We start from the raw sequence: 60948 nt of genomic DNA on the forward strand, positions 1-60948 counted from the left end.
AAACATGACCCCTATGGCTTGTTATTCTTCAAACCTTTGAAATTAAAAGTTTTTATCTTTTCATATTCCAAGTATTCCTCATAAAACATGCTTGTGACATGATGCAATTTTCATTTTTAAACAAAATTTTACTGATTTTAAGAAATTGCAGTTTTTGGATTACTACCACAAACTTCCATAAGCGGGGTCAAAAATGACTCCGTGCATTTCCTATGGAACTTTCTTCCTTTGATTCTCATCAACTATATTAGTCCTTACCCACAATTAAGTGCACCCTCTGAGGCAAGTTATTGGCATTGACACGCCTCCCCTGGTCAGTTAATGTAAAAAAGGACAGACAAAACGCTAGATTCAGGTGTAAAACAATCCTAGGTGGTTAGAAGGTGGGACTGCAGGTCTGAATGTCAGCAGATATCCAACAGACATCTATACAGACAGGTGAAAGCAAGCACTGGGATGGTCAGAGGGTGGGACTGCAGGACAGCATGCAGCTCTTCAGGCTTTGGCCTGCAAACATGTACAGAAGAGAAAAAGAGGGGGCAGACCAGCACAACAAACTACAAGAACAATGGAGAACAATGGTGGTTATGAGATACCTTTAATTAATAACTGAGGTTTGATCTGAAGAAAGGAAAGAGAAGAGAGAAAAGTGAGGGGCACCACTCAGTGGATCGTGTTGGTGTCCCCCTGCAGCCTAGGCCTATAACATCCTATCTACAACAAAGCTATGTTTAAGACGAGCTGCTTTAGTCTTGTCCTCTAGCTGCTGCTATGACTACTGGCCCAAACACTAAAACGCAGCTGATTAATGTTTTGCAAATAGAAATAGGCCACCCAGGTAACGTTGTTGATGACAGCATGAAATACCGTGCTGACAGACTCTTAATCAGAGGGGAGGGGAGAATGTACGAGCCATCAATGTTGATGGGATTAGGTTGGAATAGATAGAGGTTGTGCTGACGACTAGAATTTCAGCTTCCTCACTCAAGTTTGAGGAAATTAGAGGTGAACCAAGCGTTGATTTCTTGAAGGGAGTCAGAAAGGGTGGTACTGTAGTAATGATGAGTTGGGTTTGAAGGAGATGTAGAGCTGTATTCTATCTTATGTCAACTAAGATTAATAGCATTGACTAGACATGTGAAAAGAGACACCATAAGTACTGTTGATAGCTGGCATTTTAATAAAGCTGAAGCAAATAATAAAAAAAAAGAAAAATGACAAAAAAAAAATTGTGAACAGCTGAGCATATTTTGTTAATTGAAAAGAAAATAAAGCTGGTAAAAAATTCTGGGCATAGTAACTTGATATATAACCACAACAAAACTTCAACACATGTTTGAATACCTCACCTCTTCAGGTACACTTTGCAATAAACACTTCCTTCAACAACTCCTGCATCTTTAGTACACACTTCCAACTGATGTTACAAAAAATATTTCTATATGCCAAAATATATCTGTACAGTGTCAACACAGACTAGAGGAATGCATGATAAAGAAGAAACAGTAAGTAAAGTTAAAAGGAGAAAAGTCCTGATGACGAAACATCTTTGATCAGGCTTGACAACAGTGGAAAGCTATCATAGATGAGTTTGTCTATTTATTTACAGCTGTGATGGTAAACTGGACCTAATAGTTAACACGGTATCCACATGAAAGTGGCATTTTGACTATTTGTTGTATCGGCAAAGGGTTCAATGGTGATCACTTAATTGACTCTTAAACTGCACGAACTAATTACACTGTGTTGGATTTCCATTTAATCTACAACATATGAAAATCTTATCGCTGATACTGCTGAGTGATCACACTTTTTGCATCTGTGGCACAATAAAAGGCTCCAAACAGCAACACACTGGTACACATACATGATAAATTATAAAAGCTACTTAAACGCTACGCCAAGCAGACTTTTTCAGTTTGAATGGAAATGACATTATATACAAACTAATTTAACTTACATTTGTGTAGTGTATTACAGTTCTCAGGATGTGTGACAAATTTTTAAAATATCTTCAAAGCATTATAAAAATGAAATAAATTAAGAGTCTATTGCAGGTCTTCTCCAGAATCATCTAATGGTGCTCCATATGCTTGATTACCTCATGATGACACACTTTTGGAAAGTAATTGCAGCCACCAGCTGAAGTATGCTCCATACTCTGCTTGGCACTTCGCTACACACACACACCCACACACACACACACACACACACACGCACACAAAAATTTGACCTGCTTAGACGGTTGTCAGTCTTGTGTATAAAAGCAAAAATACATGCCTGTATAGCAGCTAAACTTGCATCAAAAATGCCGTCTGATGACCGTGGACAGGCTGTAATCTGACGCCAGTCACGTTTGGGTGTATATACACTCAACATAGAGACTTTTTCAACAGGCGCAGACAAAGTGACACTAACACTTCATGGCACATCCATATGACACAAAACAAGCATAAGGCCACACATGATCAACTTAAAGAAACCAAATTGCCTCCGAGAGGCGTGACATTCAGTGCTTCAGTGGTTCAACTAGGTAAGGCATTGGCTCGCCTGTGGTTATCTTTTTTTTCTTTTCTTTTTGGCACATGAAAACATTGATACACATGCTGACAAGTACACACTTGTGCCTCATCGTAGTGTTACGGTCAGCTCTGTATTTGTAATATCTGCAACATCGTGTTCCACATTGGAGGTCGTAAGTATTATCCGCAATTTTTCCTGTTTGGTCCAAAAGGGGGAATGTGCGCGTGTTGCCCGATCATCCGGCACTACTTTGGATGTTTTTTGGGTGTCCCCTGCTTCTTGGTCTGCCACAGATGGCTGGCGATGGTGATGGCGTCCACGCTAGCCGACATGGTTTTGGCTGGGATCTGGCTGAACTGCTTCTTGTCCGAGTTGTACTTGTACAGGCCCTCGATCATCTTAGTTGTGATGCTTTTGGGGCCGATGCCGGCCAGCTTGGTGATCTCCTCCGTCTCAGGGCAGTAGGCGTAAACGGACCTGAACTGGCATCCAGAATCCCGGAACAACACCAAGAAGTTATTGGCTTCAGATTTCTCCATTTCCTGGAGGAAATCAGACAAAAAAAAGAACAAATAAAATCAATTAGTGCAGTGCAGTGTTTAAGGTATCAGATTACAGTAAACTGTGATTCACAGGAGGCAAGAGTACATACATCAAGTATCTTATTTTTCTGTCCTTCGTTGACTTTACCAGCCAGGCAGCAGTGAGCCAGGGCATTCTGAATGATGTGCTTGTTGGACTTGGCACTGGGCTCTTTATATAGCTTGGGTCCTGAGGGAAGAAAGAATAAGATTGCAAAAATGAAAAACTAATTTATGCAAACTGGAGTGTGAACAGAACATCTTTCACTAAACCCACCTGTGTACTCGTTGTTGGAGGGAGTGGAGGAGGTCGTTGAATCATTTTCCCAATCCTTCTCCCCATTCCGACTACCAGTCGAAGGACAAGAAGAGAAACCCTCTGCAGAATCTGGCCTGAACACAAACCAAATGCAATCCAACAATGGCACAGACAGACGACGACCACAGTCCAGAAGACACACACAAGCACGTTGAGGACACACAGTGCACACAGAGACATGCAAACACAGAGAGATGAGAAAAAAGGTCAGACACTGTGACACAATTCTCCAAACCCTGCCTGTTGTCTTGCATCACATCATACTGCTAATACTCGGATGAAGCAGAGCAGTGAGGGGTCAGAAAACGGCGCGTTCGGCCAAGCAAAGCAAAGTTTAACCGGTTTCTTTATGGGCACTGCAAGAGATGAGCTCAATGAGTTTTGAAGGAAACAGCAAACAACATAAGTGAGGCATGGAGAAGAGAGCAGACAACAGCCTGAAAGCCACTGCAACTGTAAAAGACAGGAGGAAGAGGTGGTAAAAGCTCTGAAGCAGAGGTCTAATGAACGTTAAAGCAGAAGCAAAAACTGCAGTAATGTATTTACTATACCGCCGTCTATTCACCACTGTGATTGCTTGTGTTTGTCAAAGCTCAAAGAATTTCTAATGGAATGAAGGCTAAAACAAAATGACACCAAGCTCCAGCAAATCTACACAGCACAACATCTGCAGTAAGCTTTATGCATTGAATCTATTGAAATACTTCTCCCCGCAGCCTTACTAACCTTCCCTTTCTCTCTTTGGGGGAGGTTAAAAAAAAGGGAACATGAGCAGAAGCTAGTTTGTTGCCTCTGAAGGATGCATGCGCAGTAGAGGAAGAGAGGGAAAAACACAAGTTGTTGACTGCAGACCTCACAGGAATACAAATTAATCACAGGGCATAAAAAACCCTCAACACTCAAGTTAAGTCAAAACCACAGCTATGTTTATGACAGGCTAGCTGTGCATTTTCATGAAGTATATACTGGGGGTGCACAAGAGTGACTAAACTAAAATGTACTTTTTACCTTTATCATTATAACAGGGGAAAAATAAAATAAAAGGTTAAAATTAGGCAACAGAACATGTGTTTCACCTGCTGTTTTTCCTGTTATTGGACTGGTCTCTGTCGTTGTCACCCAGATTGAGGGACGCCAAAGAGACACTAGACACGGAGAAGCCTCGAGGTCGCACCCCTGCACCACATCACACAGCATCAGCACGGATCAGTGTGTGTCACATGGATGACGTGTGTTGTGATTTTGTCCTGTGTGAAGCTCACCTGTGACCCTCACAGGAGGGGTGGAAGACTCCATGACGTCCCGGTGAATGGACTTCGGCCGCGGCTTTTTCTTGAGGCTTCCGGATCGAGGCTTTATGACTTCGTCCATGTCCTGCATCAATTTGAGCTGCTTTCTCCTCAAATATTCGTTCTTGATGTAGTCCCTCCTTGCCTTCTCGTCGTCTTTCTTCTGCTGCTCCTCTTCTGCTTTCAGGCTGGAGGAAGTCAAGAAGAGCTTAACTGTACGACTGAACGCCACAATTTCAAGACACCGTACGAGTTACTGCAGATTCTGGGAGCTATGGGAATGCAAGCGAGACGCACCGAGCAGCTTCCTTCTTCTGCTCCTGGTCCAGCTCCTGCTGCTGCTTCCTCTCCTGAGTCTCCTTCTCCCTCCGCATCCTCTTCTCCAGCAGCGCTGCTTTCTTTGCTGCCATGTCCTCTTCACCTTTCATATCATCCTGGTATTGGATGAGAACACACATTCACATAAACTCTGATTTGCACAGGTTGTTTTCCTACTTTTTCCTTCCCACATCTTTAAGATGAAATGGAAAATGGAAAATTGACCCTGGCTTTTTAAACTTAAATAGTGGTTCATGCCTGTCATTTCCCGAACTGTTGTAGCAAAATGTTTAATCATACTTCTTGTAGGTTTCTTGTTTCACTGTGACTAATGGTAATAATGGACATGACCACTGCTGTCCATATGCTGGATCTCAAAGACTCGCATTACAGTATCTGCAGTGAAAAGAAAGGGAGTATCTTATTTGCTTCAGTTCACGCTCCTTTGGCAGTTTCTCTTCTGTCTCTCTGTTTCTGAGGGTAAATTAGAAGTCGTGCTACAATAATCATCTCTCTGAATACATGCGAGTATCAAAACATACTTAAAGGGATGACAACTGAAGAAGTGAAATGTCAACAAGGAGGTTTACCTCCGCATGCAGCCTTTAAATGATGTTGCAAGACATTTATTTACTGGTTGTGTTTGTCGTCTGCATTAAACTGCAGCTTCTACCACAAACAGTTTCCTGATCAATATTGGTTGATGTGCTGTATTTTTATGCCCATGTAATTAAACCATTGTACAAGAGAAAGTACGGCTAGGGCCGAAAAGGTCCTGAAATTAAGTACTTAACAAGCTCTGATGATGCTCTGCAACCAAGTAAGCTGGACTACCGTTACTTTACGGACTCGTTTTCTTTTAAATTTCAGCCCAAATTCATTCAAAATCCATCAGATTGTGGCTAAATCCATACAAAACTGCACAGTCTGTTCCAGACTCTCGTAGTATGAGATCCTTTCTGCTAAAGAGTCCTACACTTGAACATAAGGATGTACAGTCTGGGCTACTAATAAGAGGTGGATAGATGCTGTATCAGTATTGATTACAGTTACATGGCATTAAATCTGAATTTGGGAGAGAGACAAGCAAAAACGTGGGGTGAAGTCACATAGCACCTTTTCACAACAAACATTTTAACCTTTCAAACAACAACGTAACTAATAACCTTATTATCTTTAGTCTCGTATCATAATAATAATAATAATAATCTAAAGACATCAAACACTAAAAAAACTAAGACACACAGAAATAACTTATGTTAAAAAAAAGTACCTGGAAATGTTTGCCATGTTCCTTAAAAGTGACTCGAACCATTTTTTTATCTGGTCTTGCTGCTCATTCAATCTTTATTTCCACTTCAACAGAAGTTGTCTAGTTAGTACAGCAACCGTCTAGTTTGTTCATCCAGCTTTAGTACAGAACTAAGATCATGCTAGAGATAATCTTTATTCAGGTTCTGTAGCTTCAACTCACCTTAAAGAAGAATCCACAGCACATCTTTTGGTCGTCTCCTCCCGTTTCTCTTTCGGCATCTGAAGGCTTCAGCTCGGAGAGAGGCACCTCCACGAGGTCTTTCCTCTCCTGGGATTCTTCCTGAACCCGGCTGCCTTCACCCCCTGTGATCTCAGACACCGGCTGGCTCAAAACCTCTGATGTCCTCGACTGTTTCACTTCTCCCCTCAGCTCTTTTCTCTCCTTCCGCTTCTCATCTTCCGTCTCTTTGGCCGCTTCTCCTTCACTGTTTTTGGTCTTCTCTTTGTTCTTAGAGTTATCTTTATTGTCCTCAGTGTCTTGGTTTTTTCTATCCCCAGGCCCCTCGTCATGACCCAGGTAGGCGAAAGAGCTGATCTGGGTTTGGCTGGGGGTGAAGCGCCTCAGTCTGGGCAGGCTGTCCACCGAGGTGGGGGTGTTGAGCATCCGGCTGAACTGGCTGACCTTCTGGTCATTCGGACGTGGAGTCCGAGGTGTTCTGGCATGAAAAGAGGCTGGGCGTCGCTTGATCCCGGTAGAGGAGCGGTTGGGGACGCGGGGGGAACCAGAAGAAGACAGGATTGGTGATAAAGACCCCACCGAGCCACGGCCCGACCCCCGGCCCGATACGCTGCTGCTGCGCAGCTCCCGCAGCTGCCTGTGTGCAGAAATACAAAAGAAGGCATATTTATACAAGGTGATGGCAGAAATATTATGTAAATCACCTGTCTGGAGTAAATGCAATGAAGGGACACCTGTGTGGAGATGGAGCAGGAGGTGATATGACCCAGGTTTGCTGCTGCTGCTGCTCTCTCATGGCCATGATCTTCTCCTGCTGCTGGGACAAACGCTGCATCTCCGTCTGCAGGAAACCCAGGGACGTGTTCAGCCTCTCGATGGAGCGTGTGTATTCTGCCAGGTCGCCTTCTGGAGTCAGACCTGATCACCGACAACAAAAGCAGACTGCTTATTCAGATACTGTGGTTGAACTTAGGGCTGGGCGATATGGACCAAAAGTCATATCTCGATATTTTCTAGCTGAATGGCGATACTCGATATATATCGATATTTTTTCTGTGCCATAATTGGGGTTTCCCCCAAAGCATTATAGCATAGCATCTCTGTTAGCTTCATTTTTTCTGAGGCAAACCCTTAAAAAAACAGTCAGTTTTAATACAAAGCCTCGTGCCAAATGTCACACAGGTACCTTTGTTAACAGAGGTCTGCACAATATCAAAATGTATAAAACAAATGAAATAAAAATAAACTGCCTGCATATATAGAATAAAAATGCTTCTTGAATAAAATAAAACAAATATCCCTTAATATCCCTTTCCTGCATAACAATTCAATTAAAATACACTGTGCAATTAATACAATGTAGACAGTAACAGGCAGACTTTTCCACTGAGGTTGACAGTTGTGCAAATAACATTTGTGCAAATCTCAAATAAAACATTCAAGTCAATTTGTCACAAAATAAGCTATATCAAAATCATATTATTATTTTTTAAATCGATATAAACAATATTGTCTCGTACCATATCGCGTTTGAAAATATATCGATATATATTTAAATCTCGATATATCGCCCAGCCCTAGTTGAACTCATTCACAAAGACCAATGAGAAAATACATGAGGTCATTGACCTTTGACATAATTCTCTGTTGTAAAGCTAATCAGTAATTTAATACGAGGATCCTAAGGGATACATGGGCACATTAAAGCACTTTCCAACCAGCCAATTGGAAGTTAAACAATTTAGTAATATGGCAATTTTTGCATAAACATTTGTAAAATTAATTAAAAGCACAAAGTTGAAGGTGTAACCCACCGCCACCATCTTCACAGGGTGATTTGGGAGCGGCGCCGTCTGGCTTGCACCGCTCCGTCTGTTCCATGTTGTCCTGGCTACTCTCCTTTGATGAAGACTGCGGCTCTGTTGAGGATTTTTCTTCTCCTCTTGAGTTGGGGCTGAGGGGAGCCGTCACACCTTTTCTTTTAACTATATTCAAAAAGGCCGTCCTGCCCATTTTCTGGCGATGCCGAGTGAAAGCTGCTTCCACCTGGCAACGGTGAAGGAGGGAAGCATAATGTTCGGACCGATGTTTGAATCTGTACTGCTGAATATCTCTTTTTCTGTAAGTCTTTTTACCTTCTTCTTTTGGGCTTCAATGGCTCTGCGCTTCTCCTCGAGCTTCATCCTCAGCTGGATCATCTCTGAAGCTATGATGTGGGAAGGATCTCTGGGTGTAGGAGTTACCGGAGCGGGGGAGGTGATTGGCAGAGGGGGTGTGGAGAGCTAGAAAAACAATGTGATGAAGCATTTATTCAAAACCACTGTCACACCCAGATGTATGTCACAAATATTATCCACAGAAATGAGCCACAAACCTGAGATGACATGCTTTTTGTTGGCTGTGCGTACGGTACATTGAGATCAGAACTGTCTGGTGTGGTGCCTCCACTGCTCCTCCCCTCTAACTTCCTGAATTTCTGCTCTGCGAAGCTCGTCATTCGCACCAGGCCTCCTCCAGACCCCCCCGACAAAGAGCTGGGACTGACTGTGTGCGATCTGGGGAGCGCGGGAGCCGAAACGGGAGAGGGGCTGCTTCTGCCACCACCATCTTCCTTCTCACCCTCTGGATTAGCTTCACCCACCCCTTGGCATCCTCCCTCCCGACCCCTGTCCCCCTCCGGCCTGCCGGGCAGCGGACACGACCGGGTCACGGCCTCACAGTCGGGGTCTATATCTGAGTAGTCTCTCAGTGATGACGAGTCCTCATCCAAGCTATGGATGTCTTCGGTCCGGACGTGGATGCCCGTGTCCACTTCATCAGTGGATGTGGAGTTGGGGTCGCGGTCATTCAGGCGGGCCTTAGCTGAACCGGGGTCGTCACCCGGAGCCTGGGCCCCTGACGGCTCTGACGGCTCTGACGGCTCCGCGCCGTGGAGGAAGAAGCTGTTTTCTCCATCACCAACGCCCAGGCTGGCGTGAGGCTTTTCTGTGTCATGGATAATCTTGAGGGCTTCCTCAATGCTCGGAGGAGTTGTTGGGCTCACATGGCCGGTATGGTTGCCATGGTGTTGACTGGGGCTGTTGTTGTCTGATAAGACTCCATTGGAATATCTAGGAAAAACACCCGAGTAAAAAAGAAAAGTTCATGATATTGGCCCGGTTTCCCAGATCAGTTAAGTAGTTCTTAACAGCAAAAGACTTCTTTCAAACCATCTTAAGGAGCCTGTGAAAGAAGTATTTCGCTGTTAAGAACTACTTAACTGATCTGGGAAACCGGGCCATTAACAGTTCAACTTGAACTTATGATTTATGTCACCTTCTCATCATATTGTCATTCATAACAAAACTGTGAAGTCATTGGGCATCATCAGCAAACTGCGAAATCTTGTTAATATTTCTTGCTTATAACTCTATATTATTCTATGATTTATCCTTATTTGATTTATGGTAATGTTGTTTGGGCAAATACATACCCTTCCAGTCTTCATCAACTTTATTTAATGCAAAAACGATTTGTAAGACTGGCAACTTTTTCTAACTCTACGGAACCCTCTACTCCTCTGTTCAGAAAACTCAAAATTCTTTCAGTATATGACATAAATATTCATCAGATATGTCTGTTTTTATACAAATACATATTTTTGCCTTTTTCTTTACCACTATCGTTTAGTAATCTTTTTACATATAATTCTCAAATACATTCATATAATACTAGACAGGTTAATCATCTTCATCTTCCTTTTTATAAAACTAAACACGGTCAGTTTTCCCTCAGATATCGCGGTGTACAGATATGGAACTCCAAATCTCACATTATCGAAAGCTCTGCTTCTCTAGAGATTTTTAAAAGAAATGTATCATCTCATTTAATTCACGTTTAAAAAATGTCATAAGTTTTCTTTGTTGATTTTTTTTTTTTTTTTTTGTTTGTTTTTGTTTATTTTTTGTGTGTTGATGATCTGTAATTATGTAGTCTAACCTTCTTTGTTTTTTGTTTATAGTCTTCATCTTGTTGTGTTTTTGTTTTAGATTTTTTGTAATTACTGTTTTACTTCCTAAATTGAGGTTTGGCTTTTTGACCTCTCCTGTCACATTTGTTTTACTATTTTGATTGCAAGTGTTACTTTTTATTGTGTGCAAACTAATAAAATAAAAAAATAAAATAAAAAAAGACCTTCTGGATTAGTTCCCATACGGTATCAAAAGTTTGGACATACCTTATTTAAAACCTAGACTAATAAACTGGCATGTGTTATTTGTAAATAAAAACGCCCCCCTCATCTGTACCTGCTTTGGCTCCTGACAGAGAACGTGTTGCTCCGCCCCAAGGACTTGTGGGAAGAGAAATCCTCGGCCTCCTCTGGTATGTGTCTGTTCTGGCCGTTCACATTGACGGGCGCGAGGGAGAGGTTGCGTTTCGCGCCTCCTCGCGATGCATAGTGAACTTTGAAACCCAGGCCATCACTGCTGGCCGAGCGGGTCATACCACGGAGGGAAGGAGCCTCGCAGGGCGGCAGCGTCGGGTCCCCGTCCAAGGGAATCTCAAAGGAGATTCCCCGAGAGGAAGAGCTGGAGGAAGGAGAGGGCAGTGAGTGCGTGGGGATTAAAAGACAGTGAAGGCTCAGTTCAGGCGGGGTGATGGGTTTCCTGTACTTACCCCTTTTCTTTGGGCCAGGTTCCAACACAGCCCTCGACGTAGGACAAGGAGGTAGATCTCTTCATCACACCTGGTAGAGACACAGAGAAGTAAAAAATATGACTCTATGGATGGATAAACTGCTTAATTTTCCTGGTGTGGCGGTGGGTTGTGGTTCAGCTCAGCTGCAGAGGAGAGGTGAGTCAGTGAGGGACAAAGGAGCACACCTGGGCTGCATTAACAATCACTCTCCCTGTATTTAGTGGCAGCACAGGTGCAGAGGGGAGAGGATCCAGAGGAGCAGGCTTTCAATGCTGATGCTGTGCTAGCGCTGCAACGTGCTACCCAATAAAAATCCTGATATCATTTCTGCACGGTGCCTGAATCTGTCACAACTGGTTACTATTAAAAAGGCCTATCTTCTGTATTTAAGGGAGAAAAAAGAGGTATTTGCTGTGCACAAGTACACTTGACTTGGACTGTCTTGTATGTTTGTTCCATGTTATGGACATTTAGAGGGTTGTTCCAGAGGTGTTTTGTGAGTGAATTCAACTTTTCACTGGAATATTACCCACCAAATATTCAAATACAGAGCTTCACAATCACAGATAATTCAAGAGCCTATTTGGGGGCACAATGCGTCCACTAGGGGGCGTCTGGATTCTGAACAAAAAGTCATACAACTCTATTTATCGGTTTAAGCAATTAATATTTTATTTTTAAATCCAAATGAATGGTGACAGTGGGCAAGGTCAACAAAGCAGAATTATCTGTTTTATTTTTGTTTAAGTTATGCTTCACTTTACTGTGTTGTTCACAAAACCAAAAATATTTTTAGACCTCTCACTATATGATTAGTTTTATTGTTGGCTCCTGTTCAGGGTTAATCATTTGTTTCCATCTCTCCTGTCCTCCTCATCTTCCTCCATCTCACCTACCACCTGCATTTTGTCTCTCGCTACATACAAGGTTTATTTGTCTTCCAGTGTCAGCTCCACATTCAGCAACCATTTGTCAGTACACACAGATTCTCCTCAAAGCACATGTCCAAACTGACTATCACTGTTTCTACTTGGTCCTAATCAACTAATTTATGATTCTGTCCATTATACTAATTTTCAACAGAGACGTTTGTATCTTTGAAGCATCATCCTACCTTAACTCAAAAATAACTTTCAAGGTTTTTAATTCAAAGGGTTCCCGTCGAGGTGTGGAAGTTAAGTGACTTTTAAGACCCTACCTAAGAATTACCTGCGTTTGGTCTCTTGCTTTGTCTATTAGTTGCTGAAACTACTCAAACAATGATTCAAATAAAACTGAATCTTTTATACATGTACATTTTTAACATGAAAACTACTCCTTTGTGCTCCTTTAACTTGGCTGTCTTTAGCTCCCGTGTCTCAAACTCATGTCATTGCTGGAAGTCTTCCTCTTTGCTGTTGCTGGTACGTGTGTGTCTGGTATCACACCTGGCACTCCTGTCACCCGGCATTTATGTTCTCACTCACTTTTCTACAACAATAGCTGTCACATTAATGTGTCATTTAGCATTTAAAGCCTGCCGTTCATAAAGAAGCGTAATATGTTTGGTCTCTGCATGTATAATCTTATGAACTACTTGTAAATAGTCAATCGTAGGAAACTGAAATGGCACACACATGGTACATAACATTTGACAGTACCTTCAGTGGGGATGTTTTCCTGGCTGAAAGCTCTGTCTGCACCGCTCTGTTTAACAGGACTGGACACAGGAGCCATGTCTTTGCAGGTTGATGTGGACTCACAGACTGCTGGGAAAAAGTAGGAAAAATCATAGAAGTCAGCAATCATTGAATTGTAAAAAAAATAAATAAATAAAACATCATAGGAAGGTCATCATCTTCACGATTGCCAAGCGCATACTGTACCGTTTGGATCGAAGACTCGGGGCTGTACAAATGAAGGTTTGACCACTTCAAACCACCAGAACAACTCTGCCATAAACACCAGGTAGTTGCTCTGCAAGAAGCACAGAGACGTTTATCTTGCAGTTTTCGCTTTGCAGCTCCTTCTCCCCACTTTCCTCTGGTGTGAGATGAGCCGCAGTCGCAGTACCATCTAGCATTTTGACAGATCAACGAGGTCACAGCCAACTGTTGCTAAGTAACTGGCTCAGATGGGTGTGCTTTGTGCGCTTGAAAATCTGCACGTGTTTCACCTCCTAACTATATTCCGACATTTCATGGAAACTGCCAAAACACCATCTGGACTTTAGCTAAATATGCATGCGAGTGGGTAACCGGCATCGGTGATGAACTATTCATGTAATTAACAGCGAAGGCTCGAGGAAGGTCTGAGCAAAAGAATTCATGTCTAGGAAACCATCAAGTTATTTTAATTGTGTTTTTTTTCTCCCCTAAACAACTTTGCCCCCCAGCAGAGTGAACTGCTGCACAACGTGTCCTTTAATGTGATCTATCAAACAAGTAGACCCAGACATGAACACTGGTTAAGATTCTGTGGATAGTGAGTCTGTGACGTTCAGGCAGCGTGCCAGAGTCTTTAAATGCTCTTCATGAGCCTCTACCCCTATAGTATTATTTATTCAAGTCACAGACAATATATACAAAGCAATGAATAAAAAACGAAGACATGAAGAGAAGTACAGAGCAATGGGTGTGCAGTTCTGGAAACTGTCTGCATGCTTGTGCTGAAGAAAGTCCCCGTCAGCTTGGCCCGTGACTTGAATCTGAATGTTCCTGCCCACGCTCTGCATATTATATTCCCACACTGACTTAGCTGCATCCAGAGTTTGGATGTGGTGGAGATGCTCTTGAAGTATAAATGTTTGTGACAGAGGGAGATGTCCGTGTGGGAAATAAAATCTGCTAAATCAAAACATCAGGAAGGACACGGAGGGAAAAGAACAAGAGAGGCAGGCAGAGACGGGTCAGGACTGTGAATGTGCTCGGAGCTGAATCCGTCCTCTGTCTAAACCCGGACTGGGCCGGGCCGCCTTCACTACTTAAGCGTCTCGACATTCAAAACATCACTAGACAGAGTTCAAAAACAAACATGTATAACCGGGCAGAAAAGCAAGACTCAGTGCAGTAAAAGAGTATATCCCTAATACACACACACACATGCACACATGAACTTTATAAAAGCCAACCCACTCAGAATAATTATTACATTTTTCCTTGGGTGACTCACTTTTGCCTCAGTGTAATTTTCTATCCTCGCTCTGCTCTTACTCCCAAAAAAGCCATTTCTTTTCACCGCTTTTCTACATCTGAATCTACTTCCTAATAGCAGAGTTTTCCACATCTTTCACACGCACTTATTTGAAAAAAATATGAATAAAACAGGTCTGTACCTTTACTGACGCGTGTGCATAGAGCATGTCCTCTAGGCTGAAGTGGCAGCAGTGGTTGAGGTTGTTCCTGCAAAACTCCTGCACCAGCTGGAGGTTGTACAGACTGTCAGCCAGAGACATGGTCTCCTTCAGGCAGATGTCTGCTCAGCCAGGGGAGGGGTGAAACAAACACACGCACACACACACGCACACACACACACAGGCACGCACAAGAGAGGTAATGGGAAAGGCCAGACAGGAAGACGGGGAAAGATAACACATAGTTTCTGTTTAAAAATAGAGTGGATGCGAAGAAAATAACATTTGAACCGCTAACAATTCTTAAAACAAGTCATGACACCAGTTTTCAAACCATTTTCAACTCCGCTCCAGATGAATCATCAGGATTTTTCCCGCCTGACGTTTCCGAAACTAAAAGGGCGGCCCAGGAATGTGTAGGATTTTTGACGGGAGGGAACAGAGCCGTTACGGCCACAGACTTCCCTGCAGTGACATCATCCTGCAGTTTACCGTACTACCCCTTACTTATTTTCAGAGTAAATCAAGCTGGAGGACGTAAACAAAGCACAGCTTGCTTTCACATCTGGCTCGTATGTGCGAGCTCTCTGTGACTTTAATTCAATCCCAATAGTTTCTGAGAATCGACAAGAGTTGTTTATCGTTGAAACTGTGGCAGCTGACTCCTCTAACGGTTCTCTGTCACATACAACTCGTGACCAATCATATCGGAGCCAGAGGCATCTTCAGAATGCTGGCAAGCTGCGAGGAAACTCCTCTTTTGTTTTTCTGTTCAAGTGTCCATGCGTATCCCGAGTCCTGTTTGCATTCTAGTGGTATCTTTTCTCCATCCTGAGCATTATTCTTTATTAATAGCATTAAAGATGAGTTTAGATTGACAGCATGGCATTGTTCTTTACACATGCGGTAGTTCTCTTCTCTTAATCTCTTAAAAACAGAAGACACTTCTCCACACGCATAATGCTTACCAACTGGATTATTTTGCAAGACTGAAAACCTCAGAAGATAAGAATTAACGAATGATGCATAATGATACAGTGATACAATGCCCTTTTTGTTTCCAGCAGCCTATACAGATGCTTCGTGGTAGTTACTGTGGGAGTGAGAGCAGAAGACAGTGCCCTTTATGCTTTCCAGATGAAACAAAAAAATCCCCTGTAGTCATTACAGCCTTCGATAAATGCGTTACAGACCTGATGTCTGCTCCGCTTACTCTATAGGACGAAACAGTAACATAAAGAGCAAATGCAGATAAATGATCTGTGTGGTTAGAGCTCGACCCCACCTTCCAGCCTGACGGCCTGTGGACAGTAGAAGTGCAGCAGAGCAGTGAGGGCGCAGCCGTCGGTGTTATCCTTCAGCAGGTTCTCCACCAGGGGGAGTGACGGGGCGCTCCTCTGGGCATGCTCCCTCCGGTACCGAGCCTGAAACCACGGCAGCGGCAATAAGACATCGCCTTTATGCGGTTATGTACAGTTCTCTTTGATCATTTGTATAAACACACCGACATCAGCAGAATCCCTCTCATCTGCATGCACCAATTAATCACACACACATTTCAACACAAGGGCAAGTGTTAATCTGAGGAATTTCAAGCATAGGTTTGCAATAATGCTGATTATATAGTTCATGCAAATAACCAGCCAACAGCACACACCCACAGGCAATTTAACTGCCTTTAGAAATATCAACTTTCAAGTCATCATAAAGGGAACATGGTTAGCTCTCGTTGAGGACATGAATGAACTACTTAGTAAAAAATAAATGGTTTAACATTTATCAACTTCTGAGACATCACCGGTCTTAAAGCAGCCATAACCTTCACTGTGGCTCTGTAGCAAGAGATTCCTGTTATTTAGGATAATAATAATCTTTGTAACTGCATCGGTCCTGTCTTATAATAATATATCTGCTTATAAACAGAAGTTTTATTATGCCTGCACTTTGCAACAGGTACAGTACTGCTGGAAGCTTCAGTCTCAGCAGAGATCGCTGTCTGACACAGTTGGCTCAACCCGCGGATCAAGATGCGAGGGGAAACATCTCGTCACTTCCATTTGTATAATATATCACTTATCACAGTTTATCCTTTTGACAGCAGGTCAATGTCAAATATATTCACCGTAAAACATCAGCAGCAAAACACCTAATAAAACCACAAAATCTCATATTCATCATACTGCGGTCGGATACTAATGATGGGCGAGGGACAGGTTGGAAGGGTGGGAGACATCTGGCCAAAAACTGACGAGGCTCAGGGTCACATGCAGTCATGAACAAGGCATCTGGGGAGAGGGATGTAGGGAGGGATGAGGGGAGAGGGGGCGTGTTGGTGGGGATGTGGAAGAGGTGTTCCTCAAAATGGATGGACTTACAGGTACCAATCTCCAGTACCATTTGCTAGGAGACTTGATGGTGGATTGTGGTTGGACAAGAAGAAAGAGTTTGATATGGATTAGGCAGTCAGCAAGGGAAAAAAGTGCTATCACTGCAATGACAGGGTGACAGCTGTTGCACCTCTGCAAACATTTAATAATCCTTAAAAGGTGTTATTTGCATATAAATACGTAGCGTGAGACAAAACTGGATTGCATATCAGGGTGGTTGTTGAGCTGTTGTTGCACAGAAAGCAAAGACCATGTTCAGGACAGAAAGAAAAACAGCATTACTCCTGTAGATGTTTTCTCATAACAAGTTCCTTAAATGAATAACTTCTGACACATAATATTATATTAAAAAAATTTACCTGCATTTTCTGTCTAGCACAATTAATAAAATAAATCATATATAGAAATAGGGCAATTTAATTGAAATTAATACCATCGAAGTATCAATTATCAAGAGATTTTCTGTCTTACCTCAACAGCAAACATTACAAACACTGTGATAATTATTTACAGGTTCAAATATATAATTCATTTTAATTCTGTAAATTGGTGCGGCATCTTTTGTTGCTTTTATTCTGAAACCCTGTTGAAGCTCTTTTCTTTTTTAAGCGACACTGACTGTCACCCTGTGACTGTAACCGTGGTTTTCTCTAGAGGTGCACAACCCTCTAACTTCCACTGTGTGGCATCTCTTAACAAAATGAGTCCACAATATGCAACATCAGTAACTGTGAGCATATGCCGCCACGGCTCGGTCAGAGGCATGCAGAACTGGCTTTAGGAAAATGTTTTACACGGTGAAGTTGTAAAAAACAACAGAAGAAAAGCCTGAACTACAAATGAGCCATCCCAGACTTCACAGGAGCGGTGTTTTCTTTGGGAGGGAAGCTCTGCCTGTGGTAAGGACTTTGGGCTTTGAAACGCGGCAGATCTTTTGCATGTAAAAAAAAGAATACATAATACACCGACTAAAAGGCCAGAGCCCCAAAACATAATATGCAGTCTTTAAACAAACAGTAATTCCTATCCATCACGGTTTTTTACAACCAAATGGCAGCTGCCCTTTATATAGAGTCTCCAAACAAAATTCAGATCTTTGGCTACTTTCTTTACATGTGGTCCAACACACGAGATACTTTATGAGGAAAAACAGTTTGTTCCCAAGAGCCATAACTACTGTGTAATGTATTTTGCAGGCAAAGTAAAAGAGTTTACAACCATGCCTGTGCCTTGGCGAGTAGTAGTATCAGTAGTTCTAGTATTGTAGTATTGCTAACAAACTGTCAGGGGTAGTTAATCTAATTTGGCATGATAACATTTGCTGATGAGCTCTAAATACAATGTCTAGAGGCAGACAGGAAACCTAGGTTTGGCAGTTAAAGCCGCTGGGAAAGATAGATCTGATGACTGTGCAAAATTGTGGCATAATTAAAGTGAGAGCATTTTCTTCCTCCAGAGGCCATAAATACACAAAATCACATCTAGGCTCACTGAATCATCTGAAGAGCCATGCCACCATTATCAAAAAACGAACATGTGACTCAAAGGACAGGTTTCATCTTGCTAATTCAGGCAAATCCACTGAAAAAGACACAATTTTAGTGGAAGAACTCAGATCTGTACCAGAAACGAATCGTTCATTTCTTCCCATAAACCCGAACAAATTTGATTGAAATCCTGTGAGATGTGTTAAAAACTACTCAAACACTCAAACTTGAAATCTTTGACTGAACCTCAAATATTAAGTGGATTTTCTAGCTTTCCACTAAGTCACAGAGCAGCGTTTGCTCCTGCAGTAGGTTGAGCACAAACATTCTCAGTATCCACACACAAAAGTGAGTTAGTGCTGAGTCATATGACCACAGTAAAACGCTTTTCACACTGTCCCAGAATAGACGAGACTCCACTGAGAAGTGCCTTGTGCTCATGCAATGGAGTGTGTGTGCTGCAGAGGAAAATCCGTGTATTTGTGAAGTGATCTCCTCTCGCTCTGGTCAGGCTGCCACTGCAGAGAAGGGGCAGCGTGATGGAGCATGGTTCATGAAAGCAGCTGACTGATGTCGAGCTTTGGCAAAGCGCACAACTACAGCAGACGTCACATGCACATAAGTTATCAAATCAATAGTGATCTTTATTGGCATCTTAACGTAACAACAGACAGTGAACACATGGAGCTCTCCTCAGCTTCCCATGACAATCCGCTGCTTATTCACTTCACCTCTGCAGGAGGAGCCGCAGACACAGGATTCCCTGGATGAAACATGAAATCTGCATTTTTCATCCATAACCTCAAATTAGTTATTTGTAACTGACCTTTCTTTTAAATACGTCACTGGAAATGTTGGAAAATTCTTGTCAAACAGGACATTTGATATGAATCTGACATTATGTCCTGACTACATGGCGAATGAGAACCAATCTACCCTCCGTTCCCCCTGCGTTAAAACTCCTGACTTTCCATGAATGAAAACTACACAGATTCCTAAAATTATCTGATTTAAAAAAAGAAAAACATGTGCATAAAGAACCTTCATACTACTAGTTAATCCAACTTTGTTTTTACATTTGCTTTTTGCTCAGTGACTGAGTTTCTGACTGAACGCTTTAATACGGATTCCTTCCTGTTCTTCAGCGGTTCTCCAGAGCCCAACAGAGCTGCCAGCAGGGCAGTCAGCTGACGCTGCCTTACAAACTGTGCAAAGTCTCTTCATTGACATGGAAACAGAACATGCAGTGGTAGATTAATCAGTTGGCAGATTTATCGATGACTGATTATTTGCAATTTTTCCAAAATTTTCCAAAATTTTTCCATTATGGGCTTTTCTTTTTCAAAGAAAAGCCCATAATGGTGGATTTAGTTTGACCTGCCATAGAAACCACCAGCTTTAACTCCTTTCTATGGAGACTCTCCCCTGCAAATGTTTGTAATGATATCAAGGAGGATCCCATTTAGGTTTATGAAACCCACATTCCCGTTTGCAACTTCAAGAGAAAATAAATATGGATGTTGTTCAAACTTTGTGGAAGACTTTAGCACAGTACTGTGCATCTTAATACACTTATGCCACAACTGAATCTCATTTCATCCCCTGTGTACACACTTGCAGAGGAATCAGTTGCTGTTTTTTTCCAGCTTCTCTTTTCACTTCCAGGCCTGACAGAGCACTGGGCTGCTGCTTTATAGTTACATGAGTAGAAGAGGATGGTAGCTGACTCCGGGGGTATTTGTGCCAGTAGACTGACTAGCTGTGTCACAGGGATGTTACATAACAACAAGGCCCGCAGGATGCATGTCTGTCAATGACTCTTTTTTTTTTTCTACAACTGCCAAAGATCCAGAGTGCCTCTCTCCATGCCCCCCATAGCGTAGCCATTTCTCCGGTCTCTAATAATGTCTTCTCTTCACCGTCTCTGTCCTCCTCTGCTCTGCACGTTGCTTTGTCTCATCCAGCTGCAGCGTGGCAACTCTTGCCAAAAGTCTTTTCTGCAGCTGGTCTGAGACTGAGCTCATCTGTTCCTCTGATTTACAGAACTCTGCGTACTATGCAGTATGTGTGTCTGTGAGTGTCTCATGTGGAAACAGGAATGCTTTTGATAAAATTAAAATCCCATTAATATCAACTCTTATGAAGTAAAATGAGCCGTCCCTTAAAATACTAAACTGCTGCCTCAAACACCATTTGTGTGATTGATGGCTGAGTTTTCGCCGGAGGTCGGTACGCTGTGTTCTTACTTTATGCGACGATGCGTTTGACTCATGGAGGGAAGCCTCTCTTAGCTTCTGCTCTTCCACAAGGATGTCTCTTAGGTGCTCATTCACCTTGATGGAAAGAAGCAAACAGAGAAGAAGACAGGGACACACAGAAAAAAAGATAGCGGGGGGTCAGATTTCAAGCATGTGGCACGAACTGTGGCTGAACAGTGAGTCTGAGATGAGCAGGAGAGACTTCAACCTCAGAGGAAATCCTTTCACATCTACATCTACTAATAAACTCTCAAAACACTTGAAATACTGTGTAAAATATAAATAAAAATATAACGCAATCTCAGAAACCCAGAATGTGTCCAGTATCAAATGTTTACACACATGAAGTCTGGTAAAATATGGGTTTTTTACCTAAAAATCATTATTCTGTTTTTATTTACATTTCAAACAGAAACCTAATGTATTAATCTACAACTCTGTAACACAAGAAACCCACAAACTAACAGCTTGATTTGTGTCTATTAATTGATAGTGTGTGCAGTCCTGATCTGCTAGTGGTTCTCTGGAACACAAAAAGAAAACTATTCCCAATATTTTTATATCTTTATTGCATCTGTGAATGAATTCTGCCTTTTGTCTGAAAAACAGTGTTTAAAACACACAAGATCCTTGCCATTTTAATTCCCGCCTACCTCAGACTTATTGCATAATTTCAAACAAACTTAGAACTGTCTTTTAAATGGTGTTTTAATACATCAAAGTTCAAATTTGTATGTTTCTTAAAACATCTCCTGACGGGCAGAAAAAGCAACTTTAAGTAACTAAATAATCCGTCTGAGATTTGACTAAATAATCTGTTAGAGATTAATTAATGTCCCTTTAGAGATTAAAGCTCGCTCCTGCTCCATCTTTGCTTTCCCAATCCAGCTCTAACAGATCAGAGGAGTTCGAGTTGAGTCTGTTACCGCTCGATAATCTCTATGACATGATTACATGTGATTGGTGCCAGTTTTTGTCTACTCCTGCAAACATGCAGGGAAGATCCCTCTGACAAATGCATGCTCTGCTTGTAAAGGGCTCAAGGATGTGTCCCGTTTCGGACAGCTCAAATCCACCTGGCTCTTACGAGGCCATGAACGTACCTTGTTGATCCAGGTGGTGATTGCGTCCTCTGTGTCGTACGGCAGCTCTTGGAAAAGTTCCTCGCTGTGTAAAGGTTCAGCAGACGAGTATCTGTTGATGCAGGACATCACCCTCTCCACACTCACCATCTCCACCGTGTACGCCATCATCAGGGTATCGATGAGAGCCAGATGGGAATTCTGTACGGACAGACAGGATCAACAAGTTAGAACCATAAATCCCATCGTAGATGTAAAGTTTTCTTTTCATTTTCCGCTCTGTCTCCCTACGGAAGAGTATTAGGGCCAGGCAGGAGAAAAATAAAAATAATATTTCAGAGGAGGAAGATTTTTCTTTTCATTATGCACTTCGAGAAAAAAGTCGAAATGTCGAGAAAAAAGTTGAAATGTCGAGATAAATGTTGAAGTACAATTTCGAGAAAAAAGTTGAAATGTCAAGAATAATGGTGAAGTGCTATTTCGACTTTATTCACAAAATTTCGACTTTATTCTCGAAATTTCGACTTTATTCACAAAATTTCGACTTTATTCTTGAAATTGTATTTCAATATTAATCTCGAAATTTCGACTTTATTCATGAAATTTCGACTTTATTCTCAAAATTTCAACTTTATTCTTGAAATTGTATTCCAACATTAATCTCAAAATTTCGACTTTATTCATGAAATTTCGACTTTTTTCTCGACATTTCGACTTTTTCCTCGAAATTGTACTTCAACATTATTCTCGACATATCGACTTTCTTCTCAACATTTTGACTTTTTTACGAAATTGTACTTCAACATTAATTTCGACATTTCGACTTTTTTCTCGAAGTGCATAATGAAAAAAAATCTTCCCCCTTTAAGATATTATTTTTATTTTTCTCCTGCCTGGCCCTAATACTCTTCCGTAGTCTCCCAAAGAAACATTAAGTCAAATATTAAATCCACAACTTTACATTTGTTTGCTTGTGCTTCTGAACTTCACTGTCAGTAGAAATTCCTGAAGTGCAAACTTGCTAAAAACTGATTTATTCAGCAATGCCACTGGAATAATTGTGAGTTTTTAGAGACACATCTTTAATTGAACGTTACACCTTGTGGGTATTTTCAACTACAGTATATGCTCCTCATTTTAATCTGCTGTGACAACCTTGACCTGTTTCTGCTTCTTTCTCTTCACCATTCCTCCACTCTTGCCTTATAGTATCCAAGATGGATGTAATAGGCCACCCTTCTGCATGTTTACCTTAATATAGCATACTTTACCCGATGAGTAACTCTTCTGACAGAACAGATTTACGAGATATCAGCACTCACACAAAGCTTGACATTCTCCTGGCCTTTGAATCCCATTCCAGGCCGGTCAGAACAACAGACCTCCCCTTCCCTTTCCTGCCATACTACAAGTTTACTCAAAAACACTTTCTCTCCACTCCCGTCTGAATGTGCATTAATGTACTTGTTGCTTACCCGAGCATCTCTCTGAGTGGCCTAAGTAACTGCACTGACGTCTGAAGTGCGGTGCTTTATTATCCCAGTGAGTCATACTGGTACAGACTGTGCCACGGCGCAAGAACAGACCCCTGTTCATAACGAGCCTCGTCAACACCAAGTGTGACCAAGTCTTTTCCGGGGAATCAGACTTGTCCAGTGGTCTGCCAGTCTAAACAGACAGAGTGTGCAGACGTAAGACGTCTGCTGGAAGCGAAGTCAACATGGAAATGAGTCCTAAAAGGCTTTAATGAACCCAAGGCAATCACCTGATGTCAGAACCTGCAGCAGTATGATTAAACTGACCAAATAAAACGCAAAAATAGAAATAAACAATGATGAAGAGAAGCTAGAGCAAGAATATTTGAAACACCTTCACAGACAGGTAATGGAGGTCACCGAGCTGCTAACAGCCACAGTGTTGTTTATAATATAAGCACAGGGAAGGTGAATTAGCAGAAAAATATGGTGTGATTTCTTTGTCTTTTCCTTTATTGCTTTCATCTGCACCTTGTGTTGTGGATCCCGGGGACAGTGCTCTGACATGGAGAGAAGGGACACAACTGAATGTTGTGTCTACGTGGAAGATTTGGGCTTTTTTATAATTGTACAACTGAGAAAATGTGAGAATACACTGTTCAAAATTAAGCATACGTAATGACAAGGCACATGTGTGGCCCAGAGAGCACCGGACCAGCCCAACCCCTGGTTATACTCACTGCCACAACATATTGGACTATGATTTGATACATGAGCCCAATATTGAATTGTTTATTAAACAGCTTGTGTGCGTGTTTTTTCATTTTCAGCTGACTTCAGGATATTGCCAGATATTTCACATTATATGCATTCTCCCCCAGAGGTGCCGCAGGACATCTGTCTGACACCTGACTGTCTGACAGAGAGACAGACTGACGGAGAGGAAGGGAGACAGGGCAAGCAGCTTAAGCTGAAGCTGGAGATTCAGAAAACGTGATTTTCATGAAACTTGCTGAGCTTTTCCTTTGATCTTCTGCACTCGCATTAAACTCTTAAATCTTTGATGCTGTTAAGGAGCTTGTGTAGGCGTGTGCATGCACTAGAACTTAAATGTGTGTCTGTTCAGATCCATGACATTTTAAATGGTAGGGTCAAATCACTGAAGTTGAATCCTGCTTCTTTGGGATTCTTGTAATTTAAAATATTTTGGTTAAAGTACACACACAAATACGCACGCACGCATGCACGCCCGCACGCCCGCACGCACGCACGCACGCCTGCACGCACGCCCGCACGCACGCCCGCACGCACGCACGCCCGCACGCACGCACGCACGCCCGCACGCACGCACGCCCGCACGCACGCCCGCACGCCCGCACGCACACAATGTAAGACATATAAAACTTGCTTCAGAGGTCTTGCGAGGCACCAGATGCCGAGCTGGACCATCCTGCATTTTCTGCTTGTGCACACCTGTCCGTGCACTCATATAACACACATAGTACAAGCAGAAATCCAAAGGGCTGAAAAATGAGCCTAATGTAAGCACAAAGTAAGTGACCTATCAGTAAGCCCTGGCCCTCAAGCGCAGATGAGTCAATTGTTGTTGAGTATCAGTTGAACGGGGACTGGAGCTTGCACATCTGTACATTTCAGCTCCATAGAAAAACATTAGAAGATCCTGAAATCTAATCTGTTTTCTGGAGTTTATGCCAACGATCTGTCTGGGGTACTTGCAATAGCAATTCAAGCTATTCTGAGAGGATAGGAAAAGGAGATCATTTTCCACTCCATTACCAAAACCCAAACACAACAGAGCTAAATGTCCAGAAGATCAACGATTATGTCTGTATATTTTTAGATATAAGGTAAATCAAAGTGATAATGCTTTTAACTCCGCAAATGTTACCTTAAGTTATTTAATTATCGTCCTTAGCAACACAACCTTTGTCTCGTTAGATGAGGTTTCTCTACTTGAACTGTAATCTGTTAACTCCCGCCTCGCCTCACCACCAACCATAACTATTTTTAGATCTTGTACAGATCCCTCCACGGCACTGTTAAGTCCAGTTTGAATGCTCCTCGGTGAAAGGTGGTCCTTTCGTGTCCAAACTTTATCGAAAACATCTTGTGATGAGGTTTTCATGCAACTGTAAAATTGTAAACAATGCTGACATATTGTCCAAGTTAGTAACAAGGTTGCCAGACCACACGAGAACAATCAGCAACCAGAGCTCTGAAAAGAAGCCCAAAAACCATCAACATGAAACCAAAAAAGAAAGAAAATGTATTTAATTGTGCAATCGCCTGATTTATTTATTGCAACTGATAATGAACAACAATGGCAAGTACCATAAAGGCCTGTGACCTACTTATAATTTCAAATATTTCACTCACTCTTTGTATTAAATTATGGGCAAGGCCACATAATAAGACACCCAGGATGATCTTTTAATGTATTTTGCGTCACAGACACTATTTGTAACACGAAACTGAATTCAACTCATCGGCCATTAGAATTATTGAATTCATTAATCAAATTGAACGATGAAAGTCCCTTTCATTGACCTATTTTGAAGGGTTTAAAAGCAGTAAATATCACATAGAGGAAGCCGATATACGCCCAAAACCAAAAGAAGCCACAGTTCTGTAAAAACAAGTACAACATCTGCAACCCGCAACTTCTGACATTTTAAAATTACTTCATAAAAAAACAAGTCCAAAGTCGCTTATAATACGTGGAACTGGCAACCGCAGTAAGCAAAAGTAACTAATGGGGGGACTTTACAATCTGTCAATTAGCTGTAGTTAAGTCATAAATAATTTGCCTCTTTGTGACAAATGTAAGAGTAATGGATATGCATAAATTCATAATCAGCATGGATTACTTTTAACTAAAGCTAAGGTGAAGTATTGTCATGGGCAGGGACACATCATAAGACACCCAGGACAATGTTTTAATGTCTCTTGTGTCACAGAAACAAGTCCATGTTTAGGTTTAGATGTTAGATATTGTATTCCTGCTTGGTTTGGTGCTACTTCTGTATTCAGGGACCCCACATTTAAACTTCAGGAGTGTTTTTTACTGAACACACTGTAGGATTATAGTCACTAAAATCACATCCCCACACCTCCTCCTCATAAGCCAATGATAAAGGCTTATGAGAACTTTATAACACATCTTAATTATCAGTATAATGACTCATAATTTGAGGATTCAAAGATTACTGCATAACTTTTAACACATTACTGAATGCATTTGACAGTACTGTGATTATTTTATTCAATGAGCCAAAAAGTAGGGGGTCAAATTAAATAGAGGATCTCATTTCAGAAGAGAACAGGCATTCTAAAAGGCAAACAGTTTTAAATGAACGTTTCTGAGTAGTGTATCGCATAAACAATGGCATTAATGGATTTGGTTCAAACACTGGACTAGATTGTATTTCACTGTCTCATCAGGGACAACCACTTAACACTGATTTATAACAGACTGTTCTGACTGCAGCAAAGTAAATAAAGGCATCAGTCAAAATATTAAAGTCTTCCCTGAATAACACTTATGTGTTGTATTATTAAGAAGTGAGACAAGTGATTCAACCCAACTCCAAACGTTTTCCTACACGCCTTAGTTGGATAACAGTTATTATTGCTCTGCTTATAGTCTGTGACAGTTCAATCACCCAATATTATTTGGAATTAGTTGAAGCCCAAGAGATGAAAAAGACTTTAAAAGAGTGGAGCGAATGGTAACCGTTCTGAAAACTACAGGAGGAAAAGTCACCACTTTTTACTCTACAGCATGAATTTAAAGGCTATGTGCTGCCTTTTATGCTTCCACAAAGGCCGTTGCGTGTGTATGTGCACAAAAGTGAGTCTAAAGCACTCATGGTGACAGACTTGCCTTATAAGGCCGTGGAAATGGCAGACACTGGTGACCGAGTTCCACAGCGAGACACCCCACTCATGCACACTACCTAACAGGAGCTTCAGTCTTCGTTCGCTGCAGTTGCATGGCTGCAAGCATGGCTGCAAGCATGTGTCCGCCTGTGTGTCCTTGATCAAAGACATCTATCTATGGGAACGCGCAATACAGCGGAGGAACCACAATCAAAGCAACCGCATTCTCCACAAACATCAAAAGTGTCCACTTAGGGGGGGAAAGTACACACTCCAATTGGCTTGCCCCAGTGTTTCTGCTACACAGCTTCACGCCTACGTGTCTGGCGTCATTAAGATGTGGGGGGGAAAAAAAAAAAAGAGTTCCGATGCAAATGTTCAAAACACAATCCCTCACTATCTTTCTCAAACACACAACTATGAAAACATTTCTCTATCATTCACTGTGGAGCTTTTCAATGACGGCACACGCCCCTATGCAGACATTCAATTACCGCGCCCGCTCCATCTCATCCATCACTCTCTTGCCTCAGTGTTCTCATGCTTAGAGGACATACCGAGGCATGTGTGTGGAAAAAAAAGACAATACAGCTATAAAAGGATATGTAAGTCTTGTGCACACTGCTGGAGGCCTGACATCTCTATAAATGTGTGTTTTTGTGTAAATGAGAGGAATTAGGGGAGTCCTTTATGTACCAGACGAGACTTGACTTTTTATTAGGGCCCCGCCCTCCAGGCTGCTGCAGCAGAGTGCACATCACGTTGACGTCTTCTCTCCTGCATCTCTCCCTTCTCCCCCCGTGCATTTTACACTTCTCCTCCTTCTTAATTTTGTTCCTTTTTCCCTCCTCTCCTTTCTTTCCAGATGGCCATGCTAACTGTGGGCCTTTTCCACTCATTCTCTGGCACATACATGTCTTCTCCATGCCAAAGAGATTTCTTCCTCCTCTTTGCATCTTTCCTTCCCACTTTGACATAGTTCCTCTTCATCTCTCCCTTCCCCGTTTGTTTTTGACTTTTTTCACCCTCTACTCTTTTCTCTTGCTCTACTTTCACACACTTCCTCCTGGTCTGCAGCCAAATGGCAGCCCCCTCGTCTCCACCCCCTTCCCTCTATTTTCATTCAGTCTCTGACAGGCGGCCACACTCCTCCTTCTCCTCCTTCTCCTCCTTCTCCTCCTCCCTGACATGAGTTATTCTTCCATAGCGCTGTATTCGGAAAAACCATGAGATCATCATTTTCCCTGCAGATATACCATAACACAAAAGAGAAAACCCTCCATGTCTGTGTGACTAAAGAGATCCTGCTGAGTCTAACTTTTAACTTCATCTAAAAGATTAAAGTACAGTTACAATAAGGACGGCCTGACTTGAATTACACAGAAAAAGATCAATATCTTTGAGTCAATTAGCTGCTGCTTTATTTATTTACTCAACTAAGTCACTAATGAGCAGACATGTAGACATACATCACATACCCATTAATACTGTAGGTGTGAAATGACAAATCACCCCCGTTATTCCCATCCTCATGACATGGACAATCAATAGACAATGCAACAAATAAATTCATACTTAAAAGTAAAATTACCATTGATTTGGTCATGATGAAGTGTAAGAGGAGGATAAACTAACACAATGCTGCTACAGTCTGACAACTGGCACACAGGACAGGCTTGGTGGAATATCTGTAATGTATAAATATTCAGTATATTCAAAATTGAAAGAATGAATGTGAAAATTATAGACCAAAAAAAAGTGCGTGACAGCAAATACAGGGAAAGACAAGAGAGAAGGAAAGAAACAGGGAGACGACGTGAGCACAGTCGGGGAGGGGGGAGGAAAGAGTGTACTGCAATGCAGACAACCCTTTGGCGTAAGCAGAAGTGCCCGGTCTCCGTCCATGCGTGTGCTGGCGGTGTGTACATCTGCTGCCGCAGATTCACTCACTTCAAGTCACTAAAACACCACAAATGAACTAATTAAGCTCTCATTTTGGATCCACTAAAAACATGACAGGATTATGTTCAATAGAGAAACAAATCTAAATGTTTATCTCCGTCTGTTTTCTAACTCCAGTTTCATTTTTGTTTAGGGTCATGGGGGTGTGGGCGTAGCGGGCTAGACCCCAACCTGGAAGGGTTCACTCTTGACAGGTCATGAATCCGTCACAGGGCCACACAGAGACAAGTCAAACCACCGTCCACACTTACACTTACATCTAAGGTCAATTCAGAACCACCAGGGAGCACAACAGGCATGTTTTTGGACTGTGGGAGGAAGACTGTGGGAGGCCTGAGCAGAGTTCTTAACGGGGAATTTTCTCATAATGAAATACCCACTGCATCATGCTGCCCTAAATCTACATCTACATCTACATCTAGGGCTACGTTCATAATACCAGTCACATTATCCAATTTTAATACAAATCTGACTTAGGAGAGATTTGATTTGATGGTTCACATTAGTAACTGCATTAGATCTTAATATTCCCTCTGAATTGGCACCCATGTGCACCAGATACATTTGGCATCTGCCATTTGTGTCAATCATTTGCAAGACCATATCAAAGTGGGAGATTTGATTGAGGCCACTGGTTCAGACTGGCAGCAATCGAAGTTACGTTACTAGTGACATCTTGCCACTGGCTGTCACTGCCCTCTCTTGTTGCCGATTGCTATTTTTATCACGCTGCCAGCGTTATGCCAAGTTCTCCGGGCTTAATAAGATACAAATTCTCCAGTTCACAACGCTCAGCTCAGGCTTTTAGGTAAAACACCACATACATTTGAATATGTCCATTTTAAAGGAGCCGTCTGTAAGAAATGTCCAAAACTGGTACTGCAGTCACTTTCAAAATATTGTTGAGCGGCGTGTACCCTCCCCCTCCTCCCCCCGACCAGAGGTTGCCAGGTAGGCTGCAGAATGCAGAAGGAACGTAGGCTGCCATGGCTGCGATAATTAGAGCCAAGCTGGCAACCCGGATGCCGAAACAATACTGACTTGGTGATTGGGAGATAGGTGGAGGGTGGAGCTTCAGAAACAATACTGACTTGGTGATTGGGAGATAGGTGGAGGGTGGAGCTTCAGGCCAAAACAAAAAATGACAACATAAACATCAGTTGAGGGCTGCAACTCCTCTTTTTAAACTGGAATATCCTGGCTTGAGTGCTGTTGTCAGTGACATAAGTATTTGAAATGAACATGATTTTTAAACGTCTGTTGACATATCGGGGTCATTTTATGATTTGTTTTATTATTGACAAATAACCACCGGTTATTTGTCAAGTAATTTGTCACCGGTCCTGTTCATAATTTTTATGGACAGGATTTCTAGGCGCAGCCAGGGGCCGGAGGGGATCCGGTTTGGGAACCTCAGGATTTCATCTCTGCTTTTTGCAGATGATGTTGTCCTGTTGGCTTCATCGGACCGGGACCTTCAGCATGTGCTGGGGCGGTTTGCGGCCGAGTGCGACGCGGCAGGGATGAGAATCAGCACCTCCAAGACCGAGGCCATGGTTCTCGACCGGAAAAGGGTGGCATGCCTTCTCCGGGTGGGTGGAGAAGTCCTGCCTCAGGTGGAGGAGTTTAAGTATCTCGGGATCTTGTTCACGAGTGAGGGAACGATGGAGCGTGAGATTGACAGGCGGATCGGTGCAGCGTCCGCAGTAATGCGGTCGATGTACTGGACCGTCGTGGTAAAGAGGGAGCTGAGTCGAAAGGCGAAGCTCTCGATTTACCGGTCAATCTGCGCCCCTACCCTCACCTATGGTCATGAACTTTGGGTAGTGACCGAAAGGACAAGATCGCGGATACAAGCGGCCGAGATGAGTTTCCTCCGCAGGGTGGCTGGACGCTCCCTTAGAGATAGGGTGAGGAGTTCGGTCACCCGGGAGGAGCTCGGAGTCGAGCCGCTACTCCTCCACATTGAGAGGAGTCAGCTGAGGTGGCTTGGGCATCTGTACCGGATGCCTCCTGGACGCCTCCCTAGGGAGGTGTTCCAGGCATGTCCCACCGGGAGGAGACCCCGGGGAAGACCCAGGACACGCTGGAGAGACTATGTCTCTCGGCTGGCCTGGGAACGCCTCGGACTCCCCCCGGAAGAGCTGGAGGAAGTGTCTGGGGTGAGGGAAGTCTGGGCATCCCTGCTGAGGCTGCTGCCCCCGCGACCCGGTAACGGACAAAGCGGGAGAAGATGAGTGAGTGAGTGAGTGAGTTTTATTATTGCTCTTACATACAGCTCCTTTAACTAATGTCATATCCTCATATGTCGGATATACATTGAGTCTAAGACAACTTTCTGAAGTTACACAATTCCAATCTGAAAACTGGTATCGACAATAAAAAATATTTAAAAAGTGAAGGGGTCACAGCAACTGACCCCACCCCCTGCAAAAACTGCATGTGATATGGGTCACCTCAGTCAGGTATCATGACCAGAACTGAATCTAACTGAATAATACTCTACCTACTGTATCAGCGTTATGTCATTGTGTTGTGAACTGACATGCATGCTGGCTCCATGCCGCCTGATGACACAGACTTAATAGTGTATAATAGGTTACTCTGAGGAAGCCTGTCATTAGAGGTTGTTTGTCTCTCAATGGGACCAATCGCAGAGGATGCTGTAAAAGCACATTCACATAAACATCACTCCCAAACAGAACACACATTACTCATAAATGTGACACACTGCAAAGGCACGTTGTGACACATTCAAGCTGAGACAATCACAATAATGAAATAAACAATAAAAAACTGTTTGCAATCAATTTGGACATCTGATGCTTGTTACTTATTGAGGAAAGCCTCAACATGTTTGCTGCCTTCAGCTTCTCATGAGAGGATTTGTTGATTTTTACTGTTTTTTTTTTAAAGTTTTCATTCAGATTTTACAGTAGATGTTTCATGTTTTTAAACCCCTCAAACTAATATTTTCTTTCTTTTATCATGTTTCCATGGTTACGGTTATATACTGCATACGTTTTAAACATGAATATGAACACCTCAGGTGTTGGACAACAAAACTGTGTGCAGAAAAAGGTGGATTTGAATAAATGCTCCAAGTGTTGACCTAAGTCCACACAGGGAAATTGTGATTCTTCTACCGACTTCTGAACGTGTGCTCTCACCATGTGTATGGGCGTGCTGGTCAGGTCTCTCTCTGTGACCAGTCTGTCCTGGTCGGTGACGTACAGGCCCTTCTGGGCCAAGGCCTGAATGACGGCGTTGTGGCCCAGTAAAGGTTTGACGGCATCGCTGCGGAGGATCAGGCTTCCTGCACGGCAGTAGAGCTCTGCAGACTGCAGCAGGCAGGCGACCGGAGGCTTCAGGTGCTCCTGGTTGTACTGGTCCTTGTAGAATGGGTCAGCCAGCTCCTCTGGTACGGCATCTGGGGGGAGGGAAGGAGACAGGAGATTTAAACTTTGCTTTCTATATTTTTCTGCTCCCAAAGCTTCCATAGCTGAAGCTCTGAGCATTATATTCACACATACACTGACACTAGGGGTGGGCAAAAATATCGATATGGCAATATATCGCGATACTTTTCCAGCCGATTCAATACCGATATTCAAAATTTGAATATCGATTTTTTTATATTTTTTATCCCCGATTTTTTTCCCATTATATCACCCAGTGCTCCTACCTAAGTGACAGTCCTGGGCATTGCCACTCTCTACCAACCCAGGGAGGGCCCTGCACTGAGCTCAGGTTTTATTTCACGTTTTATTTCATTTTATAATTTATTCTTTATATAACACAATTGCCTGTCCTTAAAAAATGAAAAATAATGGACAGAGGTTTATTTATTTATGGATTTATATCTATACTGACTGATCACTGTGCCTGTCCTTGGTTTTAGTACCCATCTTTCTTGTGTTTATTATCATTTGCCACATAATTAAAGCAACCTCATACTAAATTTAATGTTAATTTCATATGATGTAAATAATATGAAAAGTATACAAATATGTTGTACTTTAGCTTGTATAGTTATAATAAAACATTGTTTTGACTCAGTTTGTCCCATGAATTGTCACTATAATCTGATGAACGTGCAACTCGGATTTTAAGATCCATCACTATCATCTGATGTACATATATACAACTTGGATTTTAAGATGTGTAATGCATTTTTAAATTTTTCGGTGAACTATGTAGAATATAATAATTGGGATATCGCATAATCGGGATATCGCAATGTGTATCGTATCGTGGCTCAAGTATCGTGATGCGTATCGTATCGTGAGGTCCTTCCCAATACCCACCCCTAACTGACACTGCGAAACCTTTAGGATATTTTCACAAAAATAATCTTTTTCAGGAAGAAAAGGAACCGTACAAAAGTTAATTTTGGAGGGAAGTGATTGCGCAGCCATGCAGCACAGACTGTTAGTGTGTGTGTACAAGTGTGTCTGAAGAGGTCTAAGTAACGAAGCATGAAGCACCTTCTAATCCAGTTACCTGATCCAGTAAATCTGATTTGAGGTAAATAGCTGGACAGGCACCCACACAGACATAGCTACACCACACAGTACTCAGTCTTCAGATCTTCTTTCTTCATGACCCTGAGTTGTCCTGAGCCACAAGTTGTAACAGAAAGCTTAACAATAGTAGTCATTGATATGGTACATATGCACGACTCTCCTGCAAGCGTTATTCTCAGACAACTCTCATATCCGAATGTCTACGTGTCTGTCAGTACGTGCACATGCAGCGATTCAAGGTGGTTGGAGATCTGATCAGATAATGACATGCAGAAGATTGGATCAACTTGTCTGATTACACATGCTGTTCTGAGATCAGACTGAATCAGATTGAATAAACCACTGTAACCAGAGCATGGCTGACTCCGTGACGCTAGGTGGCGCTGTACCCGAGGTAACCATGGTAACCATTTCAACAAAGAGCCACTTCCGGTTGACCTCCGCTTAACAACAAAAAGGAAAAAGTGCATTCTAAGGGCCAATCCCAATTCTCCTTCACTCGCCCTTCTTTTCTCCACTCGCACTTCTTTTCTTCCCTAACCCCTAAAAAAGAAGGGGGAGATTTTAGGGCACTTGAGATCTAGGGCACTTGGCCCAGGTACCTGTCCCATTTCTCCTACTCCCCCTCGTTTTCATCCCTAACCTGATCAGGAAGCAGAGAGCCAAAAGCTGTTTTAATTTCAGCTGAAACGCTGTTAATATGGCACTTTATTAAGTTTTAATATTTTTTCAGGTATAAAGGTAACCTTAAGATCCGCAACCGGGGCTCAGTTTATCCAAATAACGCCTGTTAAGAAATTTGACCCGATGTTTTCGGAGATGAGAAGAGCCGCCGCCCCCGGGGAGCAACCTCAGCTCACAGCCCGAGAAGAGACGTATCCGCCGGGTCAGGCTGCTGCGTCAGCCCCGGGAGAGAAACTCTCTCTGGGACGCTGCTCTGTTGAGAATCCCGCCGGCTGAAATAAATCATTTAGGAAGATGTTGGTTTAATAGATGAAATCTAACAGTTGTAGCTACGCCTGTTAAGAAATTTGCTCAGAAATTTAGAGATTTCTGTCTGCCGTCTCCGGAGTTTATGCCGCGTTCCATTTACCTCGGAAATCGGAAGTGGGAACTGGGAATGGCAGCCATCTTGGAATGGTAACTCGGGGGTGGTGAAGACTCTCCCACTTTCCCAGTGGGAAACCCCACTTTGAGGGGCGTTCCAGTTGAAAATTCCGACTGGGGACTGGGAAATCCCCACTTCCGAGGATAAATGGAACGCGGCATTAGGTCCGCGTTAAATAGACGCAGCTACGGCGTAGGGTACGGCGTATTTTGTTTTTTTTATGCCACAGTTTGCAGATTGATTGTTGATGCGTGGGCTAACGTGTCTGCTGGGATTATTTTGCGAGCTTTTGCAAAAGCGTGCATTTCCGAGGCACCGCACGGCACGGAACGTGACTCTGACAGCGAGGAATTCGGACTGGCACAGCTGATTTAGCGGAGCTCTTTAATGCAGAAACAGAGGATGAGACTTAATGGGTTTGATTAATGTAAAAACTGAAATAAAGTAGCCTACAATCAAACAAAGTTTTGCTCCCGCTGTATTTTTAAATACGCACACTCCTGTGCTTGTGTGTGTGTGCCGTTTCGGTCGGTGCGCCGTGTGTGTTTTAAATACAGAAATATGACACATAAGACTGAGGCTATGCCTTTTCACACGGCGCCCGTATGGTCGCGAAAATACAGTATTTATATGAAATGTCAGAATAGGAAATATTTTGACGACACCCCTGAAGCAGTCACACGACACCCCAGGGAGCTACTACTGCTACTGAGCAGCGTTTCGTCGTCTCCTTTCACTTCCGGGTGAATCCCCTCCCCCGGGGGAAAACCCCACCCGGGGGAAATTCTCGAGCATGCGCAGACTGTAATATCCATGTCTCCGTACACATGGCATTAACAAGGCGGTTGCGACTGGCTTATCTAGGTGCTGCAAGCGGGTTGATGAATCCAGTCTGATCAGATTACTTGACTGACTTAAGGTGTTCACATGCAGTTTAAAAGTCAGTACGATGTGTGCAAATGATCTCCAACCAGTTTGAATCGCTGCATGTGCACGTACTGAGTGTGTCTAGTGACACACTTGTGCTCCTGTGTGTGTGTGTGTGTGTGTGTGTGTATTCCTGGTGTGTGGGGTCATTTCCTCTCTGGCTGCCTCTGAATCACTCTGAAGGAAACAAAGGACACTGCAGGAATCTTTCTTAAAGGTATAGCTTTACTCTTCAAAACAAGAGCAGAGTAGGGTCAAAAAGTCGAAATAAACAACATCATAATTCCAGTATGTGATGCCCAGTTCGGGAAAAAATAAAACAGACGTCGAGCTTGTGATCAAACCACGGCTGTTTCCCAGTGGCTGTGGTTTCAGCAGCTTCCCCCTGAACCCTCAGTGGCTGATGAAAAGAGATATTTAAGGCAACAGGCAGATGTTGAACCACTTCATGGCGAACTCTCCTCGAGCAAGTCACAACCTTAAAATTGATCTGCACTATAAAGCTTACACAAGCATTCAAACGTGTCGACTAAAGTGATTTTGGTGCAGATTATAAGGCTTTTGACTGAAATGTTTATAGCACAAATTCACTGCAAGGAACAATCCCACATAATCGCAGCTTTCCTTTTCAGGTGACTTGGACTTGGAGAAATCAGTTTACAGTGATTTAAATAATGTTATTTTTAAAAACTGCCTGCCACGGTAAACAAGCCACGGTAGCACAGAGGGAATGATTTTCTAGAGTTCATGAAAATCTGCCTCGTCAAGTAAAAATCCTCTCCTTTGTGTTCGCCATCAAAGAGGAAACAGACAGGAAGTAGCTGCCACAGGAAGTTCAGGCATGGCAAAGACTGCTCCCCTGGAGACCCCTGGGAACACAACTCAGCATACACAGCCTAATAGCTGGGCCTGCTTATCTCTGCTGCTTTACTGATCTTTAAAAAAAGGAACATGACATTTACAGCAACAAAAGCTAAAAATAAAGATGTCTATGATTCTGAGAACTGTGGGGGTTACTAGTTACCTTGGTTGTTAGGTTTGAAGCCACTAGCTGGACCAGTGAATTTAAATACACCAGAAAGGATAAGACGGAAAATCAGCGATGGCCCCTCAGGCAGAGCTGCGGTGACAGGAAACTTCACTCTGAACTGGTAATCACTGAATGGCTAAAAATCTAGCTTCTCTGGGATCATTAAAGAGGGGCAGAAAACTGCCCTGAGATCAGATAAATCAAAATGGGAAATTCTTTTCAGTAAATATGTGGTGGAGCGACATATGCTGCTGTTTAGAGAAAGTCGCTCCAGGAAAGCTCTTGCTCACTTTAGCAAGACAATGTCAAGCTACATTAGGCATAAATTACAATGCATGCCTGTAATCCAGACCTATCATTTGGTGTAATATTGTTAAAACAAGTACTACAACGAAGGAGCTGCTGCATTTCTATATTGAGGAAAAATTATGGTACTGGTGATGCAATACAGTGGCAAAGATGCCCCTTTTAAAAGCACTTTAAGACCTGTTGCTGAACAAGTCGTCTGTGTTGTCTTTCTACTGCTCGGCATGTAGATGGGCTTTTAGTGAGGTTTTTTTTTTGTTTTTACCACTTTTTCAGTGAAAACAGCTTAATGTGAAACAGAGAGCTCCACGTCGACTTAACCGAGAGAGTCAAGCGGTCAGGAGGAGTCTTTAATCCAATGTTCGTTTTCAGACGCACTGACAGAGCTGAAGAGTTTCTAATGACATCTAACCGTCAAAGAGCATCTGCTGATGGTGACCTGTGATAGTGATGCCAATTCTCTACAATCCTGGAGATTCATGGTGGCGTCTGTCTGAAATCTGAAGTATAATTCAAATTTCTGACTAAATGGCTTTTATAGTTTCTGCTGAATGCCATCAAGACTGATCTTCGTCTGCAGTTGGTCTAATGTGATTTTAGGCATCAGATTTTATTAACAAGCTGCAGATTTGATTCCCAGTAAGTGTATTAAACTCACCCACCTAAATAAGGTAAACTACAGTTTCACAAGCCTCCAAAGCTACTCTTTCAGCATTTTTAAGAAATATTTAAAGACATTATCACATTTCTCCTGACCATGTGCAACGTTACGCGTCTGTTTATGTGTATGACTAAATGGGCCCGTTTTGTTTTGAAAAGTCCACGAATAAACTATAAATCCAGCTCTTTGAAGCTGGCACACAAACTTTGAGCTGGATCTTTAAATTTGTTGCATCTGATTCAAGCACCAGATTCATGCCGTGGCCTATGTAGGCCAGACGAAGCTCTGAGGACCGCTCATGAATTGGGCCACAGTTCTCGAGAGTGCTAAGAGCTGAAACTGTGTCACCAGAGGGCCAGGACAAAAACAAAGCAGAGGAAGTATGCTAACAGCCACAAGACACGCTGCTATGTTGTATGACTCTAGGATTTCATGCCTTCCGAGGATGAAAAACAGTACAGCGCTACTTGAGACATGCTATATCCAATCAATAGCCGTGATTTAGAGGTCTGTGTTTTCTTCTACCATCGAGTTTAAGTTTGACTGTGTCTTTGGTGGCCTTCATTAATAGCTGGAGAAAAGCTCTGTGCTCAGAAAAGCAGGATTTGATCGAGGCCAGGCTGCCAGAGCTGCTCACAAAGCTCACAGAGATCCAGTATGTACATAAAGTTATACAAAAACGAAGGACTGTCACATTTGTTTACATGGTTGCATCACTTATTCATTATTATAAATGTCAACAAAAGCTTAAAACCACAGATGGCTGTAATCTGTTTTCCTAAAATCACACAGAATAACTATGTGATGATTTCCTGCCTTTTATATCTCCTTTGTGGTAAATATTTTGTAGTTTTCAGTTTATTAAAAAGCTCATTTAGGCAGTCACCCTGGGCTCTACATTGATTTAAAAAGATGTATCTGTTTGTGTGTATTTATAGTATTCAAGTAAAGTAAATGAAAACCTTCTGATTTTGGACAAAGAATAAAAATGTCACTACAAACTGGAAAATGGGAGAATGCTTATAAATGAGGTACATTGGGTCACACTGCTCAGAAAAAAAATGAATAAAGTGAGACTTTATTTAAAAGCAATTAACATTTGTGATTTTTCTGACATAAAGTACCTCTGTGGTGCTGGATAGTGTATTTGAGCTCGTAGCTCTGTGCTTTGTTTGGATTGGTTAACTATTGTTAACTCGCTTGCAGCAAATCTATTTTCAAATACGTTAAAAGTATGGTGACTTGAATTTCAAGATATTTTATTGATCAAATCTGTGTGAAGATAGTGTTACAAAGAGAGCTAAACTCAAGTTACAAGAAAAAAGTTGTGTTTTTCCATCTGTTGATCAGCATCGAACAGTAAAGAACTGTGTTATATAATGTTCAGGCTTCAGCTGAGGGGGATAACTGGCAGAAGGTAAGGACAAGGTTAAACCAATAACCCTGTGACAGGATGAAGTGATGTAATGAACATAGGACCAAAGGGACAGCCATATGCAAAACAATCTGATGCTTAGAAGCAATAAGCCTATAATAAAGTTTGATTTAGGCTTAGGGTTCTGTTTTTTGGCGCTCCATTTTATGACATTTAAATGGAAATCAGAGGATCAGGGGCGTCAATTGTATGGCAAGGTATGGCAGCCGCTACACCTTGTAAAAAAATGTAAAATGTAAATGTTTGTTTTTTAAATACATTTATGGAATTACTCTGTGTCCATTTGTATTGATTATTCTATTACTTAATACATATAGAATAACTACAAATGCAAATCAGAACAACATGATCGATTTCACTAGTTATTATACACTACAAAAACTGAAAATCTTAACAAGAATATTTGTCTTATTTCTAGTTAAAATGTCTAATTTTTAGTAAAAAAAAATCTCATATAATTTAAGACAAGACTCAAAAACAACCATTCTCAGCTGTTTCACGTAGATTTTCACTTAAAATAAGTGGAAAAATCTGCCAGTGGAACAAGATTGTTTTGCTTGTAATGAGAAGATAAATCGTGTCCCACTGGCAGATTTTTCTACTTATTTCAAGTGAAAATGTACTTGAAACAGGTGAAAATTGTCAAATTAGTTATTTTTTTCTGGTGATGACTCTTGTTTTAAGTGTAATGAGATTTTTTGACTAAAAATTAGACATTTTAACTAGAAATAAGACAAATATTCCTGGTAAGATTTTGAGTTTTTGCAGTGAGCGAGACTGCATTTGAAAAAGTTCCAATTTTCTTGACCACACAGATAAGCTCCATAGCAGACTTCTGTGATGAGTATTTGCTGGACGTGTTGATTGATACTCTAGTTAAGTTCTGTGTCTCGTAACCTTGCCATACCTTAGCTTCCACTGAATTGACGCCACTGCAGAGGATCCCTACTTGATAATTAGATCAGCAATGTTTTCAACTCATGTGGCCCTCAAATGTAAAAGCAGGCGCCACCTACCCGAGCCGAAAGCCTTGGCCACCAGCCACGTCAGGCTGCAGGAGATCTTGGCCCTGGTGAAGTCGTAGTGATCGAAGCTCCTGATGGCAGGGACGATGAAGGTCCGTCTCATCCCCCTGTCGTCTGCAGCATCTCCCATGGTGTCTGCGTGTGAGGCTGCTGCTGCTGCTGGAGGCCAGTCAGCTGCTCCTGGATGACATCTCGTGCAGAAAAACTGAATGCAGGAAAAAAAAAAAAAAAGCTGGGGAAAAAACCACTGCTGCTGGAAATTAAAATCAAAAAGCTGAGGCTGGCTGATGCTGGAGATCGTGATGAGTGTGATAGGAGAGCCCCCCTCCTCCTCCGGTTACATGGGCACCATCCTCACTTTAATGACCTTATGTTAAAGGAGTTAAACCCTGACAGCGCGGCTGGGTTTTTGGAAGATTTCGTCCATTCCTTGACATTACTATCCTCAGTTACCAGACATAACGGGGCTGCTCCAGCGGCTCCGGGGAAGGGAGGACGGGCCCGGGGACAACCCGAACGCGCTGCTCGTGTCCATGTTCCTGCTTTCTTTATTTTTCCTCTTCTTTTCTGGCTGTTTTCCTCCCCGCTTTCCCTCCGCCGTGTCTCCTCTGCGCTTTTTCCTGCCGCACTGGTCAGAGGATGGGGCGCACTGCGCATGCGCGATCCACCCACCCGGCGTGTGCATTCCTGACAGGAGTCACCAGGATGTAACGCAAGCTGGTGTGGAGTTAAGGCGGATTTATGGTTCCGCGTTACACCAACGCAGAGCCTACGGCGTAGGGTACGCCGTCGGTTTAACGCGGAACCATAATTCAGGCTTTACAGTAACTCCTGACTCACTCCCAGATGTTGTCTCCATGGAGAAAACACACGCTCTCTTGTGATGGAAGATTTGCGACACTTTTAAAGAAAAATACAGGAATGACTGAACTCAGATGACAGTTTGGGCCAATATTAAGTTTACTAAATGCCCCTAAGCTGTGGAATAGCTTGCCACTAAAATAAATATTAGATAAAATAAACTAAATATTAGATCTGCTCAGACCCTAGAGGTTTTTAAGTTTTCTTTGAAAACGTATTTATTTTCTTTGGCTTTTGGTGTACGTTAAATAGTTGCCTACATCTGTGAGAAGTGATTGTGCACTTTGTGTGTCTGTTCTTTGCCGTCTATTTTCTATTTTTTATTACTATTATATTGATCATTCTAGCATGTTAGTGATTTTATTGTTTCTACACTTTGTAGGCTACTGTATTTTCTTTTGGTATTGTTTCATTTTATTGTATGCTGTACAGCACTTTGGTCGACCTCGGTTGTTTTTAAATGTGCTATATAAATAAAATTGACATTGACATTGACAAATGTAAATGTCCATTGCTTATTGCTAATTGCCAAAATTGTCATAGCAATTTAGTTTATTTAAACTTGAAGATTCTTTTACAGAATAACCCATACAATCAATCAATCAATCAATCAATCAATCAATCAATCAATCAATCAATCAATCAATCAATCAATCAATCAATCAGTCAATCAGTCAATCACATGACGGTAAGGCACTTCTGACTTAATGCGTCACATTAACGCACATCCAGGTCACCTGTACAGACTCATTACTCCGGCACTTTAAAACCAACATGTACATTTTTTCTTTTTTGTTCTTATTTGTTCTTTTGTATTGCACCAATCACAACAAATTCCTTGTGAGTGTTAAACTACTTGGCAATAAACTTCTTTCTGATTCTGATTTCTGATTCTGAGAATCTCCAAAACGTCATATGGGTTCATTTTTACATTTCATACTAAAATACTCTGCCTGTAATAGTTCCGGCAGAATTAGGCAGCCAATACCACAGGGGTGTCCAAAGTCGGTCCTCGAGGGCCGGTGTCCTACATGTTTTAGATGTGTCCCTTTTTTTTTATCAAACTGTGATACAAGGACCTGCAAGGCGGTGACGACCGTTAATTAGAATCAGGTGTGTTGATGCAGGGAAACAACTAAAACATGCAGGACTGCGGCCCTCGACGACCGACTTTGGACACCCCTGCAATACCATGTACTTAAATATCATAAGAAGTGGTCGTCTGCAACATTTTCCCAGCCGAACACCTCCACAAAATCATGCTTAATTTGTTGGGCTGAATCACATCAGACATCCACACTGCTTAAATGACCATCTGAATCAGGTATAGTGCAAATGATACAAGTACAAGCTGTATTTTCCTTTTCTCTGTATCCTTTGCATCTCTGCATTTCCTGACTCTCTGTTTTTTTCCATTAAGTCTGGGATTTGCTCCACCTCCATGGTGCCAAGATCCACCCCGAGAGCATGGTATTACCACCAGCGTGCTTCACTGCAATGATTTATTTAGGTTTTGAACAGTGAATACTGCTTGTCCATCAGTTGCTTTAAGTTCTGTTCAGGTCTTTGAGTTTTTGTCTTAACTACTAAAGCAGAGCTGACTTGGACTTAAACATATGTTAGTCATTCCATGACCAAAAGGTGTTTTTTCTGTTTATATTAAAGGTCTAAACAGAAACCAATAGGTTTCAAACTTTCTTCATTTCACAACAGTCAAGATCACAGTGCTCTTAAGAACCCTCAAAGACGTAGACATGATTATATAAACTGTGCATCACCACTATTTTATCACAAAATTTGCAGAGATTTCTTTGAATTTCATTTGTTTGTTTTTACCAAACCATTGTGGAATTTTATTGACATAAATATCTGCAATCATGTACTGGACACACAAAATATTATTCACTACTAATTAGTAATCAAGTTAATTGACTACACTACAAAATAAATAATGTTTTGGCTTTATGTCACTGTTAACATGGAGAAGTGAATGTAAACTAATGGTTAGAGAACACATTTTACTTCTTTTAAAATATAAGCAGTCTAAATACTCTTTAAAGCAACTGCGAATTTGAGATATAGTTTAAAATGGCCAGTTGAGGTCATTAAAGTTTTGTTTATCCCTTCAATTATGTTGTACTTTAATGTTTCTACTTATGAGTACATTTTACTTTATATTATTTGTTATTTCAAACCTGCATGCTTTATGACAGTTTATAAAAGACTTGAACACTTCTTTCACTGCTGACAAAAGAAAAAGAGAAACAACTGTAGCAAATATGTTTTGCACAGATACAGCAAGCTATAGATGTAGACATCTTAATAGAGTTTCTTCTGTGTGAGGAAAGACAATGTTTTTTTTAATCAAACTTTTAAAAATATGCTAAAAAAACAAAGAAATTAGAAGCTCATGCAATCTACTCAGGGGGTTCTCCCACTGCTTGAAATGTTTCTTTTTCAGCTGCTGAAAGCAGCTCCTATCAGACTCTTTGGGTTCACCTGAAACGAATCATAAACACTTATAAATAATTTGATCTTATAACTGTGAAGTGTGTATTGTGTCTCCCATGATTACTGCTGTTGTTTTTTCTGCTTACTGAAAGCTGTCTGAAAAGATGATACCTTAAATTAGATTTTTTTTTTTTTTACAAGAAACCTAAACTAACTGATTACGAGAAACATAAAATAATAATAAAATAAGCAGGAAACACTACTGGACGACAGAACCTTGCACATGATCTTCTGGCCAATAAACAAGTGTGACACTACCGCCCCCCAGTGTCCACACAGCGTTAATACAACTAAGGAAGTCAGGCGCTGTACATCACCAATCAGTCAGTAGGTGGCGATCTTCTGCTAAATATAAAGTGAAACGTTTCAGTCCTGCTTTTAATGTCTCTAGAAATTACTTACTCTTTTTGTCAATTTTATTGAATCTTTCACAAGTAGTTTTGAATGCATTAAAACGTTTTGCAGTTACAATCCCGACAGCTTTTACATTTTAGTGTTCAGAAAACAAAAACTTAAAACTGATAACAAAACACCACGGAAAATCATTTTTTACTTTATTCCCTCTCCTCAGTGTAAATTTAATCATCTTTGTCTACACTTCCACTACGGTCCACAGTCATTGTTGAGTCATTACCGATCATAATATAGTTAGCATTTTCAATATGAATGTTAGACTGCTGTGGCCACCAAGGCCTGCCGTCTCCACCACCTTGATCTGGTTGGAATCTGGCACCGATCTGAAGATTTTGTTCCATGTAAAGTCTCATCTTGTCTTCTTCCTTCTGTTTCTGAATTTTGGCTTTCTGCTCCTTCATCCAGATTCTTTTATGTGTTGCAATTTTTGCTGGAGACAGTGCCTTCTGCAGCTTCTTCTCAAGGCTCTTCTTCTCATCCAGTGCAACTAAAGTCTGCAGAACTATAGGGACGCTCTGTCTGGGCATGCAGTTCTTCAGTGGCAGCAGAGGGATAACTGTGTTGAATTTATGTTTTTTGTTGATGGAGTTGATAAGGGCAATGTTTGTCTTCATTTCCAGCATTTTTGTGTTGAAGTTGTGGGTAAGCAGCAGGAAGGTAAATGCTGAGTTGTTGACAGCATCCTCCACACACCTAAGAGTGCTCTTCCCAGGGATGGCAAAGTCCTCAGTAAAAGTTGCACCGGTGCTTCCAATGATGCTTTCAAAATTTTCTTTCATGCTCTCGGCCACATCTACGTCCTCTGGAGCATGCAAGATAACAAATGCATAAAACTCTTCCTCCTCTTCCTCCTCTTCTGCACATTTACTTTCATGCATTTCCCTTTCAGAAGGCATCTTTGGTAGAATAATGTTTTCTGAAGATGGTAAGGACACTTTTGTTTCTGTGCTGGGTGCCTGCGATGGATTTGGACTTTCCTCGTTTGGACTCTCATAGCTTTTCAGCATATTGTCCCTTGTTGCTAAGGTTTCAACCATCGTTGAGTCTTTTTCCTCTCCAGACTGAGGAGATCCAGTGGATCTGGGTTGATGTTCAAGTGACTGATGTTCCCCAGGTGTAGTTTTGGCTGTGCTTTCAGGAACATTAGGCATAAGGTTATCCGTTTCTGGAGCTGCTTTGTCACCTTGGAAGGACGCTGTAGGAGGAAAACTTATCTCCAGATGAGACGGATACGACGGCTCCGAGGGACTATCCTGGAGAGGATTTGGAAGAAGCTGAAAGCCCGCTGACTCATCCTGAGACACTTTAACTCTTAAAGTGGTATTTCCCTCATCTAAGTTACCGTTGGCATCAGGGAAAGATCCTGAGTTGAGGAAAGTCGAAGAGAACATCCACTCTGCAAACTGAGGCCCGCAAACAACTTTAGCTTCTTCTCTGAAACGATGACATTGCAGGTAGTCGCAGTGTGTACTCTTTAAGCAGTCACTTGCGAGAGCTCGCTTATAAGCCAGATTTCTCTGAATTTGATCACACAACCTCTTCTCTGATAAGATTTTAAACATACGAGCCAACGCTATCAAAGAGTTGCCCGTCTGTGCTTGAAACTGACTACAATAGACTGAGAAATCCTCTAATTTACCCCCACTTGAGTGCCACTTTTCCGCCAGATGGCTGGCGAGGGGGTTCTCCTTCAGCATCTGGAGTTTGCCCAGGGCCAGTGCTTCTTTCTGGAGAATGATCAGACACAAAGCTTGTATGATAATGTCTTCGGGAGACTCGCCCAACTGGAATGTTAGGCTAATCAATCGCTCCGAGGACGTCTTCAGCAGAATGTCAAAAACATCTCCCAGTCCCGTCCCCTGGTTTTCCCGGTCCGCATGACTCATCTTCAGTTGTACTTGCCGACCGACGTTCTGAAGTCAAAAGAACCGCATGCTCTTTAAGTCTTATAAAACTGGACTCTTGAAGAGAAGTGCATGCTTTCCTTGATAGTCTTCATTCTTTTAAGAGATAGAAAACGACACATAAATGTCAACAACTTTAGAGTAAAACAAACCATATTAACTTTAATTGATCATTCATTTTCTTGCGTATCTGCTTTTTGGACCTTAAAACCAACACAATCCTCCTGGTAACTACTCACCGGGATGGAGTCACCGAGGCCATGATAACACATTCAGTGTGTGTGTTTCCGGCTCAAATAAGGAAGTATTTCAGAGTGGGTGACTCACTCCAGCTCTTGTAGAAAACACTTTTCTCCTAATAAGAAACTCTCAGAGCACATTTGAGTTTAGTGGATCACAACTGTAGGCTTTGATCGTGATCGTACCTGTTGCAGTTGTAGGCCTCTGTCAACTTGGAGAAAAAACTGCACAATAAAGTGATGATGTCACGGGCTGAAGTATGGGAGCTCATGTGGGACATGAGACAAATAGCAGGAAGAAGGTTTCATAAGCGATTAGACCAGACAGCAGTAGCTCTGAACATCTGCCAGCTGTACCATTCTTCAGAGGTTATTTTCATTATGCAACTTTTTTTTTTTGATCTGTCACATTTAAAATCATCTTAAAAGAAGCATTTTGTGTGTGGAAGTGAATAAATCTTTAGTTATTTGAACACTATGGGTGCACAAGCGAGAAGAATTCTTTCTTTCTTTCCTCCCTCCCCCTCTGCTGAGCGGCCGGTGTATTTTTATCCACAGAGGAAACCTCCAACCCTGTATTTATGAGGGGTGGGGTCACATGAGGCAGTGTGGAGGCCAACATCAGATCCCTCAGGGTTGTCCAGATGCAGCTCCGAGCCCTGCCACTTCTGACGGGTTACCGTAACCTCTTCTTATTTTAAAGTTTTGTTTGTAAAATAGTTTTAGCATTCAGATGTGCTGTGGGTTGTTGCATATGTCTTGCCATAACTATTTATCAGTAACTTAATACTGAATAATCAGACAGATAATTCATACTTTTATTTTTCATATTTATATCACTATTTGAAATATAACACAAATAGAATAACTAAGTTCTATCGGTTACTTGACCAGAGATGTCTAATACCTTTTACTGTTGAAGGATTTAAGAATCAATGTTTTTTATGTGGCGACTGCATTATTTTGGGAAATCTTTAAGCCATCCTGGAACCGTAACTGCAGCAATTCAAATGTAATGAAAAATGTACGAGTCTCATCCCACATTTTGTCATTTTTCAGCGATCCTGATTAATATTGTTGGGATTTTTCTTTGACTTTTGCTGTGATAGAGTTTATTGTTTAAAATGCACCAGCTAACTAAAAACTCAAAGAAATCAAGATAGATACAGACTACCAAGGAACACCAGCAGTCAAGTGAGGTCCTAAAGTAAAAAAGTCCTTTAACATGGTGGATTCTGGATAAACATTTAAACAAGCTGTAACTCCCTCCAAGCACGGCAAACACAAGTGGTTTCTTGACTGATTTAATGAAGGCAATCTTCATTACTCCTCCATTACACCGTGAAACTAAAAACAAACATATAGCAAATATACATGAAGTTAACAATACAATTACAGAAAAAATAAAGACATGTACAAATACCTCGTTGGCTGCATGCACAAGAGGGAATTAAGAGTCCTTTGCACGTGGTGAAGTTGTTGAGCTTATCCTTGCAACTTGGGTGATCAGCTGCCTTTGTTATCAGCATTAAACTATCATGACCGCAAGGTAACATGAAGTCCATCCATGCTCCCATTTGTTTGGAGCCGAAACCGGAAGTTAACAGCCGGAAGAGGTCCCAAACAACGCGAGACTTGAAAACCCGCGAGACTTGAAAACCCGCGAGACTTGAAAACCCGCGAGACTTGAAAACACATCACGGAAAATAGTCCCAAATAAACTAATCATGTTTTCTTCAAATTACAAATAAATACAGAAAACAATGAAAAAATAATAATAATGTTAATAAATGATATGCACCGTTACATACATTTCATGAATGCATTTACACTCCCACCAAATCACACAAAACTAACAATATGTGGGATTTCTTAGAAACCAAATAATCTCATCTCAAGGATATTTCTTAAAAATGTAAAAGATACTAAATAGATAGCCTAGGTAGTGAATAGGCAAGTGCTAAACAAGGTCTAGTACTTTACTCTGCTTCTATCAAAGTAACAATTTTGTGTATCGGTCTTTCTAGATATACTGTACCAGTTGTAGCTTTCCCTTTACTATCGTATGATGTGTGGCTAACTAGCAGCTTCAGCTTTCTGACCCGACCATCTAGCCCTGGGTAGACTTCAATGACTCTTCCCAGCTTCCACTCATTACGTGGTGTCTGTTCGTCTTGAAGAAGGACGATGTCATCGACCTTAGAGTTCCTTCTGCTTTTACACCACTTCTGTCTTGATTGCAGGTTCAGAAGGTATTCTTTCCTCCATCTGGTCCAAAACTCGTTGGCCAAATACTGGACTCGGCGCCACCTCTTTTGTAGATAGAGATCTTGTTCAATGAATTTTCCAGGTGGGGGCAGAATGATCGTCGACTTCATCGTTAGAATGTGGTTGGGGGTTAACGGTTCAGGTCCAGCTGGGTCATTTAAATGCTCAGCGGTAAGTGGTCGACTGTTGATGATAGACATGACTTCATAGAGGTAAGTTCGGAGAGAGGTGCTGTCAAGCCTTTGTGCAGAGTGGTCAAGAATTGCACTAAGAATGCTCCGTATGGTTCGGATCTGCCTCTCCCATATACCACCCATGTGGCTTGCAGCTGGAGGATTCATAAGAAACTCACATCCTAGAGCCTTTAGTCTTTCTTCATCCATTCCTTTCATGAGTTCCGCAAACTCTCTTCTTGCACCAACAAAATTTGTTCCTTGGTCACATCTGAGCTGGCGAACATTTCCTCTGATGGCAATGAATGACCTGAGCGCATTAATGAATGCATCAGTTGTCATGTCATCAATCACCTCTATGTGAATGGATCTTGAACATAGACAAGTGAGTATGAGTCCATATCTTTTCAGATCCTTTCTTCCTTCCCTGATGTGGATAGGGCCAAAGCAATCCATGCCTGCATAGGTGAAAGGTGGGGTTGCTTCCATGCGATCTGAAGGTAGGTCGCCCATTCTTTGCTCTTCAGTGTGTCGTCTGTATGTTCGACATTTGATACATTTGTAAATGTGCGATGAGACAGCACTGCTGCATCCCAAGATCCACCATCCATTAGCTCTGAGTGTATTTGTAGTCATTCCACGGCCTTGGTGTTGTATCTTTTCATGGTGGTGTAGTGCAGCTTGACCTAGACGTCCTCCCACCCTGAGGATTCCATCTTCATCAAGGAAAGGGCTTAACCTTTGTAGCTTGTTTTCCTTTGTCTTGGCAATTTCCTGCTTTTGCTTGAGTCTTTTGATTTCAGCTGGAAATGCTTGTTCTTGAAGTTTCTTAATGATAGCAAGCTCTGCTTCCTTTCGTTCTTCTATGCTTGTCCCTTCATTGGTGTGTTGCTTCAGACCTTTGTATTCCTTGACCACACGCCGTAATCTTGCCACTGCTCTTACAGCTCTTGTCCAGTCAGAGAACTTCTTCAGGTTATCTAGTAAAGATCTTGCTTCCTTTGTCTCAGTCTTGAAAACAGTCTTTCGGAGTTCAGGATCATCTTCATTGACTTCTCCTGGTTTGATGTTGTCCTTCAGCTTTGACAGGAACTTCAGGTAGTCTTGTGAGATGGGGTTATTTTCTTTGGCTCTTTCCGAGAAGTCAGACTCGAGGACCTTGATGGTTTCCGTGGCAGTGACTTCGTTCACTTTGATCCGGCTTACATAGTGTACTTCTGTCCGAAGGTTGATAGAACACTCAGGAGTGACCTGTCTCACTTCTACATGATGACTTGTACCAATGGCATCTCCATATTCTACACAAGGACTTCCACATCCCACGATGCTCCACCCTAGGTCAGTACGTTGTGCGTAAGGCTGGTTGGCTTTGCCAGATACAACGTCTCGTGGTAAAAGTGCTTGGGAGCAGTTGTATCCAATGAGCAGACCTACCTCGCAGTCTAGTAGGGGCGCAATCTTCTCCTGAAGGTGTTGCAGGTGAGGCCAGGCTTTAGCCTTTTCGCAGGTTGGTATGTGAGCTCGGTTGGCTGGAATGAACTCCCTTGTATAGGCTGGGGGTAGCGAGATCTTCTTTTTTGAGTGGAAGCCACGTACTTGTAGTTGTTTCACTCTTTGTGAGTTGACTGTGGTAGTTGCGGTCATCGTGGTGAGCTTGAGCTTGATCTGGTCCTTGTTAGCCTTTAACTTGTCGGCTACTTCACTTAAAATGAACGTCGAGTCGCTTTGGGAGTCCAGCAGCGCATACACAAGAAATTCGTCTTCTGGAACCGTTGTAGATGAAAGCCAGACGGGAAGTATTGCTGACGTATGTGTGCCAGGATCACCAACTATTGCTCTGTGTGAAGTAGCTGCTGTACTTTCTTCAGGAGGCGACGATTCAGGCTGCTCTTGGCTTTGCTTTTCTTTAGCTGGTCTGTTGTCTCCTTTGGCTCTATCCAAGTGCAAGCAGGTGGGGTGCTGCTTGTGGCACACATCACACTCACTTCTGTTGCTACATTTCTTCGAATGGTGTCCAGGCCTGAGACAACCGAAGCATAACTTATTAACTTTGACAAAGGTTGTTCTCTCTTGAACTTCTTCCTTCATGAACTTCCAACATTTAAGCAAGGTGTGTCCATTCCTCTTGCAGAAGACACATGTGATGACCTCTTTGTCATCTGAGCGTGTAGCCAGGACCTTGGCTCCTACCATCCGGCTCCTACTGCCTCTTGCTTGCTCTGCGTCGCCTTGCTTGAGTGACTGCAAAGAGGTGATAGGATGACAGGTGATCTTGACTTCTTTGTTAAGGAATGCAACGAACTGACTGAAATTAGGGAACTGGCCATTGTGCTCTTCAATTTCTGTCGACTTGCGATTCCATCTAGCCGTTAGCCAGTCTGGTAGCTTCACTAGAATCTTCCTGTTCTCATTGCTATCATTCAGGATTTCCAGAGTCTTTATGTGAGTCATAGCTGCTTCACAACTGCGGAGGAAGTCTGTGAATCTTCTGAGCTCAAGGCTATCTCTGGGTCCTATCTTGGGCCACATGTGGAGCTTGTCACGATAGGACTGTGCGATGGTGAATGGATTCCCATACCTCTCATCCAAGAGTTCCCATGCTGCAACATAGGCTGAAGGGGTGCCCAGCAGGAAATAGCCTTCAATCGCTTTCTTTGCATCTCCATTCACATATCTGCGGAGGTAGTAGATCTTCTCATTTTCTTGGATGTTCTTCTGATCTATCAGTGTTTGAAATGACAGTCGCCAGTCGTTGTACATCAATGGATCCCCACTGAATACTGTAGGTTCAGGAATTGGGATTCTACTGGTACTCACAGCATCTGCTAGCATTTTGACAAGCTCTGCTATACCATCAGCTGGGGAAGGGGTCATGGTTTTTTGGGCAGAGAGCACATACGGCGAAGTAGGACTTGTGGGAGCAGCTGCTTGTTTTACTGTTCTCAGCCGTCTCTCTAGTATGTCTCTCTTTTCTTCTGTGACATCCATGTGATCGTAGACTTGTATTCTTGCTTGTGCTGCATTTAGGTTTTTGATTGCCTCCAATTGCTGTACCTTTCTTTTCTTTTCATCCAGCGTTCTTTGGAGAGCAGCATGTTCTTCCATCAGCTGAGCTTTGATCTTAGCTTCGTTCTCCTCTCTTTGGATTCTAAGTTTAAGCTCTTCAGCTTCTCGTTCCAAGCAGCGTTTTACCGCTGCTGCCTCTTCTTCAGCAATTCTTTTCTGAGCTACTTCTTCCAGTCGCTGTATTTCCTGACGTTCACGTTCTTGCTCTTGTGATACTTTCATAACGGCTTGAATAGCAGCGGCCTCGGCGGCAGCTTCTTGACGTCTTTCTATAGATCCAGACGTACGTGACGAGCTTCTTTTTGAGCCAGAGATGAGAGAATTGACACTAGAAGCAAACAGAGATCCTCCTTCGGGCCAATCGTCTTCTTCGGGCACATGTCCACCAAGTCGTTTGGAGGCTCTGTTGAAAATTAGATGAGATACTTGGATGCACTGATCGGCTCTTCGACGTGTTTCCTGGTCTGGTGTAATTACTTTCCTTAGTTCTTCATATGCACGCTGCACATCTGAAGATAGACCTTGGTCTTCACTAATTATTTCATGGAGCTCCTCATCAGTTATTGGCTCTTCTTGTGAAAGTGTCTTCTTGGCAAATCTCATGCTGAATTTCCATTTCTCATAAGTGAAATTGAACCTTCTCTGAAGACCTTTAATCTTCTCCTCCAGCATTCCTTTGCCCTTCTCTGTCAGAGTTCTTGGTCTTTCACTCCGTCTTAACTCCTCATTTTCAGCAATGTCACCAACTTCGCTCCTTTCAGGAAGTTCTTGGGAATCATTTTCATCACTAATGGCAACCTGCTTTTGAACTGTACGTTTTCCTGTGCCTGACATGTTATAATGCTTGCAAATGTAGACTAAATTTATACCCGTTACTATGTAAACCTAAAGTGAATAAAGGATTTATAAATCAAACCTTTTATTGCTATTGTGAATTTTTTATTTTTTTAATTTTTTAATTTTTTATTTTATTTTGTTTTTTATTTATTTATTTTTTTTTACTTTATTTTTTTTTTTTAAATATTTTTTATTTGTATAGGCTAGACCTATGAAGTTGTATACATCAAACAAATATACCCAATAAATTATACCAAACCTTAGAGGACAGTTGTTTCAATGTATGCATCAAATGGATTCAGTCAGCTTTGGTTATCATAAAAGTCGCACAAAACACAGGCTGGTGACGTAAATGCTTGAAAACGTGGTAAATTGCACCCTCTAGTGGTTACTTAAAATTACTGCCTTCTTGTAACAACCCACACTTCGCAATACACAATTCACTTTAGTACATTCATAAAATCACCCTTTTACTTGGTTCACAAACTTGATAAGTGTCCAAGCTCCTTATGGCTTCTTATGAAATGTAGTTCCTTTGCAATCTTCTTGCCTTTATTTGTGTGTTTGAAGTGTGAAGTCAGCTTAGCTTTCACTTGTCACCGTAGTCCATGCACCGCCGCATAGCCATGAAGAGCGATCAGAGGGACTCTGGCGCCATCTTCCTTTACACTTGCATTGAAACAGTGTCGAGTTTCACTGTAACTCCCTCCAAGCACGGCAAACACAAGTGGTTTCTTGACTGATTTAATGAAGGCAATCTTCATTACTCCTCCATTACACCGTGAAACTAAAAACAAACATATAGCAAATATACATGAAGTTAACAATACAATTACAGAAAAAATAAAGACATGTACAAATACCTCGTTGGCTGCATGCACAAGAGGGAATTAAGAGTCCTTTGCACGTGGTGAAGTTGTTGAGCTTATCCTTGCAACTTGGGTGATCAGCTGCCTTTGTTATCAGCATTAAACTATCATGACCGCAAGGTAACATGAAGTCCATCCATGCTCCCATTTGTTTGGAGCCGAAACCGGAAGTTAACAGCCGGAAGAGGTCCCAAACAACGCGAGACTTGAAAACCCGCGAGACTTGAAAACCCGCGAGACTTGAAAACCCGCGAGACTTGAAAACACATCACGGAAAATAGTCCCAAATAAACTAATCATGTTTTCTTCAAATTACAAATAAATACAGAAAACAATGAAAAAATAATAATAATGTTAATAAATGATATGCACCGTTACATACATTTCATGAATGCATTTACACAAGCACTGTGTATATTTAAAAAATTCAAATGTGATCCAAGCATTTGGCAGATGTTTGCTTGACCTCGTGTGCATCGTGTGCTTTGTTTAAGTTATCTAAGTATGTTTATGTCAGTTAGTCTCGTAAACAGCTGTATTGCTGTGCTAACAGGAAGTAAGGAAAAAAACTGTAAGGATGTACCTCACACAGTAATTTGGCTTAGTTCTTGTAACATAAACACTAACATGATGTAGTAAGAAACATGCATCCATTATCTTTACCTTCTTCTTCCTTTTCAGCGTCAGATGGGTCTACTGGAACCTTTCACAGCCGTACTCAGGTGAAACACAGAGTACAACCTGTGCAGGTGTCCAGATCATCACAGAGCCAAACACAGAAAAATGAATACATACACCCAACCTCACTTTTGCACTTTGAAAGGAAACTGGAGTACAACTGGTACTATACAGTACAGTGCTAAAACTGACTATACTATGCTTGACTTAAAAATACAAACAGAAAAGTAACTAATGGACAAGAAATGAGTCAACAATCAGTATGAACTTGGAATGATAGATACGTTATCTTGATATGATGAAGTAACAGTTGAGTACAGGAGTAACAATATTAATGTCCATTTCTTTTTTTTTCTACATAAATCAGATAAGGAAAAGCACTGCAAAATCAGGACAAGCATTACCACCGTATAACTAAAACAAAACTGCCAAAGAACAAAAGAAGACCAGGCGGCAATGGAACGAGCAAAACATTGGACTTCATATACACACTCACATAAGAGCTGAAGAGAAAGACAGCTGACCAGCAACAGGAAGTGACACAGCAGGGACAACCACTTTCAAAATAAAATAGTAAATCTATCCAAACACCAGCGTCACATCCAATCCTAAAGTAAAGAACCAATACACCAAAGATAAAACTTAACAAAACAAGAAAACACTGATCAAAATGTGCTCTATTATTGAGAGTGGACAAAAAAATTAGGTAATGTTTAAATGTAATGGACAAATAAGTTGTTGTTTGTATGATGTCACCAGCTCAATCTGTATTATGAATAAACAGGTCATTTTGATCAACTCACTTATTGTTCATTTAATGAGTCTAACTAATAAAGAGACAATAAAATAACAATGAAAATGATTGCTTCCCTAAGGAAAACAGATGATTGCATCAAAACCTTTCTTCAACATAATCCACCATCTCAAGCGAGCACCAGGCGATTCTGGAAAGGAAAACCTCGAGCAGAACCAGATTCAGGAATGGTGGCCTCAATCAGTTGGGGGTAGAGAGGACGAGACAGACAAGAGAACAGCAACACCAACAACAGAACAGGAACACCTGGTGGGAAGAAGAACACAGATTAATAAAAACACCTGATTAACAGAGTTAGAGTAAAAGAACAGAGTGAGGAGAGAAGTATCACAGGAGGTCCCCAGCAGTCCAGGCTACAGCAGCATAACTAAAGACATTTCAGGTTGGGCAGCATTTTGGATGAGCTGGGGGTTTCATAAGGAATTTTTGAAACAGCCCAATCATGAAATATTTAAGAATTACAATATTCCAAGCTTGAAGTAATAAATGCATGGAACAGCTTTTCTGCGTCACTCTGAGACAGGCTGTTCCTAAGTTTAGTAGTATTACAAAGATGAATAAAGGCAGTCCGAGAAGCCTGTCATCCTCGATAAATCACTACCTTATGGTTTATTATTGAAGGATATCATGGCCTTTATTCTGGTAACTCCTAAATATCTAGAATCGGTTGCACAAATGTATGAAATAATAATTATTTAACTATTTTTTTCAATTCTGATGGGATTCTCACTTCTTTATGCATACATATGTATATTTACAGTATATAGACCCTGGTAATTAAGAAAATGTGTACTTCTGTGTACTTCATTATCAAATATTACAGGAAATGAGAGCAAAAAAATAAATAAATAATAAAGCAGACCTCAACACCCCCATCATACACACAGAGACTTTCACAATGTCCTTAATAGGAATCACAAGCATGTGCATTGCTTTATAAACAGTTTGACACCAGAAATGCCCTTGTATACCTCCTTCCACACATTATGCTCTATCCACAGGCAGTCACACACACACACACACACACACACACACACACACACACACACACACACACACACACACACACACACACACACACACACACACACACACACACACACACACACACACACACAGCCTCAAGATGATGCAGAGTCAGTTACATAACATGCTACCAAATGTCCGTCTCTATTGAGGACAATTGCTTTAACGAGAGAAACGCTCTCCCAGCAGCTGTGTTAGTCAGCCTGCCGGTTAATGTGCTTCCACCTTCGGGCAAAACATATAGTAAGAGGCTGCGTCAGTTCTGCAAATTGTATATCCTCTGTGACGCTTTTTGCAGCAAATCCATTCTGACCTGCGCTTGCTTTTTGGGTGAAATATTATATTTCACAAACGCAAGCAAATTCCTTTCACATGGTTTATAACTATGGTTATATAGCACAGATGTGTGTATCTGGGTTTTTTTCTTGTTTGTTTTTTGTGTGTGTGGTTTCTGGCTGTGGGAGAGAGCTCCGAGGGAGACACAGAGGGGTCACATATAAGAGGTTTTAGGGCAGACGAGTGAAAAGGAGGCCCTTCCTTGGACAGCGACTAGGGATTAGGATGAAAGACATGGGTGGGGGTGTGCTATCTCTTGTGTCATCCACTTGGTGCATCTCTTGCACACATTTGCCATCAGTCTATTTTAAATAAGGATAAGACACTCAGCAGATGATACAGTACCAGATAGATAACGTGGTGGGACATAGCTGGAGAGTTAAAAAGGGACAGATCAATAGATTCTTTATAATTCAGTTTGAATGAAGCTGAAAATGCTCTTTTCCCAGCCACTTGATTCGTCTTGCATGCACCGGCAGTTTAACACTCTCACATCTTTCTGGCATATACTGTACAGTATATGCTCAATGTACACGCGTGAAGGTGTGTACCCGATTAGAAACCGGCACTACAGCTGCTTCTGTACTCCTCAGAGAAGTTTTCGCGTTCTTCCGCATTCTCTGCAGTTCTGCTGACAGAAGACAAACTGCAGCAGAGCGCTGCAAAAGCTTATGTAACAGAGTATTTAGTTCTGATAAGACAAGGGTCGTGTATGAGCACAGCTTTTGGTAACTATTTTCAGTAGAGCAAAAAACAAACAAACAACTAAAAAGACAAAAAACAAAACAAAAAAAACTTAAATATCCCATTCCGAGGGTAGTTTGTGTTGTTGACAAAGCAGCCAAACAGATCTGAGTTAATGTGACAGTTAACTAACATTAATTCAGGAGCAAAAATAAATTAAGTGGGCCTGCGGACATGAAAGGGGAGTGCAGTGGGGATGAGAAGACGCGTGTACTGTACCACACTGCAGCATGCTTGGGTGAGCATGTAGGCCATGCCAACAACAATGCATAATACAGCCTCTGGTGATGGGGGATGGATATGCACACACAACACTCCCACCTCACCTCTCATGCAGACACACAAACATAAGCACTGGCTTGTACGAACACACACAGAAACTCACACGCATGCACAGACATTGACGATGATTGGGCATGGAGCAGTTTATGCTCACATCAAGTGAAAGTCTTTGATCAGTGTGACAGGAAGGGCGCTCGCCCCAAAGGAATTAGCTAACTCTTGCTTTGAAAAAGCACATCCACAATAAATCAGGCACGCTTGCATTTTCAACACAAGGAAGAGCATGTCTGATATTTAGCTTTATTAATGCACTGAATGTATGAATGTGATTTGTTCCATTTCGATGTCCACAGTAGCATGTCCAGAGTGGCACGACTGGCATAAAGAGCAGAATGTGCAGAATTTCAGGTTGCATGTATAATCCGCTCAGTATAACAACCAATTAATTTGCAAAGCAATTCACATTTGGGTTTTTAAATAAGCACAACCAACACTTTCATTTCTCCTATGAAAATTATTCTGACGTGCTGAATATTTTCTAATGAGCTTAAGAGTTTGCCTGCCTTACACAGTAGTTTAAAATTGTATATATGCACATATATATTTGCACAACCAGAGTAGAGTCTACTGCACAGTTATGCCTTTACTGCTTCGATGTCTTTTGCTGGACATTAATTGCTAGAAATTATATGAAGAAATTAATTTCCGAAAAATATGTTTCTTGCTGAATGTCAGAAAAGATCGACACCACGCTCTTGTGTGTCAGTCTGCTGCAAAGCTGCAGCCAGCACAAAGTACAGTCACCACTTACACACATGGACAAAGGTGTTGGTACCATTAAATTACATTTAAAAAAGGAAAAAAAAACACAATGATCACTGACAAAAATGATAATAAATCATGAAAAATGTCTTGTGAAAATTAGACATTGCTTTTGAATTGTGGTTTGACAGACAAATAACCAACTAATGGATCTGGCCTGGGGAAAAAAATGAAGGGACCCTCAATTTAATATTTTTTTTGCACAACCTTTTGAGTCAATCACTGCAATCGAGTGATTTCTGTAACTCTCAATGAGACTTCTGCCCTTGTAGACAGGTACAGTATGTTGGTCAACTAACTGCTCTAGCTGGCTCAGGTTTGAAGGGTTTCTTCTCCAGACTGCATGTCTCAACTCTTTCCAAAGATGTTCATTAGGATTTAAATCAGGGTTCATACAAGACCACTTCAGCTTAGTCCAATGTTTTGTTCTTAGCCATTGCTGGGTGTTTTTAGTTGTGTTACGGGTCATTATCCTGTTGGAGGACACATGACCTGTGACTGCAACCAAGCTTTTTGACACTGGGCAGCACATTTCACTCCAGAATGCCTTGATGATTGTTCATTAAATGATTACTTATTTCTATTTTTGTCAGTTTCAAGTGACTTTAGTGACTATTGTGTGTTTTTCTTTCCTTAACGGAGGAGTACCAACACATTTTTTACATGTGTGTATCTTAGCGTAGAAACTAGAACCAGGAGGAAGCAGCTATCTCAGCAGTCTACAGGCCCTTTGAAACAGACTTCCCAGTATAAGTCTACAGAGGTGACACCTTTGCTCCTTCAGACTGAACCAAACATAGCAGGCATAATGGTATCTCAGTGTGTGCTTTCAGATGACATGCATGTGTTCCCAGTCTGACTACTGCCAGCAAGTTGAGTTCTGACCCTAAACCTGAACACTCACTTCAGAGGATCAAGTTCTTTCATGGGGGTCATATTATCCACGCAGGTGCAAGAATTTGGTCTCAGAAACCTCACAGTTGTGATCCAGCAGCATCTGTTTCTAGTGTAACATTTCCCAACATGTTCACTTTTGCCGACATGTTTAAGCAATGCCACTTTCCACAGTGAAGGCTTAAAGTTTACATCGACATCAATATAAGCCACAGAGTGCTGATTTAATCTATTCTTAATGCATAAATGTATAGGAAAGAGTCCTTACTTGAGAATAACACACTATAAATCAAAAGGCAGACTAAAGGTACAAGGACTCAAGATATAATCTCCAGTATAACCACATTTTCCATACACCTTCAACACAAAGGACATTGTGATTGTTTTGGGGAGTTTAGATGTGCTGATATGCTCTTTATTTTTAGACATTAACCTGAGCCAGGTTAACAGTACAGTTTGTATATTCCCAGTATGGTCTCTTGTAATAATGACGTTTCACCAGTCTTATTTGGTTGTTTTAACCCAGTCACTCCTATGGCCTCATTGAAAAACAAAAAAACAAAACAAAAAAAAACAACCTTGTGAATCTTGAGTGTTGCCTGAAAAAAGTTAAGCATTTCTTAGCCTCTGAAGAAAATTAAACCGTGAATGAAAACTATTTGAGAGATTGTATATGAGAGATCAAGTTTACTCTCCTTTTTATTAAAAGCTCCAAAATATTATAATCCTTTTTGTGTCTAACAAATACTGATGTGATATAAATAGCACCATATTGTATAGATTAATTTTACTGTATATAGATAGATACAATATGTTGCATTAAATCTAATTGTGTTAAGTAACGTTCACATCTGCCATGCTCCTGCATTTCTGTCTCTCCTGGAGTATGCCCCTCCTCTTTCTCTCATCCTGATTTTTCAATTCTCTCTCCTTTCAGCATCTCCTTGTTGAGTGTTTATTCTTTTTATTTTCATGGTTAAATTGATGGATCTAGATATGGCCAATAAAAGAGCCTGTTAAAGGTTATTAAGGCCTTCCACCTGGTGTGAAGGAGAAAGGAAGTAAGAAGATAAGAAGTGGGGAGGACATAAAACCTGCATTGTATCAGCAATGAACAGGGTTAAAAGAATAAATTGACCCAATCTGACTGCACTTGGCTTTAGAAAGGCTGCCCATCCAAAAACCAATGCCCAATCCACCATGTCACTTTTGTCTGTCTCCACACCCTGCGGATGCGCTGTTTTTATAGCAGATGCGCAGAACCAAAGGATGTGGGGCATGAAAGCAATGGGAAATTCATTACATATTCCTACCCCCCTCCGCTCGCCATAATCACCACAATTAGCAGACATCTGCAGTGACTCCAAAGCTGGGAGTGTATTCAAGCAATCAGAGCAGCTTCAGCGACAGCTCTGACTGCAGCCCCCTCTGTGATGGGCCTCATCCTGTAGGGAAGCATTCCATTAGAAACTCTGTGATTAATTGAGACAGAAAACTCGCTTCTGGCATCGAACAAGAATGAAACCCAACAGGAGGCACCCATGATGGCACAGTGGTACGCAAGGCTGGAGAAGGAGGACAGAGTTGGAGAGGATTGTACCTCATTGTTCATGGTGTGAGAAAAGGCATTCACGTTGGGCTTTGCAATTAACTGTATGAGAATAGTTACTCCACGACAGCTATGACCCATCAAATAAACAAACCCTGTGTGTGTCTAACGATCATCCACATTTTATGGCTGCTTAAGGATATCACCGTTGCTGATATCCCCTGTTCTCACTCTAAAACATTTGATATCTGGACACCCAAATTGCATTGAAGCTAAGTGGGTCTCTACGGATGCACCTGATATGCATAAGTATAGGTGTTAAACTAAAGGGAAATTATCTGTTATGGTGGGGTTGGTCGCAGTTTGAGTGGTAAATATCTGGTTGTCTAAAGTTACTACCAGCACCAAAACTTCACCCTTTCACTTACTTTGGAGTGGTCTATGTTTAAAAACGTTTAGTTCAGAGTACTGTCCAGATTTGCAGGGGTTTGGCAAGTCACACACCCAGAGTTAAATTATCTAACCCCTGCATTTATGAGCGACACCCATCTTCAGCCTCAAA

The 60948-nt window shown here is 41.7% G+C and overlaps 2 protein-coding genes across 4 annotated transcripts; both read right to left on the bottom strand.

Moving 5' to 3' along the window:
• Positions 1-1157: 1157 nt before the first annotated feature.
• camsap2b (calmodulin regulated spectrin-associated protein family, member 2b) lies at positions 1158-40737 on the bottom strand. Of its 3 annotated transcripts, none has more exons than XM_061732151.1 (22): positions 40091-40737; positions 32252-32511; positions 21766-21945; positions 20651-20737; positions 15816-15954; positions 14513-14652; positions 13065-13155; positions 12840-12944; positions 11179-11248; positions 10809-11090; positions 8897-9632; positions 8658-8804; positions 8337-8568; positions 7257-7440; positions 6505-7159; positions 5010-5146; positions 4686-4900; positions 4500-4599; positions 4150-4215; positions 3382-3497; positions 3176-3294; positions 1158-3065 (listed from the first exon to the last, which is right to left on the bottom strand). In XM_061732151.1, the coding sequence occupies exons 1-22, from the start codon at positions 40227-40229 to the stop codon at positions 2769-2771; spliced, it is 4497 nt and encodes a 1498-aa protein (XP_061588135.1). In that variant the 5' UTR covers positions 40230-40737; the 3' UTR covers positions 1158-2768. The 3 variants fall into 3 exon arrangements, with proteins under 3 accessions (XP_061588135.1, XP_061588134.1, XP_061588136.1); XM_061732150.1 differs by having other exon boundaries at positions 12840-12947; XM_061732152.1 differs by lacking the exon at positions 4150-4215 and having other exon boundaries at positions 12840-12947.
• Positions 40738-43846: 3109 nt separating this feature from the next.
• Positions 43847-46267, bottom strand: ticam1 (TIR domain containing adaptor molecule 1). Its single transcript, XM_061731098.1, has 2 exons — positions 46029-46267; positions 43847-45885 (listed from the first exon to the last, which is right to left on the bottom strand). Exon 2 carries the CDS (start codon positions 45769-45771, stop codon positions 44050-44052), a length of 1722 nt encoding a protein of 573 aa, XP_061587082.1. The 5' UTR covers positions 45772-45885; positions 46029-46267; the 3' UTR covers positions 43847-44049.
• Positions 46268-60948: the final 14681 nt, after the last annotated feature.

This window comes from Cololabis saira, chromosome 10 (assembly GCF_033807715.1).
Source record: "Cololabis saira isolate AMF1-May2022 chromosome 10, fColSai1.1, whole genome shotgun sequence".
NCBI lineage: Eukaryota > Metazoa > Chordata > Actinopteri > Beloniformes > Belonidae > Cololabis > Cololabis saira.

Bases quoted from the DNA above. Each gene is read 5' to 3' on its own strand.
- camsap2b (XM_061732150.1), bottom strand. From the start codon at position 40,229: ATGGGAGATGCTGCAGACGACAGGGGGATGAGACGGACCTTCATCGTC. The intron at 13,156-14,512 runs GTACAGACCTGT...TGCTTCTTGCAG, and splicing joins ATGCACACGCGTCAGTAAAG to AGCAACTACCTGGTGTTTAT. The intron at 12,948-13,064 runs GTACAGTATGCG...ACTTTTTCCCAG, and splicing joins CCGAGTCTTCGATCCAAACG to CAGTCTGTGAGTCCACATCA.
- ticam1 (XM_061731098.1), bottom strand. From the start codon at position 45,771: ATGAGTCATGCGGACCGGGAAAACCAGGGGACGGGACTGGGAGATGTT.